The 70,174-nt window shown below is 44.9% G+C and overlaps 5 protein-coding genes and 1 pseudogene across 15 annotated transcripts in view; 1 reads left to right on the plus strand and 5 right to left on the minus strand.

Moving 5' to 3' along the window:
* LOC136482541 (patatin-like protein 1) overlaps positions 1-1,081 on the plus strand; it is a 1,982-nt gene extending 901 nt beyond the window's left edge. Inside the window, exons 2-3 of the mRNA XM_066479749.1 lie at positions 1-505; positions 606-1,081. The exon at positions 1-505 is cut by the window's left edge and continues 150 nt beyond it. Of these exons, the coding sequence (XP_066335846.1) occupies positions 1-505; positions 606-842 (742 nt within the window). The 3' untranslated portion in view covers positions 843-1,081. The remainder of the gene's footprint in view (positions 506-605) is intronic.
* An 8,942-nt stretch (positions 1,082-10,023) lies between these two features.
* Positions 10,024-12,618, minus strand: LOC136482542 (uncharacterized; annotated as a pseudogene).
* An 18,958-nt stretch (positions 12,619-31,576) lies between these two features.
* LOC136482543 (uncharacterized) lies at positions 31,577-35,749 on the minus strand. Of its 3 annotated transcripts, XM_066479751.1 has the most exons (3): positions 35,664-35,749; positions 35,346-35,552; positions 31,577-33,401 (listed from the first exon to the last, which is right to left on the minus strand). In XM_066479751.1, the coding sequence occupies exon 3, from the start codon at positions 33,030-33,032 to the stop codon at positions 31,692-31,694; it is 1,341 nt and encodes a 446-aa protein (XP_066335848.1). In that variant the 5' UTR covers positions 33,033-33,401; positions 35,346-35,552; positions 35,664-35,749; the 3' UTR covers positions 31,577-31,691. The 3 variants fall into 3 exon arrangements, with proteins under 3 accessions (XP_066335848.1, XP_066335847.1, XP_066335849.1); XM_066479750.1 differs by lacking the exons at positions 35,346-35,552; positions 35,664-35,749 and adding an exon at positions 33,522-33,687; XM_066479752.1 differs by lacking the exons at positions 35,346-35,552; positions 35,664-35,749 and having other exon boundaries at positions 31,577-32,653; positions 32,923-33,687.
* A 7,201-nt stretch (positions 35,750-42,950) lies between these two features.
* On the minus strand, positions 42,951-57,412 carry LOC136484056 (replication protein A 70 kDa DNA-binding subunit D-like). Of its 3 annotated transcripts, XM_066481220.1 has the most exons (20): positions 57,026-57,412; positions 56,510-56,607; positions 56,130-56,227; positions 55,819-55,970; positions 55,592-55,689; positions 53,221-53,302; positions 52,960-53,081; positions 51,432-51,500; positions 51,245-51,310; positions 45,850-46,003; positions 45,440-45,710; positions 45,240-45,342; positions 45,024-45,163; positions 44,823-44,904; positions 44,606-44,738; positions 44,271-44,428; positions 43,791-44,175; positions 43,652-43,707; positions 43,413-43,544; positions 42,951-43,306 (listed from the first exon to the last, which is right to left on the minus strand). In XM_066481220.1, the coding sequence occupies exons 8-20, from the start codon at positions 51,494-51,496 to the stop codon at positions 43,219-43,221; spliced, it is 1,833 nt and encodes a 610-aa protein (XP_066337317.1). In that variant the 5' UTR covers positions 51,497-51,500; positions 52,960-53,081; positions 53,221-53,302; positions 55,592-55,689; positions 55,819-55,970; positions 56,130-56,227; positions 56,510-56,607; positions 57,026-57,412; the 3' UTR covers positions 42,951-43,218. The 3 variants fall into 3 exon arrangements, with proteins under 3 accessions (XP_066337317.1, XP_066337319.1, XP_066337318.1); XM_066481222.1 differs by lacking the exons at positions 52,960-53,081; positions 53,221-53,302; positions 55,592-55,689; ... (2 more) ...; positions 56,510-56,607; positions 57,026-57,412 and adding an exon at positions 50,913-51,161 and having other exon boundaries at positions 51,432-51,466; XM_066481221.1 differs by lacking the exons at positions 51,432-51,500; positions 52,960-53,081; positions 53,221-53,302; ... (3 more) ...; positions 56,510-56,607; positions 57,026-57,412 and adding exons at positions 50,913-50,984; positions 51,066-51,161 and having other exon boundaries at positions 51,245-51,337.
* A 2,082-nt stretch (positions 57,413-59,494) lies between these two features.
* On the minus strand, positions 59,495-64,076 carry LOC136480493 (uncharacterized). The gene is made up of 8 exons (XM_066478020.1): positions 64,041-64,076; positions 63,499-63,883; positions 62,825-63,009; positions 62,344-62,587; positions 62,103-62,224; positions 61,505-61,677; positions 60,348-60,700; positions 59,495-59,723 (listed from the first exon to the last, which is right to left on the minus strand). Exons 1-6 carry the CDS (start codon positions 64,074-64,076, stop codon positions 61,618-61,620), a joined length of 1,032 nt encoding a protein of 343 aa, XP_066334117.1. The 3' UTR covers positions 59,495-59,723; positions 60,348-60,700; positions 61,505-61,617.
* A 760-nt stretch (positions 64,077-64,836) lies between these two features.
* Positions 64,837-70,174, minus strand: part of LOC136482544 (lysine-rich arabinogalactan protein 19-like) — a 5,939-nt gene continuing 601 nt past the window's right edge. Inside the window, exons 2-8 of one of the 7 annotated variants that reach the window (XR_010765116.1) lie at positions 69,728-69,912; positions 69,238-69,490; positions 68,997-69,118; positions 68,383-68,567; positions 67,385-67,480; positions 65,545-66,759; positions 64,842-65,464 (exon numbers count right to left, since the gene is read on the minus strand). Coding sequence is in view for 4 of the 7 variants with exons in the window: in XM_066479756.1 (XP_066335853.1) it covers positions 67,414-67,480; positions 68,383-68,567; positions 68,997-69,118; positions 69,238-69,490; positions 69,728-69,912; positions 69,994-70,042 (861 nt within the window). In the remaining 3 variants the exon portion in view is untranslated. Of the gene's footprint in view, positions 66,760-67,384; positions 67,565-68,382; positions 68,572-68,996; positions 69,119-69,237; positions 69,491-69,727; positions 69,913-69,993 lie in introns of those variants that run through there. The other 6 variants (XM_066479756.1, XR_010765118.1, XR_010765117.1 and 3 more) reach the window with 6 other exon arrangements.

Below are 70,174 nucleotides of genomic sequence, written 5' to 3' on the forward strand. Positions count from 1 at the left end.
CGTCAAGTACCTGCAGCCCATCATCTTCTCCACGTACGAGGCCAAGAACGACGCCCTCAAGAACGCGCACCTCTCCGACATCTGTATCAGTACGTCGGCGGCGCCCACCTACTTCCCCGCGCACTTCTTCAAGACCGAGGCCGCCGATGGCAGGTCCCGGGAGTACCACCTCATTGACGGCGGCGTCGCGGCCAACAACCCCACCATGGTCGCCATGTCCATGCTCACCAAGGAGGTGCTCCGCCGGAACCCGGACTTCAACGCCGGCAGGCCCACCGAGTACACCAACTACCTCATCATCTCCGTCGGGACTGGGTCGGCCAAGCAGGCGGAGAAGTACACAGCGCCGCAGTGCGCGAAATGGGGCCTCATTCAGTGGCTCTACAATGGTGGATTCACTCCGATCATCGACATCTTCTCCCATGCCAGTTCTGACATGGTTGACATCCATGCGGCCGTGCTCTTTCAGGCCCTCCACTGTGAGAAGAACTACCTTCGCATTCAGGTAATATTTATAGGATACACCTTCTCTTTCAAGCATAAGATGTTCTGGATATAAAATCGATGATCATCGATGTTCGATGCTACTGGACGAATGTATGTAGGATGACACTTTGACTGGGAACACATCGTCAGTGGACATTGCGACCAAGGACAACATGGAGTCTCTGATCGGGATCGGCCAGGACCTGCTCAAGAAGCCAGTGGCCAGAGTCAACATCGACACTGGGGTGTACGAGCCCTGTGGCGGCGAGGGCACAAACGCAGAGGCGCTAGCGCACTTCGCCAAGAAACTTTCTGACGAGCGCAAGTTACGCAAGAGCAATCTCAACTCCAACTAGCAGTCACACAACTTGGCGCTTGCCAACAAATTCAGCCCAAGGAGCAACGATCGGCAGATTGAAGGGTGGTCATGTACCTAGACTAGCTAGCAATGTGCCTCACATTGTCACATAGATGCTTGGTACTGGTAGCTAGTCATTAGTTATTTTTAGTAATTAGTAGTCAAGCAACACACATATATATGGACCAATAAACATGTAAGTTCAATCTTTTGTTTTTCTACGATCTCAAAAGAATCATTTCGTTCTGATGTGCGGCTCACTGGTACAACGGAGCCCAGCACTGGCGGTTTTAGAGCCATTTCTACTGGTGTTTGATCCCACCGCCAGTGTGAAAGGCCAGTATAAATCAACAATACTACAGGTGGTTACTTTGGATGCGCCAGTATTAACAGATTTTTACTGGCGTCTGCCGTAACGCGACTGCTAGTGTTAATTAGATTTACACTGACGGTTGGTGTAAAGCAACCGCTAGTGTTAATTAGATTAACACTAACAGTTTTCTTAAGTGAACTGTCAGTGTACCATATTTTACACAGGCGGTTCACATAAAGCCGACGCTTGTGGAATTAGATTTTCAGAGGCGGTTTGTTACGAGAGGCGCCAATGTATTGTGTTTAAAAATTCAAATTTTGGGGCCACATATTTCCCGCTAGTGAATTGTTTTTATTTTTAAAAATTGCATCGAACCCATAATCACATAAAATTATATTTGCATGCATGAAAAAAGCAATATTTAATACAATCTACCATAGTCATCACACCCTAATAATAATGTTACAATACAGTTTTTTCCACTCATAGCTAGGTCCCATCTAATAATCTTCGTGGTGCAGCTCTAGCCTAGCAACATCTACGAGATCTCAGTACTGTGGTTGAGCTAATTCCGACTCCAGATCAAAATACTTCCCATCGAAGTGAATTATTTCTTTCATGATGAACCGGCTAAAGTCCTCGCAAATGTTCATGAGCTCTCCATTGTCGAGGCGTTTATCGATGGGAATGCACTTGTATACCTGCAAAAATAATAAGATTTACAACTAACCAATACGGAGAAGGCATCAGTAATGAAAAAAACTTCATATATGACTATTACTTACTTTCTTAGGGTTGTTGGTGTATCTCCCATTTTGTCTGAGGAACTCGCACACATAATACCCACAGTGCACCGATCCTGGTAGTTGCTTGTGGCACTATATAAGAATTGGCAAGTGGTTACATAGTTGCTACGTGTACATATATACAAAGCAAATATAAGTATGCTTATTTAAAATTTACCGGATATTTCTTCCGCGTGGTTAGCGGTTTTCTGGTTTTTTTTAAATCGTACCGTCCACCATGGAGCTTATACCACTTGTATGTCCTACAGAGCTCGAATGAATTCACCAAGTCATTTTCAAACTCGCGTAGATAATATAGAAATGTTGAAAAGCACGCATGCAAATCTTGACTTACTGTTCAAAAAGATTGATGAATTTCAGATAACTGCCCAGTGAGAAATCTGCGGAGTCAAGGACCAAAATCTGTGCATCGTAGAGCCAAATGTACATATAGACCCAATGGCCCCTGCACGGATTTAATGAAGTCATGTGTTAAGACAGAAATAACATTGTAAATAAAAATTATTAAGGGAGTTTACAACCAACACATACTTCAACTTAGTGGCACAGTCGCGCGGACTTGCTCACGCGAAATAGGACAGCGCCACCGAACCTCCTCTTTGGAAATCGAATGGAATCCCCTGTCGAGGAAGGGAATGGAGGAGTTGCTGGCTGCAAGCAAAGAATCCTCCGATGGATGAGTCGTCGCAAAGCCTCGCCTGCGCAGGCTCTCACACGGAAATGGAAGAGATGAACCGATGAACGGGATCCGAAGGAAGGGGGATCGAGTAGACATGAGTTCAGCTTGGGTCTACGCTTGGCGGGCCGAGAACAAGCTTGCGAGACCCAGGCGAAAATTGATCAAGAAAATATTTAATTAATTAGCTGAGCTGCATTGAGATGCGTGTGATTTTTTTGAAAGAGGAGTATTGGAGCAAAAGCCTACTATAAATAAACTTTGTACTCTCAACTTCAATACTTTACAGATCCTTCGCCAATGTTTCAATCAGACGATCAGCATAGGCTCTAATGAAACCCTCCGTATGCTTTACCATGTACGCTGACATTACTTACATGTGTGGATCAGCCCCACGAGAAACCGGCCACACATTGGGAACAAACGTGGCCCACAAGCGTGAAAGGACCGAGGAATGTTATGATACACTATGTCTAGATATATAATAAAAGCAACATATCTAGAAATGTCAAAATATCTTATAATTTGGAATAGAGAGAGTATTACATTTTATAGGTCCACCCAAGATAATCTTATATTTGCAACACACACAAATAGCTGAACTTTTTTATGTACATCAAGCTAGTACAAGCAAGTGGAAACCCGTAAGGGGTTTAACGTGCTGGACATCTTGAGCTTCCTCGCCAAATAACTGTGATCTTGCAAAGACAACATCGTGATTGGACAGTCATGGACGCAGGCATTATTTTTGAATAACAACGGTAGTGTGGATGGCTTTTGTTTCTGAATCCAATAGTCGACGAACGAGCCCTGCAACTGGGCAGGCGTGTGGGCAATCCACGAGCTATTGAACTCACTGTTAGCAGCGGTCCATCCCTGAACTGGAACCTTCTTGTCCTGCCGTTGCTTACGGTGTTTTCCAACTCTGTCCTTCCTAGTAGTTGCTCTCCATGAGGTCTTCTCGACCAGAAGGTACGCGCTTCCATGCTTGGACTTCCACAACATCTGATATGAGGTAGCCTCCACATTCCTACCAAGGCAATCTACTGCTTTTGGCATCGTGATCTCGCCCAGCTGTTCAAAGGAAATGTTTGCATACATGCCACATTGTTTGGCTTCATCGTTGATTATCTCTGACACTGAACCTCCGACAGTAGGTGACAAATCTTCAAAAGAGGCATGAGGCCAGAAGTGTGCTCCAAGTTTCACACATGGAAAGTCTCTCGTGGGCCTTGTTTGGCTTTCGCCATCCAGGACTGCACTCAGCCTATTGTTCCCAACTGATAGTGTAACATGTCCTAGCAAATACACTTGGAAAACTGGTTCCAAGTATATATCACATGGCAATGATTTTGAAGAGGAGCTCTGTGCATGGGATGGTCTTGTTGTTGACAACAAAATGGGTTTGGTCGAAACCATTTAGAAGACATGGTGCGAAGTCTATTCTGTTGTTCATCACAGCCATAAACTGAATAAGCATCGAACACCCAACACAAGTCTTGCATTGGCATCTGGGTCAGCTTTGTCTTCACAGTCTCGGCTGTTGAGCTCAAGTACGGAATGAACAGCTGCAGGCATCTGACTACAACCCCAACAGTACTCTCAGAGAGCCGTAAGGTGAGGGAAAGAAGGAAATTATTCTATGGCACATTGCCATCTTCAAGTAAGAATGCCAAGCTCCCCCCCATCCCATTGTCGGGTAGACTTATGGGCTGTAGAATAAGTGAGAGATGTTGGCCCCCACGAACAAAACAATACTTTGTTCCTTTGCCAGCGAGAAGATGGCGTAAAAGAGGCACGGAGAACATGTATCTGCATGGTGTGCCACCAAGCTCCAGTACCTCAAGAACTCGGTCGCACCATTTGCAAAGCGCTCGAATCGCCGGACAACGGTGGATCCTCTGAGCTTGTCGTCGTTACCGCTACTAAAGATTGACGAAACAAATGACAGCAGTATGAGCAATCCTCTTAGGAAAGGAGGAGCTCTGTACCGCTAGCTGCACTTCTTCCTCTTCTTGTAATCGCTGCCTGCACCGGCGCAAAGTGTGGTTGCAATCCTGTGTGGCACGCTTGAGCTTGCTCTGCCAGCGCAGCAGTGGCGCGCTGGTGATGTTCCACTTCTTGGCTGCCTCAAGGGCAGCTTCTAGCTTGATGTGGGCCATCTCCATCCTCTCTATGTGCTCCTTTGCATCTGACTTCTCCGCATAATCCTCCTTGATTCTTGATAAGACTTAGTTAACAGCCTCCTGGGCCACCGCAGAACCGACCATCTCTGCTGCCATTAAGACTAATCAAAGCAACCTGTAGAATCGGTTGTCCTGCATGCACAGAAAGAAAGCAAAATATTGCATACATATATGAGTCAGATGGTCCATGTTCATCAGTCTAAATTCTGTGATTGATCTTGTAAACTGCAAGTGCGGAGAGGAAATCAAAACCTTGCTTGTTTGAACACTTGAAGTAGCTGTGTAGGGTCTCAGAAAGTCGACACCACAGCAACTGAGACACAAGAGTTGGGGAATCTATCCTGCCCAGCCGGTCAGTTGTGACCATACATATTGAGAGGTCTTCATTTGTGAGAGGGACCAAATGGAAGACGTCGATTGTGGGCAATGGAAGTTTGCTAATGGAAGTTAGCTAGGATCGCGTCAGGTGTGGGCAGCATGTCCAATTGTGCGCTAGAATTCCATACACAGGACCGAGCAATCTAGTCGACGGTGGACTAATAAAAGTAGAATACAAGTATGTACATGTGTCGTGTTGTTACCCAAAAAATATACTTCAACTTTGATATTCGCAATATATTACTTCCTCAAAAAAAGATATTCGCAATATCACTATTTCATGAGTCAAATAACGCCTGTGGTATAGCTGTCAGTTAAATATGATTTTAGCTATTTATTATTGGTCAAATCTCTTCAGAGGCGGCTGTGATGCGTCTATAGAGGCGGTTGACAAACCGCCTCGTCTCTACAAATGAATAATTTGTACGATTTTGTAGATGTGGTTCTCCAGCCGCCTCTAGAAATTGATTTATAGAGACGGCTTATCCAGAAAATCACAAATTCAGGTCAAAAAAATATAAAAAAATTAATCCTGGGAGACCCAATAGCCACATGCGCACCATCACTAGTCAGCAACTATTCGCGTGAAAAACATGCACAACCTTAGGCCTCGCTTGTTCTTCCCCTAACCACTCCTCCCATAACACACTTGTATCTATTTGGGATATTCGTCCTCCTCATTTTACCTTCATCCAATTTCAAATGAGTATTTATAGTCCTAAACGAATTCAAATAAAAAAGTTGTTAACAACAAAGTCTTGTAACTTTTCAGTATCTACAACTTTAGTTTTGTTTTTTCTCCATTCGAGGTCGCTCGAAATATTTGAATTTCAAATGTTAGAAATTTAAATGTAGATTTTCTGCATAGATGATTTCAAATAAAAAAGTCGTTAACTACAAAGTTGCATAACTTTTCGAGATATACAACTTTTTGTTTTGGTCGTTTCTCCATCCGGGGTTGTTTGAAAATTTTCACATTTCAAAACGTGAGAAATTCAAACATAGATCTTTCATACATAGATGATTTCAAATGAAAAGGTTGACAACTATAAAGTTGCATAACTTTTTGAGATCTGCAACTTTGGTTTTGGCCGTTTCTTCATCCAAGGTAATTTGAAAATTTTGAATTTGAAATGTGAGAAATTCAAACGTAATTTTCCATGCATAGATGATTTCAAATGAAAAAGTTGTCAAATACAAAATTGCATATTTTTTAGATCTACAGCTTTTGTTCAGGTCGTTTCTCCATCCGAGGTAGTTTGGAAAAAAAAAATTACTGTGCAGCTCCTATTTTTAGAGGCGGCTGAAATAGATTCTATGGGTGGCTGGAAATAGAGCTGCCTCTATAAATCGATTTCTAAAGATGGCTGAAAATAGAGTGCCCACTAAAAATGGTATTTTTAGGGGCGGCTCAAAATAACAGACATCCCAACAAATGCATTTCTAGAGGCAGCTCGGTTGGCCTCTAAAAAACTCCCGTTGCTAAAAATCAAGTTTATAGTAGTGTGTTATATCACAAAGCGTTAATTAATGTTACTTATTGCTACACTACACATCCCTTTATCTAGCTTCTTATTAACCTTCCTATGTGGTCATCATAACAATGAAAATCTCTTTAGTTCATCTAGCTGTCACCGAATGGATGTCGTGCGCATCAGTTTTTTTAGTGAAAACCGGGCCCAAAAACTACTAACCGGGAGAGAGCACACTCCTCCTGACAAACTTTGGAACATTGTCCAACCAACTACATTGTCCAACCAACTAATAATGACTTTACCCTCCTACTACTTGCTCCCCTCCTACTACTTGCTCAAACCTTAGCCAACTTGGTCGGATACGTCCAGACTAGCAACTCAACTGCACTAGCAACTAGCTGACAACTAAAGCACATGAGAGCAATTCAAACCAAGAAACCAAGAACCAACTAGCAAAAACAACGAACTCTACCAACCAGCTCTGAGCACAACCAACACATGTTGGAGCAACGCCAAGGCCCGATGACGTGAGAGCAACGGCGGAGCTCGAAAGCCTAGACACGCCTCCAAGAAGGAAACGATGCCAATTTTGATAAGGCTTGGCAAACTGCCTCCTCGGCCACTGCAGAACTGACCATCTGTGCAGCCATTAGGATTGATCAACGCAACGTGTAGAACTCGACTGTCCTGCATGCTCAATCGGGAAGAAAGCAACAAATACTATCTGTCAATACATATAGCCATAGGAGTCAGAATGTCCCTGTTCATCAGTTTTGCAAGAGCAGAGGAAATCAGAACCTGGTGACGTTGAACTATCTGTAGGATTGCTAACTTCTGAATGTGACGATATGTAGTCCTGTTTATTTGAGAAAAATAGGTTGCAGGGTGGTGGCCAGCCAGTTGTATGAGCATACACACGGAGAGGTACATTATTTGAGAGCGACATCGTGGAAATTTGTCATGAGTGATATGCACACAGGAAGACTTTGAAGACTTTGGAGTAGAGGGCAACAAGCACTGAGGTCGACATATGTATCACACCTCTAGGAACGCGTCAGACATGGGCCAGAATTATTCATCCGCAAGACCAACCGGAGTCAAAGTCGACGGTGACTAAACGTAGAAATCTTGGCAGGAAAGCTTCTGGAGCAAAAAGCAGAACCCGAAGCCAACGGCAAGCCTGCACCTGCATACCAGTGTCATGGGTAGGTTACCCACGACATGGAGGGTCTTCAAGCCGACAGCAATCATACGTAAGAAAATGCATGCACGGAAAGAATATAGACAACAATGAAATAAATATGTGTTATGATACATAATATAAGAGGATGAAAAACTTGACAAAAAACAATAAATATTACAAAAAAGGGGAACAAAATTAATTAATTTGCCTTAGGTCTCTAGCCTTCATCGAATTAATCTATGTGGGGTTACTCCTAGTGTCCCACCTTCGCTAGAGGCTAGGCGGGGGACACCGAGGGTTTCCCACAGGATATCAAACCAATACAGGTGCGATTTGCGAGGGAATCCCGGAGGGAACGCTAGAAATAAGTGCGGATTAAATGCCCATTAAATTGCCAAAAGCGGCCTCTCCTGAACAACTGCGTCCCAGGGTATTTATAGCCCATACCCTAGGAAGTATTGAAATTACAAAAGGGTTGACGACTGACCAGCAATGCCAATACAACGGCCGTGGGCAATGAGATAATCCTCCGTAACCCGGGACCAACCACTCCTAACCCTAACTGAGCGAATGGGACCGCCGCCGGCTCCTTGTCGGGTCGCTCCCGTGGCTTCTGGCGAACCCTCGCCACATCAGTCGGGGGTTCTCCTTCCCGCCAACGGTCTTGCACCCTTCCCTGTAGTTAGTGGCCCCCGAGCCAAGTCTCACCGAGGGTACCTGAAAAGAAGGGACAGGGAGGAAAACCTTCGCTGCGGTGGTTATGGCTCGCAGGCCCGGAGCGAAAGTTGGGAGACGGGCACGGGGGGGGGGCAAGCTAGAGGCGCCTTCCTCCAACAATCTAATTCTTAGACTAGAAAAAAATCATGATAATAGTAGAAACAAAGAAAATCAGAAATATAACAAAAAGAGTCCTAAATAATACATATGCCATTGAAGATTAATTCATAGTGAGAGCAATGTAGTCCTTTATTTGAGGAATATCTGATCTAGACCTTCATTTTCCGCCCTCTTACTATTAGCTCTGACTCCACCACTGGTGTGCGATTTATAATGGTAAGACGCGATGTTGTGAGGAAGCTACCGTGACCATGATAGATGGGAGGGAGGAAGGAAGCAACCACGGTGCTGTCTTGTGGCGAGGGAGACTCAAAAGAGAAGACTGAAGAGCATGGAGGCTTTCTAGACCCACGAGATATTTCCGGACGGATAGAGTTATTGCACGATGGGTCTCGCTCCCACGTGAGCATGCGACCCCACCCTCTGCCGCCTCGCACCACCGCCCACGGTCGCTGGCGACATGTCGCCTCGCTGCACCGCCCGCCCTCCACCCTCGCCCGTCAACCCCAACCTCTGCTAATTTGCCGCATCCATCAACCGGTTACCGACAAGACTCCCCCACCGTCTCGCAGCCCCGCCTACCCACCATAACCCACCGCCAGGCCAACCTACCGCCGGAGATCTAGATCCGGGGAAGACGGCCAAACCCTAACCCGCCTTTGGCGGAGGCGGCACCGTCGGCGCCGGCACCGGCACGACCGTCACATGGTGTTGAAACCGTGCGCCCGTCGCCTGCTAGAGTTTGCGTTTTCAGACTGAGGAGCGTTGCCATGCCATGTGGAGCGGTTGACATGGTCGCTTGCACATAGACACACACTAATGGACGTGGACTGTTTTAGTTACCAGCGCGTGGACCATGAAATGGATCACGCTTTTACGCATTGGACTCAGCTAGAAGCAATCTAGGTGTTGTAGGCCCATTTACCCATTTGCTCGCATGTCTTATATTTTCCCAGGTGACCATCAGCTAGTAGCTAAGTTAAAAAAAACTTTATAGTAGCATATTACAAAACTTTGTACTCTCAACTTCAATACTTTGCACATCCTTCACCCAGGTTTGAATAAGCCGATCAGCATAGGCACTCATGAAACCCTCCATACGCTCTGCCATGTGTGCTCACATTACTTACATGTGTGGATGGGCCCCACGAGAAACCGGTCACGCATTGGGAACGATCATGGCACACATGCGTGAAAGGACCGAGGAATGTCATCATACACTATGTCTAGATATATAATAAAAATTAAACAATATATTTAGAAATTCCAGAATGTATTATAATTTGGAACAGAGTATTACATTTATAGCTATATTTGCAACACACCAACAGTTCAACTTTTTTATGTACATCAAGGTAGTACAAGCAAGTGGAAATCCTTCAGGGGTTTAACGTGCTGGACATCTTCAGCTTCCTTGCCAAATAACTGTGATCTTGCGAAGACAACATCGTGATTGGACAATCATAGACGCAGGCATTAGTTTTCAATAAAAACGGTCGTGTGGATCGCTTTTCTTTCTGAATCCAATAGTCGACGACCGAGCCCTGCAACTGTGTAGGCATGTGCGCAATCCATGAGCTAACGAATTCATTGTGAGCACTTGTCCATCGCTGAATTGGAACCTTCTTGTCCTGTCGTTGCTTACGGCGTTTTCCAACTTTGTCGTCCTTCCTAGTAGTTGCTCTCCATGAGGTCTTCTCAACCCGACGCGCTTCCATGCTTGGACTTCGACAACATCTGATATGAGGTAGCTTCCACATTCCCACTAAGGCAATCTACTGCTTTTGGCATCGTGATCTCGCCCAGCTGTTCAAAGGAAATGTTTGCATACATGCCACATTGTTTGGCTTCATCGTTGATTATCTCTGATACTGAACCCCCGACAGTAGGTGCCAAATCTTCAAAAGAGGCATGAGGCGAGAAGTATGCTCCAAGTTTCAGATATGGAAAGTCTCTCATTGGGCTTATTTGGCTTTCGCCATCCATGACTGCACTCAGCCTATTGTTCCCAACTGATAGTGTAACATGTCCTAGCAAGTACACTTGGAAAACTGGTTCCAAGTATATATCACATGGCAATGATTTTGAAGAGGAGCTCTGTGCATGGGGATGGTCTTGTTGTTGACAACAAAATGGGTTTGGTCGAAACCATTTAGAACACATGGTGTGAAGTCTGTTCTGTTGTTCTTCACAGTGATAAACTGAATAAGCATCGAACACCCAACACAAGTCTTGCGTTCCAATCTGGGTCAGCTTTGTCTTCACACTCTTGGCTATGGAGCTCAAGTACGGTATGAACAGCTGCAGGCATCTGACTACAACCCCAACTATATCAGTACTCTCAGAGAGCCGTAAGGTGAGGGAAAGAAGGAAATTATTCTGTGGCACATTGCCATCCTCAAGTAAGAATACCAAGCTCCCACCCATCCCATTGTTGGGCAGACTAAAGGGCTGTAGAATAAGTGAGAGATGTTGGCCCCCATGAACAAAGCAATACTTTGTTCCTTTGCCAGCGAGAAGATGGCGTATAAGAGGCACGGAGAACATGTATCTGCATTGTGTGCCACCAAGCTCCACGTACCTCAAGAACTCGGTCGCACCATCTGCAAAGCGCTCGAATCGCTAGACAACGGTGGATCCTCTGAGCTTGTTGTCGTTACCGCTACTAAAGATCGACGAAACAAATGACATAGCAGTATGAGCAACCCTCTTAGGAAAGGAGGAGCTCTGTACCGCTTGCTGCACTTCTTCCACTTCTTGTAATCGTTGCCTGCACCGGCGCAAAGTGTGGTTGCACTCCTGTGTGGCACGCTTGAGCTTGCTCCGCCAGCGTAGCAGTGGCGCGCTGGTGACGTTCCACTTCTTGGATGTCTCAAGGGCAGCTTCTAGCTTGATGTGGGCCATCTCCATCCTCTCTATGTGCTCCTTTGCATCTGACTTCTCCGCATAACCCTCCTTGATTCTTGATAAGACTTCGTTAACAGCCTCCTGGGCCACCGCAGAACCGACCATCTCTGCTGCCATTAAGACTGATCAAAGCAACCTGTAGAATCGGATGTCCCGCATGCAAGAAAAAAAGAAAAATATTGCATACAGATATGAGTCAGGTTGTCCCTGTTCATCAGTCTAAAATCTATGATTGATGTTGTAATCTGCAAGTGCTGAGAGGAAATAAAAACCTGGCGCGGTTCACCATCGTTTTGCTCAATAATTATCTTCCTTTGAACGTTGCAATAACCAACTAACCGTACGATGTTGGGATGTTAGACCTTCATATGGTTACTGACTTCATTCAAAAACTGTTTGTCGCCAATTCCTTGGCTCGTATGAAGCAACTTCACCGCTATCTGTTTACCTTTGTATTCTGCCTGTTCTAAGGAAATAATTAGAAGTGTTTCTTATTCATTTTAAAGTGTAAACTTAAAGAAAATAACAAGTTATTACCTTGTAAACTTCTCCATAACCACCCCAACCAACTATTTTCTCTACAGAAAAATTGTCAGTAATATATCCTTGTCAACTCCTCTAAGTTTATTTCTAGATCCATGAATGATCGAATGATATAGACCAGGCCTTTTCTGCATACATATAATAAACAAAATAAAGTAGTTATTTTCACCATTTCGAGATGCCCTGGGTATATACGCTATTACTATTTTCTTCGGCATTAGCAATCAAGTACAGCAAAATGTGTCAGAAAAAACAATAACTGGCACTGAAATTCTTGGTTGGTAGCTGACACCAACATTTGAGAAGTAAGGTGCTTAGATCCAAAGCACAGGTTACCATTCTGCATTTTAGGGTACCCCATCTGTCACAAATTATATGTCGTCTTGGCTTTTTTAGGTATATTGCTTTTGCTATGCACTTAGATATACGATATGTCTAAATACATACTAAAAATTGTGTACGTAGAAACACCAAAACGACCTATAAATTGGAACGGAGGAAGTACATAATCAAATGATACATCCTTTTCTTCAACTGACATACTGACATGGTGACAGAGACCATTGGTTGCATGATTGTGTTTTGTCTGCAACAGAGTGCAACCTTGGAAAATGATTAATCAAGGTGTTGTCCAAAATCTCTATACTTAGCAGTATTTTCATAGGTTTTGGTATGTGCTATGCTTCTATGATCGTTCATACTGCAGCAAATAGTTGTGCTCAACCTGTTTCTGAACCTTGGAAACGGACAACCTTTTCAGGAGTATGTCTGCAATCCATCGATATGCTAAGAAGAGAGTTCTATTGCCTTCTTCACTTACATTTCAGAATGACATACCTCTGCATTACATCTTAGGATTTGTGTGTATGCGTAGGGCTAGTTTTTATCTAACTAATTTTTAGCCCTAATAGGAGTATGTCTGCAATCCATCGATGTGCTAAGAAGAGAGTTCTATTACCTTCTTCACTTACATTTCAGAATGACATACCTCTGCATTACATCTTAGGATTTGTGTGTATGCGTAGGGCTAGTTTTTATCTAACTAATTTTTAGCCCTAATACATTTAAATATGGAGGTAATAAGTCCTTAATTAGTTGTTACCCAACTATACTTGGCCAACCGGGCCGCCCGGCACAGCACTGGCACGGGCACGGCCAGGCACGGTCAGGCATGGCAGATTAGCCGTTCCGTGCCTGATAGTGCCGCCGTTCCGGAATTGCGGCCCAGGCACGGCCCTATGGAGGATTAGCCGTGGCGTGCCGTGCCCATCGGCACGACGGCCCCCCGGGACCGTGTCGGCCCGCTGGGGAAGAAGATGTGTCGCCGGCCACGCTAGGGAAGAAGATGCGCCGCCGCCGGCCACGCTGGGGAAGAAGATGCGCCACCACCGGCCACGTGCTCCTCCGTCGCTGCCGGCCTGTGCACTCCTCCGTCACCACTGGTCGAGCGCCGCGCGCAGATGCGCCGCCGCCGGCCGCGCACTACTCTGCCGCCGCTGGTTGCCCACCGCTGCTGCAGATGCGCCGGCACGCCGCCGCCCTGAGGCCTCGGGGCATGGCCCCGCGACTGCGCGCACCTCCCGTCCCCTCCTGTCTTCGCGTCGGTGCTGCTGAGGAAATGAGTGGGGGAGAGAGAGAGGAGGAAGTTAGGGTTTAGGTGAGGGAGGCATGCTTATATACTGGTCTCCAACGGCTCTGGTTCATCAGCTGCTCATCAACGGTGGAGAATAAACGGGCCATGTCGTGCCGGCCCATTATTCGTGCCGTGCCTGGGCCGGCACTGCGGGCCGACATGGCGGCCCAGGCAAGGCACTACAACCGGGCCGTGCCAGGCACAGGCACGAAGCGAGCCGAGCCGGGCCGTGCCTAGGCCGTGCTTCTTAGTGCCATGCCTGGGCCGGCCCATAGTGCTCGGGCCAAATGGCCAAATATATAGCCAACTAGCTAGTCAACCTCAACTAATTTGAACTAATTTTTAGACCCAAATAGTAACTAGCTCTAGCTCATCAAAACAGCCCCTTGCACACACTGGTTTCTCTTGAATTTACGCCTTCCCACTGGTGTCTATTATGCTAGTAATTAAAATAAGGTATACGGAGCAAGTGCTTAAATAGAAGTTTTCGTTCGTGCATACACTACACGTCAACAGCATCGCTGCAGGATATAGAATTTGTATGTGCGAAGGAGGTGCTTAACTCAAACCAGAAACGAGATCGAAGATGGAAGCACTAACCTCCTAGAACTCGAAGGTCTTGCGGCCAGTGTTTTAAAGGCGTCGCCTAGGCGTCCAGGCGTACCCAGCTCGCCTTGGGAAATAGTGGCGCCTTGTCGCCTAGGCGTCGCCTAGGCGCCGCCTAGGCGTCCAGGCGTACCAAGCACTCGCCTAGACGCCTAGCCGCCTTTAAAACATGGCTTGCGGCCGCCTAAGGTGTCCTGCTTGTGCTTGACTGCTCTCTGAGGATTGATGGAGAGCTAAATATTGCGACACCACTGATGATTAAGACAGCACATATCCTCAATTAGTTCGGGAGGCCCACAATACGTTTACCAACCCAAGCAAGTTGGCCGTGTAACCTATCCTTATAAACAACCGGCAAATTAAAATATCACGGTTAGTCAGCAGCCACCTACTTAACTGGACAGTAGGAAACATGATAGGGAAATATGAACTACTCATCAATTCCATTTCTACGTTTTTTCTCCATTTTCACGAAGTGCCAAGAATTAATGTGGGAGAGAATCATGATTAGCATAGTCCCATGATGCCTATGACTAGTTTCAGGTCATCAGTTGAGTATTCTCATGTAAATAAGCTTCTCCACTACCGGAAACAGTGAGTTTGCCGTGTGCCACAGGCACTTGGCAAAGACCAAAAAACACTCGGCAAACAACACACGACATCTAAAGTGTCGGCAAATGCCTCTTTGCCGAGTGTTTTCTATCGGACACTCGGCAAACACTTTGCCGAGAGCTGAAACCGATGTACGGCGAAAAAAAGTAACGCGACGGCGCGGAGACGGTCATGGCGCCTTTGCCGAGTGTCAACTCCCAGACACTCTGCAAACCTGCATCCTTTGTCGAGTGCCAAATCCCAGACACTCGGCAAAGCTTCCTCATTTTGCCATGTGTCAAATTCCAGAAACTCAGCAAAGCTTCCTCCTTTGCCGAGTGTCAACTCCCAGACACTCGGCAAAGATTCCTCCTTTTGCCGTGTGTCAAACTCCCCGGCACTCGGCAAAGTTTCCTTCTTTGCCGGGTGTCAACTCTGAGACACTCAGCAAAAGCTGGCCTAGAATGTACTAATGTTGGCTTCTTTGCCGAGTGTCACAGCGCAAACACTCGGCAAAGAAGCCATTTTAGTCCTAGAAAGTATAGATTTTTGTCACGTGTCCCTCTTTGCCGAGTGTATTTTCATGGCACTCGGCAAATAGGGCTTTTGCCGAGTGTAACACTCGGCAAAGCTGCCACAAATAATCAGTTTATTTGTTTCGGTCACAGCCACGTACCACATTCAAATAAACATCGCATCCATCATAGATAGTTCACAATAGGCATCACATGGAGTTCATATAGATATATCGACAACACATTAATGCAAATAAACTTCAGAATCACTAGTACGTTCATTCACAACCACAAATAATCACAGGTAATCCACAAATGTAAATGCAAATAAAATCACAAGTCTACTTATGCCACGAGTTCCACTGCAACCACGCTGAGTCATGAGGCTCATTCGATGCCGCCGATTGATGCTGCACAAAGGAGAAGAGATTGCATGTGTGAGTCAAGATTGCACAAAGGAGAAGAGATTGCTGCACAACTAGTTGGTAACAAACATGTAGCATTAGTCACTAAGTTTCTAGAGTCTGGGCATCTTTGTAAGATTGATTCTGCATAAACTAGAAACGATGATTATAAGGTTGTAAAGTGACTCACAGTGCCTGAAATAGTGTTTGGAGCAGGTTGAGGAGGAGGGACTGGCATCGGTGGCGGAGGTTGACCGATTGCAGCATAAACACCCCTTATATATTCAAACATCTGCTGCTCCATCCTCTGCCGCTCTGCCTCCATCTTTGCCTCTAGCTCCTCCCGGCGCCTCGTTTCTTGTTCCAGCTGAGCCTACAATATTTCATCCCAATGTTATAATGCAATGCAAAAGTATGTAAAAATAAATGAATGATGAATAAAACAGAAATAACATGGAGTGCGTTCATCTAGAACCGTGTAGAGTCTGGCCGTAGGCGTATTGCCAGACTGGACCCCGTGCTCCGTGCTCGAATCTGGGAGAGAGTGGGAGTACTAGCCGTGTCGATTGTGCCGTCGCCAATCCAGAACCGGCCATGCTTCTTGCCTCCTCCCGCCCTCATGACCACTTCTCCATCAAGGTCATGGGCGCTCGGATCGTACTCTGGGCCATGGACCACCCTTGCCATCGATGTGTATCCATCGAGGCGGCTGTGGACGGACTCGTTGTTGTACGCCGACGGCGGGTCCTCCGGGTTGTAGGCGACGGCGGACGTCGCCTTCCCCTTGTGGGCCAAAGCATATGCCATGAACTGGGAGTAAGGCTCGCCACCATGTGCCGCCAACTGCAAAAAAAAGCAATATGATTAGAAATTATGCAGAGCTGAGCGTTAGAATAAAGAAATGAATTCGCGTACCCATCTAGTCGCGTATTCTGAGAGGTTGAGGTTGCCTTGATGGTGTGGTGCACCCGGCATCAACAAACGCCGCTCCCGACAAGCGTTGTGATTCTCTTCCCATGCAAGGTCGCACCACCTGTCCACCATCCGGGCCCAGCACTGCAGATCGTAGGCGCACCACCATGGAGGCACCTACGTCATCAAGTATATGACATATAAGAAGATGAAATTAAGCATAATTAATCTCAGAAAAAATAAGTATTAATGTTCTATATTTACCTTCAGGTATTGTTTCGAGGTCAGGATCATGGTTCTTGCCACCCTTTTAGGGATCCTCTCTCTAAGAATTTCCACGTGGTATTGGATCACGGCTTGGATGCGCGCCTCGTAGTTCATGTCCTTGACGAGTTTCATGGCGGCTTTGTCAGCCACAGCATCCGCCTTGGCCTCGTATCCCTCCTCACATCTAAAGAAATCCTGCATATATATAGACGTGATGTATCCGGTCATTATTTCAAGAATGTCCAATCAATGCGATGTATTGAGCAACGTAGTGCGAGAAAGACTTACCCAAAGCTCGGCCTTGACACGCTGCGCCTTGTCAGCGAATACCCTGCCATCCCGATCAGGGGTGTTGGGGACGGCGGCATAGTGGGCCCACGTGTCGGCCGGCTCGACAGTTCCGCTGAACTGCACCAGGCCAGGGAACTTTTCCTTGATCAAAAGACACATGGCGTGCGTGATCACCCCCACCGACCTTCCTCCAACCCCTGCCCAAGTGATTAGATAAATTATTAGTTTCTATTGTAATTTTGAACATATCAAACGAAAAATTAGTCATAACATATAAAGTTACTTACTTGTCTCCATCGGGTCGAATCAGCGGGCGTCTCTCAAGAGGTATCGGTCGCCTCGGGAGGGTCGAGGGACCTCACAACCACACACGCGATGAACTTGAGGAAGAGGTACCCCCTATCTCCTCCTCCTCCACCCCTGCCTCCTCCTCCACCACCCCTGCCTCCTCCTCCGCCTGTACCTCCTCCTCCTCAGAGGATGAGTGAGTGGAAGGTAACTCAGACGGCAACGAAGGTACAGGCAACGGTGGCCTCATCTTGCCTCCACCCTACCCTCGACCCCTGGGTCTACCCCGAGGTCTCTTCCCGGATGCCTATGACTAGTTTCAGGTCATCAGTTGAGTATTCTCATGTAAATAAGCTTCTCGCTCGACTCTGATTAGAGAACGAGAACAATATTTATTTTTGTTCTAAGTGCATCAGCAGTAGTTTGGGAAATGAGAAACATAAAATCCTTCCGAAAAATATCAGATGCAATGTGGATTTCCCAACTATTGATTCATGAACTCTATAGTGCAGGTTCGCAGGCTCCATCCTTTGGGCCGGCGCGTTGATGCAGAAAACATCCCAGCCGGAACCAGTGGTGGAGGATAGAAAAAAGTTAAGGTATGGCGAACTCGGTGGCACAAAGAACGTCTAAATTCAAAATCATAACTATTAAAGCAAACTTATGAAACCAAAAATGTTTTGACACAACATTCAAGTGCCTATCCCCGAAAGACAAACGCGCGTGATTACGATAAATAATTCCATAACAAGTCATGGCCAAACATTCCTAAGTTTGATGAAAATTACATCATCCACGGCTCATAAAATTAAAGCTGAAGGCCTGGTGCTTGAAAACAGGAATTGACAGGAAGAATTCAGTGCACAGGTATTGTGAATGTGCAGGTAGAGAGAGAAAAACGGTAGCGATATAAATTTCAGAGGCGGACGCTGTTTCGGAGCTGCTGCAGCATCGTGCAGTGTGTTGTATTTTTGCATGACACCGGCTCTGCACACATCGTGCTGCTATGCCTGTGCGCCGAAAAGAACCGAGAAGCATCGTCTGTGAGACCGTGAGTCCATGACTCGGTTAACCGCGAACGAGACGCATTGTTTGGTGTCCACCATCGAACTGGGGACGAACTGAAGGTTGGCCTCCTAGCCCGTTATATGAACGAAACATTCGGCCCACGACGAGTGAGTGATAGGCCCAGCAACGTTTCGGGAAAGACATCAACATCTTCTTCCTTCTCTGTTTCTCGTCTTCTCGGCTCAGATCATCAGCCATGGCGGCCGGATATTCAAAACCTTCAAGATCGAAGAGCATGGGGCATCCGCAGACCTCGCCATACCGAGCCCTCCGCCCGTGGCCGGAACAAGAATGTTGGCATTACTTTATATATATCTACCAAAGTTTTGCAGTAAAAAAGTCATTTTTTCTACCAAAGTTTTGGAGTAAAAAAGTCTATTTTTTTCCAAACAAAGCATCCACGTTAAATTATCTGATCATCTCATCGTGTTTCTTACAATATAATAGAATCATGTATGTAGTAGGTTAATAACGGGAGCAACTTCACAACCTGCATTTACAGCGGGTTCCAAATCTAGTAGCGATAGTCATAGTGTTTCACTGTCGGCGGCTCATCTCTACTATAATGGATCAATCAAAATTACACTAGATCCCTAAAAAACCGACCTCCGCTGAGAGCCTATAACCATTGTGCACCTACAAAATTATACACAGAAATTCGTCTCCATTAAAATCAAGGGCTAATAAAACACCTAACCCAAATCCGATGGCCACGATTGGATGTGGGATGTCAGGCTTCTCACCCCGCCTTCTCACCCCCGCATCCCCGCGCCCTCCTCACCCCGTGCGCTTCCGCCCTCGCAGCATCGCCGCTCAGGTTTCGAATACTTCGATCACCGAATAAAAAAAAAGACCGACACTAGGGAGGACACGAACAGCTATCCCGCCGTTGGTCGTCTCCTCCGTGGCCTATCGCCTCCTCCACGCCGCCACCGGCCATCTCCTCCCAGAACAGGATGAGAGCGGCGGTCGCCTCCTCCCGGCGGCAACACTCCTCACCGCCAACCCCTCTCTCGCCCGCTCTGCCACACTCGATCTACGATAGGAGGGCAACGCTCCACACCGCTGCCGCTAGGCGAGGCCGCGTGGCCGAGCGGGGCCACCGCCGGCCAAGGCGCGAAGGAGATTGCGGGCGGCGGGGAGGAGAGCCGGCGTACAGATAGATCCTACACCGCCGCTGCCTCAGGTGCCCCTGCCCGCTGCAGTACCCTCGAGATCGGCCGCCATGGAGAACGATGACCATGGAGGGCGCAGGCCATCGAGGAAGCCCGCCGCTTCAAGTTCCTTCCGCCTGCACTTTATTTATTGCTTCTCTTCATTCCTCCGCCGAGTGGGATCCAACGTCAACCACGCCGAGGCGCGTGAATGGGGCTGCGGCAAGAGCTCACTACCTTTGCCGCGCCGGCGCCGGACGCCGCCAGCCCTGCAGGTATACATAGACCATATGTATCCTAGCTAGCCTGCATTGTCATGTGATTTATTTACGGCTTCATTCTTGGATTTACGTGTGTGTGTGTGTGTGTGACATGGGACAAACCGTGTAGTACCACGTATCCAGATTTGCTTGACGGCGGCCTCGGCCTGCAGCAGAGGAACCACCACCGCCGGAGGGGAAGGGGACGAAGGAGCCTGATCTGACGAAGAGCAGGGTCGTTCAGGACATGGGCTCACCAAGAGACTCTGCAATGAAGAGTTTAGCACAAGGAGGAAGAAGAAGCTACTTATCCAGGATCTTAATGGCCTACTCGCCGATATCAACCAAGACAAACACAACGCTCACCTTTCCCATGGAAAGTTCTGGGGCAAACTAGGTAAATTTGCTGCCATTTTTTCTGCCCTTGGTAAAATCATTTTTTGTTGTCTCTGAACTATTACTATACGCCTGAATCGCTAGCTTGAAAAATGATTTTTCATGGTATCATTATCACAACCGCAGTCTTCAAACAACCCTAACGTGACGATTTCCTGAGGTTCTGCATCCACCACTTCAAGCTGGGGATATGGTCATCAAGACTCAGGTGCTAATTACTTAGCTAATTTCTGCCACGTGGTGCTAATTGCTGATTATGATATATATTCTTTTATTTACAAAAGAGCTAATATATGTCGATGCAGTTGTTAATATCCTGATATGAAACGTCACCTGCTGTTTTGTTGGGTAAGTACTGCATGGAGAACTGTTGGGATGATTTGTGGGGAGGGGAGGCGGAAAGGGGATCAATGTGATCAAATGTGCTTTGCTTGTTGTCTCATTGGGAATGTCTTTGTTGAAAGGTGAATTTGTTTGATTATACAGAACGGCAAACTCCTGCTGTATTTGATAGGATGGTAAGTAGGATTATATATTGATGGTTTCCTTGGTCGCTTCTTTTATATATGGGAAATTTATTTTTTTTGAAAGGTGAATTTTGAAATTTATTTTTTTATTTTTTCAAATGACCTCGGATGCTTATATGTGTAGTAGTGACGCATATATGGTCTATACCAAAGTTGCAGGTTTCAATATATTCTACAACTATATATTTGATAATATTTTTATCTAGGTCATTTAGATGCTAATTATTCATTTTAAGTTCTCTTGATTTTTAGCCCAAAATTTTTAATTTCAATATCTAAGATTTAAAACAAAAATTGGGGACACTAGAACTTCAACTTAACATATGGATGTTAAAATTGTGTCATGCCCGGTTTTTAACAATAAACCATATGGTAACAATATTTATGACCTGGACATCGTGCATATAGCTACTTTATCGGTGTATAATTGAACAATGCTTATTAATTAAGAAAGTAATACATATTACAAATCCAAGAGGTATATTGGAACATGAACCTGAATAAATTATTTAGAGCTCATAAAAAGATAATTAGGAGCTTCTGATAAAAGGATTTAACTGTGAGATGGAGGAATCAAATTCTTGAAAACTCTAGAAAAAATTATATTAAAAGATACTCGTCTCCTAAACGTATCTTACAAACTTTCACCCGCGGACACACCAAATACATTTGACATGCAAGCAACAAATAAAATCAAACCATATCAAATCAATTTAGAAAATCATATTTCTTCTGCCACTAAATTGATAACAATTTATATAAATTTCGTAAAATTTTGAAAGAATAATGAAATTATAAATTTTTATTTAGTTTTTCTTATTCATGTCAGAAAATTAAAATTTTAGGGTTTGACAATTAGAGCGATGGCTAAAATAGAGTGATGATTTAGCCCACCATTGGAAGGATGTTTTTATCATGGGACGCCTATGTTTTATGTTTTAGAACTCTTGTAGAACAAATCATACACTACCGGAAACCGGCACTTTGCCGAGTGCCGGAGGCTTTGCCGAGTGTATTTTATCGGGCACTCGGCAAAGACGGTCTTTGCCGAGTGCCAAATAAAATACACTCGGCAAAAAAAACACTCGACAAAATGCGTCTTTGCCGAGTGCCTTTTTTCTGGCACTCGGCAAATATGTATTTTGCCGAGTGCTATTTTTCGGCACACGGTAAAATGCGTCTTTGCCGAGCGCCTTTTTTCTGGCACTCGGCAAATATGTATTTTGCCGAGTGCCTTTGTTTTGGCACTCGGCAAAGAGGCATTTTGCCGTGTGCATTTTTTTTGACCCTCGACAAATCAGTTTTTCAATGCAATTTTTGAGGCCCTAAATGAATTCAAATGAAAAACTTTTCAACTACAAAGTTGTATAACTTCTCAAGATCTACAAAGTTTATTTTAGTCATTTCTTCATTTGACAAAGCGACAATAACGTTGTTCATAAAATCTACATCTCTCATATCTCTCATATTAGTTTCATGAAAGTAGAAGAGAGAGATATAAGATTTGTGAACAATGTTACTACCACTATGTCGGATGAATAAATGACCAAAATAAACTTTGTAGATCTTGAGAAGTTATGAAATTTTGTAGTTGGCAACATTTTGATTTGAAATCATCTTGTCATGCAAAAACGACGTTTGAATTTGAAAATTTTAAAATTTGAATTTTTCAAAAGACCTCGGATGGAAAAACTTCCTAAATGAAAATTGTAGATCTCCAAAAATTATGAAACTATGTAGTTGACAACTTTTTGATTTGAAATCATCTTATCATGCAGAACTACGTTTGAATCTCTAAAATTTGAAATTCGAATTTTTCAAACGACCTCGGATGGAAAAACTTCCTAAATGAAAATTGTAGATCTCCAAAAGTTATGAAACTTTGTAGTTGACCACTTTTTGATTTGAATTTGTTTAGGGCCTCAAACAAGCAATTTACTCTCGGTTTAGTATAATATATGAGGATAGATAACGGAATCTAGACACAAGTGACATTGTAGTGTAGTGGTAGAGCAGTAGAAACGCGAGGGAGAGGTCGTGAGTTCGAATCCCGCCGGCTGCGTTAGCCACGCAAAAAATGCACCGACTTCGATGAAGACAGGCGGGCGTTGGGTGGTGGCGGCCTCCCCCGAAAAAAAATTACTATTATTTTTGGGTTTTTTCGCATTTTTATTTTGCTGAGTGTAAATCTTTGCCGAGTGCTTTTCCGGCACTCATCAAAGGCTTTGCCGAGTGCCCAACAAAAAGCACTCGGCAAAGAAGCCTTTGCCGTGAAGGGATATGCCGACAACTCTTTGCCGAGTGCAATTGCACTCGGCAAAGCACGCGTCTGCTGTAGTGATAGCGGTTGATTTTGATTTATGAAACAGTTAAATAACCAAAAAAGCCAGAAAAGTAAAAAAAGAAATCACATGGATCTTGAGCTCTCGCATCCCACAAACGAACGCACAACTACATTATTTATTGCAACCTAGACTTCGGAAATTAGCACACAATCACATTATTCATTTTTCTCTGCTCTGTTGATCTCGACTCTCGAGGATCTGGCTGCCGTCTACTGCGTCTTTCGTTACAGCCAGCAACATGATATATCCTCATCAACGACTTGACCAGATTGGAGGCGATTGTTAGGATCTGGCCGCAACAATTTGGTCCTGCAGCTGCATACCAGTGTCGTGGGTAGGTTACCCACGACATGGTGGGTCTTCAAGCCGATAGCAATCATACGTAAGAAAATGCATGCACGGAAAGAATATAGACAACAATTAAATAAATATGTGTTATGATACATAAGAGGATGAAAAACTTGACAAAAAACAATAAATATTACAAAAAAGGGGAATAAAATTAATTAATTTGCCTTAGGTCTCTAGCCTTCGTCGAATTAATCTAATTCTTAGACTAGAAAAAAAATCAGGATAATAGTAGAAGCAAAGAAAATAAGAAATATAACAAAAAGAGTCCTCAATAATACATATGCCATTGAAGATTAATTCACAGTGAGAGCAATGAAGTCCTTTATTTGGGGAATATCTGATCTAGACCTTCATTTGTCGCCGTCTTCCTATTAGCTCTGACTGCACCACCTGTGTGCAATTTATAATGGTAAGGCGTGACGTAGAGATGGGAGGGAGGAAGGAAGCAACCATGGCGCTGCCTTGTGGGCTAGGGAGACTCAGAAGAGAAGACTGAAGAGCATGGAGTCTTTCCAGACCCGCGAGATCTTTCCGGACAGACAGAGTAATCGCACGACAGGTGTCGCTCCCACGTGAGCGCGCGACCCCACCCTCTGCCGCCTCCCACCATCGCCCACGGCCACCGGCGACATGCCGCCTTGCTGCACCGCCCACCCTCGGCCCCCGTCCATCAACCCCAACCTCTGCTAATTCGCCTCCGCCTCCATCAACCGGTCACCCACCAACCGCTGTCCGCTCAAACTGCCGCCTCCACCACCAAGGCCGGCAGCACTCCGCCGTCTCGCAGCCCCGCCTACCCACCATAACCCACCACTAGGCCAACCTGCCGCCGGAGATCTAGAGCCGGGGAACACGACCAAACCCTAATCCGCCTTCGGCGAAGGCGGCGCCGCCGGCACCGGCATATAATGGTTGCATGGTGTTGCTGTCGCACGGTTGTCGCCTGTTAGAGTTTGCTTTTCCAGACTAAACAGCATTGCCATACCACGAGGAGCGGTTGACATGGTCGCTCGCACGTAGACACACACCTATGGACGTCGACTGTTTCAGTTACCAGCGCGCGGGCCAGGAAGTGGATCACTCTTTTACGCATCTGACCTAGCTAGCTGCAATCTTATATTTGTAGGCCCATTTACCATTTGCACGCATGTCTTATATTTTCCCTGGTGATCATCGGCTAGTAGCTGAATTAAAAAAAACTTTTACTAATAATTTAAAACTTTATAGTAGCATACTATAAAGAGACCTGCTCCGGTACTCCTCTTTCAAAAAATTACCACTACCCCAAGCTAGGACATCACTGTCGGTTCAAAACCCTCCTTCACTGCTAGATTTCGAACCGACAGTGGCATACCGGTAGTGATGGGGTCACATCATTGCCGGTAACCACCAATGATGGTCAAGGCAACACTGCCGGTTCCTGGCACCACTCGGCAGTGTCCAGTTGAGCCAACACCGTCGATTTGTGGCTCAAGCCGACAGTGATGGTCAAGGCAGAAATGTTGGCTGGTGGCTCAAGCTGGCTGTGTTGGTCAAGCCAACACTGTTGGTTGGTGGCTCAAGCCGACTGTGTTGGTCAAGTCATCACTGTCGGCTAGTGGCTCAAGCCGGCTGTGTTGGTGAAGGCAACACTGTCGGCTGGTACCTCAAGCTGGCATTGATGGCATCAACAACACTGCCGGTTTGTATGTCAAGCAGACAGTGATGTCTTCAGCAACACTGTCAGCTCGTAGCTCAAGCCGGCTGTGCCCTCTTTACCGTCACTGCCGGTTTTATGGTAACCGGCAGTGATCTCTTTTTCGCATTTTATTATTTTATAATTTATTTTATTGTTTTCTTGAATCGGGTTTCGCTTTATATTCGCTACGTAGATGATAGGTCCATCAACAATAAACATAACAAATGTTATGGTTACAGTTTAAATGTACTTATCAAGATCTCGATCTCTCGAAATAAAAAAGAAATTATAATAGTCTAGCGAGCTGCTCTGGCCATACTGTGCCTTGTACTTCACCGACTGTGCAATGGAAAATGCTCTGTTTCTTTCCAATATCTCGTTCAAGATGAAGGATGCTAGCTCCGATGACAGTGCTATGATCTCCATTTCTAACAACCTTTGGTGTTTAAATTTCTTGCGCTGTTTTTCAAAAAAGATGATATCGAAAGGCACAAAGGTAAGAGAAAACAGTAGATCGTTTTGTTGAATTAACAGGTATAAATAAAATGGAGATTATACACACCAAAGCATCTGCAACATCCAATTTCCCACCGAGGTAGCGAAGCATTGCCCACATTACGTAGAACCCGCATTCATTGTTTCTCCCCGGCTGCTTTAGGGTCTCCAATTCCATTGGTGCAACCTAGAATGAGACCTTGGTCCCACCGATCATTCCCAAACAACCTTTTCATAAATCTAAGCAACCTTTTCGTAAATTCAAAATCCTATTTAGTATAATAATTGGATAATAGAACCTCTACCCTATCAACGGATAGAGAGAGAACTAAATCTGGATAAATACCAATTCCTATTACTGGTAAAAAGATACAGATTAAAAGAAAGAGTTCCCGTGGTCCAGAATCTACAAAATTTTTGTTTGGAACATGAAATAGCTTGTATCCATAGAACATCTGGCGTAACATAGATAATAAATAAATAGGAGTTAATATCATTCCTATTGCCATTACAAAAGTAATTAGCATTTTTGGCATTAACATAAATTTTGGACTAGTAATTAGTCCAAAAAATACTACTAATTCTGCAACAAAACCGCTCATTCCCGGCAAGGCAAGAGAAGCCATTGAAAAGCTACTAAACATGGTAAAAATTTTTGCCTGAACACTGTGCCATATAAGTGTGAAAAAAGAGGCAACATTAGAATGTGCTATGTGCGATTAGAAAATAATATGTTATTAGTTTCACTTACTTATTTAGCACTTTGACTAAGGGATCGAGCAAAGAAAGTTTCTTTTTCTTCGAGTCCCACACCTCGATACGATTTTTGCTAATATCGATAACCATGAAGACATAATGGTTGCTGCATTCACAGAATCCTAGTTAACGAATAATCTTAACTCAAAAAAGAAGCATGAAAATAAGAGAAGAGAACACATACTCACAGTAAGTGGTTTTTTTATTCATCTTGAATTGTCCTGTCAAAATCTTTTCTGTTCGTACGGTAAGGGCGATCCTTACGTAGGAACCTAACAGCAAGATGTCGGCTTCTAGTTTGCTCACTGGACAATCCTTATACAATAGTGTTTTGCCATCTTGTCTCATTATCTTTAGCTTTCTCAGCTGTCTAACACTAAGAAATCCGCTATCTACATTACGTAGCAACTAAGAAATTCTATCGTCATCTTCGGTGTCGTTAGCTAGCGTATTCCTAAACACATCATTAATGGTAGCCTTAGGTTCTGTGTTGACACCGGGTTCCTCATCAGCCTCGTGGAGGGCTATGTCAGGCATGGCCACATCATCATTGCTTTCCAGCGGAACATTCACACCAACCTCCCTATGCATACCCCATATCGTATAGTTTGGCATGAACACCCTGGTAATCAAGTTTATTCGTACAGACTCAATTCTCTCCCATTTACATTGATTAATGTAATCTTTGTATCGGTAGAAGACAGGGTTTCCATCCCTAGCATCGGTTTTGGCATCGGCGATAAACTTGCTGACGCCAAGCATGTACTGCTTGTCCATTCGGGATAGATACATCCACTCTCAATCAGTGTTTTCCTAAACGCTAAACGGTAAACAGTCGGTCACCTACCGTTTAGCCATTATTCGGGCAAAACGTCCCATAAAAAGGGCAAAACGGCCAATTAAACAGGCCAAACGGGTGATTAAACGGAAACGGCGGACCACCGTGTAGCGTTTACACGGTGTTTAAACGGGCTAAACGACCGTTTAGGTGAACAGTGCTCTCAATCCATCCCTGCACAAAAAATATATTGAGACTTCATGCCACATAATAATGCAGAGAGTAATTAAAGAGGAATTACATATACATTCTACACTTATTTAATTTAGTCAACCCATTTTAGGAAAAAATTATTCTACACTAAATATTGAAAAATTGAAATTGGTAGCCCCGGCCATATAAATTGAAAACCATAGCTCCATAGAAAAACAATTATTGCACAATAATGAGGAATAATTTTTCTACTCCATGCCACATAAAAATGGAGACACTAATTTAAAAAAAGACTAAAATTGGAGACATGATCATGAACAACAATTTAGCTCCAAACAATGCGTTGTTAGGTGACACATGGATTAATTTTTTTATTAAAATTGAAAAAGAATCTACTCGATGCCTAACAAGAACTAATTATATATAACTACATGAATCAATTTGCGCAGCGTGGCCAAAATGCGTTCCGTGGCGGGCACCTCTTTTGCCCGCCACGGTTAACCGGTGGCCGGCCAGCGAGGCCGGCCACCGAGGCGCCCGCTGCGGGAAATTGGTTTACCGCGGCGGGCCACCTTGACATCGCCCAAGTCACCTTGTTCTCTATGTAAGTGCTGAATTGCGAGTTTCACATATCACCTGCCTTTGAATCGGTCAAGACTACTTATATATGCCACGATGGCTTGTCCTTGCAGGTTGATGGCCTATATATCCAAGGAACTAAAACTTGATGTTATCTATCTATCTCCAATGCATATTGCTCAAAGAATCATCATTGGTTACCACCTAGATGACAATCATCCAACTATGAAAGACTTGACCAAGCGACAGAGAGAGGCGCACAGGAAGAAACTGATGGACAATGAGAAGTTGAACATTTCAAGATACATACTAGGAGCAATGAAGAAGATCAGGAGAAATGGGTGTATCCTAGCTGCCTACCACTTTGGGTAAGTCGAAGACATGCCTGTAGATATAAGTGGGTAGCTAGCTAGTATTATTATTTCTCGTCGTAACCTGTATTTTGTTTCAATGGCGCAGCCAAGGCCTCGAGGGTCACTGGGTTGCATTTATCATCTACCCTCAGGATGGCAGGGCCTGCGTATTTGATTCGTTGACAGTGCCAAACTTAAAAGGGTACAAGGCCTTTGAAGATAGCCTCAGAGTGTAAGTAACTGAACTGTCTTCTCATATGCGTTCTAATGCCCTGCCTAATACTAGTACATTTTGTATAGCGCTTATAAGGAGTACGTGAAGGATCTTGAATGCTATGATCGAAGAACAGAGAAATTTAAGGCTAAGCATAAGAACTGCATCAAAATCAGACACAACTTTCCGGTAAGTATTTGAAAGGTTTAATTGTGCTTTCCGTTCATATGCGTTCTAATGCCTATGTTGTAATGCTTGCGTATCGATCATGCAGTGCGCCAAACAACCGGTAGGATCACAAACCTGTGGCTTCTACGCCTGTGAGTTCCTGAGGGTGTGCAAGCAGTATAGCAGCAGTTGGAGGGTGCTCAAGAATGGATTGAACTGGTCGAGAGATATGCAGAGCATCCAACACAGCTTCAAGCAGACAAAGGCGGACATATGTAAGTTTGTCTTAGACAAATGCGTGCTTGAAGGGGGCACGTTCTTCCATGAGAACAGCCCGCTAGCGATTTTACCGGAGTACGAGAGGCTGAGGAAATGGCCCACGATGATGCGTCCGCAGGATTACACCTTAGCGCATGTATAACGACTTTAATATGTAAATGTAATGAATTAACGATGAAAAGAACGACGAAATGAATGTATATATGTGTATATATATCTCATGTGTAATGCCGGCATACTTTTTAAGTTTAATCTGTGAAATATGGATGTGATTTGGATTTGAATTTGAATTTATATGCATGCTGTATTTTATTTGAATTTATATGCCTGCTGTATTTTTTTTAATTCAGGAAATAATTTACCGAGGCGGGCAAATAATAAAGCCCGCCACGGCTAATACACATAACCGCGGCGGGCCACAAAATATGTCCGCCGCGGTAAAATAATTTACCGCGGCGGGCGGTGTAACGTGCCCGCCGTGGTAAAAGTATATTTACCACGGCGGGCACGTTACGCCGCCCGCCGCGGTAAATCGGTTAACCACGGCGGGCAAAGCCACCCGCCGCGGTTAAGCCACGATTTACCGTGGCCTCTAGGCCGCGGCGGACGGCTTTGCCCGCCGCGGGAAACCCAAATCGCCCGCCTCCAGTAAAGTTTGTGTAGTAGTGATAGCATCACATACCAAAAATCATCTTCACCGCCATGTCATTAGCTAGAAATTTAAATGGGTTCATAGACACCAACCTTTTGGATGATTAGATTCTCCGCAATTTGCTTGGATGCCTTGCACAAAGTCCAATTGAAAAGTGCTCTCGAGAATGGAGAAAGAACTAGATTGAGAGAATCAAGCAATGTAGCCATCAAAACAACGCTAATTAAGCAACAAAATCAAAGGAGTGAATGCTTGGTACTAACCTTAAAGCAAAAAGATCAAGCCATTCTTCAAAATCCAAGAGCTAGCTTCATGGTGAAGAGCAGCCGCAACAATGGAGGAGGGGACCAAACGCGCGCCTCTGTGCTCTAGATGGAAGAGAGGAGGGAGGAGAGGATGGCTGCAGCTTTTTGTAGTGTCATTTTATTACTGTCGGTTCTTGGCTAGAACCGATACTCATAGCACCAAATCACTGTCGTTTTTTAGCTAGAACCAGCAGTGATATGTGACCGTCCACTAACTGTCGGTTCTAGCTAAAAACCGGCAGTGATGTGGACCTTCACTGTCGGTTTTTACCCACCCCCAATCATTTTCTTATTTTGAAGCCAAAACCGATAGTGAAGGGTCATCATTGTCGTTTGGCCGAAATCCGGCAGCGATGAGGCTGGAAGTGATACCCGATTTTGTAGTAGTGTACACGTATCTCGATGCAGCTTAACTAATAAATAAAATATTTCTCAATTATTTTTCACCTGTGTCACGCATGGGCTTGGGCCCAGAGCGTCCTATCCAGCCCGTGCCTAGCGTGAACCAAAGCCGAACCCATCCCTCTCCATGGTCAATATGCTTTGTTCGGATTCTGCTCCTATTCACTGCTTGCATATATTTCGACTGCATCTTGATGCATTGCTTCGTCGGTAGCGCCAGCAGCGGCATCCATGGCTGCCATCGTGGTGGCCGGCCTCACACACATAACTAGCAGCCGGCAGCGGACGTCCATCAGGATTAAGGAAGTGGCACAGTCGCGCGGACTTGCTCACGCGAAATAGGACAGCGCCACCGAACCTCCTCTTTGGAAATCGAACGGAATCCCCTGTCGAGGAAGGGAACGGAGGAGTTGCTGGCTGCAAGCAAAGAATCCTCCAATGGATGAGTCGTCGCAAAGCCTCGCCTGCACAGGCTCTCACATAGAAATGGAAGAGATGAACCGATGAATGGGATTCGAAGGAAGGGGGATCGAGTAGACATGAGTTCAGCTTAGGTCTAGGCTTGGCGGGCCGAGAACAAGCTTGCGAGACCCAGGCGAAAATTGATCAAGAAAATATTTAATTAATTAGCTGAGCTGCATTGAGATGCGTGTGATTTTTTTGAAAGAGAAGTATTGGAGCAAAAGCCTACTATAAATAAACTTTGTACTCTCAACTTCAATACTTTACAGATCCTTCGCTCATGTTTCAATCAGACGATCACCATAGGCTCTAATGAAACCCTCCGTATGCTTTACCATGTACGCTGACATTACTTACATGTGTGGATCAGCCCCACGAGAAACCGGCCACACATTGGGAACGAACGTGGCCCACAAGCGTGAAAGGACCGAGGAATGTTATGATACACTATGTCTAAATACATAATAAAAGTAACATATCTAGAAATGTCAAAATATCTTATAATTTGGAATAGAGAGAGTATTACATTTTATAGGTCCACCCAAGATAATCTTATATTTGCAACACACACAAACAGCTGAACTTTTTTATATACATCAAGCTAGTACAAGCAAGTGGAAACCCTTCTGGGGTTTAACGTGCTGGACATCTTGAGCTTCCTTGCCAAATAACTGTGATCTTGCAAAGACAACATCGTGATTGGACAGTCATGGACGCAGGGATTATTTTTCAATAACAAAGGTAATGTGGATCGCTTTCGTTTCTGAATCCAATAGTCAACGATCGAGCCCTGCAACTGGGCAGGCATTTGCGCTATCCACGAGCTAACGAATTCATTGTTAGTACTTGTCCATCCCTGAACTGGAACCTTCTTGTCCTGTCGTTGCTTACGGCGTTTTCCAATTTTGTCCTTCCTAGTAGTTGCTCTCCATGAGGTCTTCTCGACCCGAAGGTACACGCTTCCATGCTTGGACTTCGATAACATCTGATATGAGGTAGCTTCCACATTCCCACTAAGGCAATCTACTGCTTTTGGCATCGTGATCTCGCCCAGCTGTTCAAAGGAAATGTTTGCATACATGCCACATTGTTTGGCTTCATCGTTGATTATCTCTGACACTGAAACCCCGACAGTAGGCGACAAATCTTCAAAAGAGGCATGAGGCGAGAAGTGTGCTCCAAGTTTCAGATATGGAAAGTCTCTCGTGGGGCTTGTTTGGCTTTCCCCATCCATGACTGCGCTCAGCCTATTGTTCCCAACTGACAGTGTAACATGTCCTAGCAAATACACTCGGAAAACTGGTTCCAAGTATATATCACATGGCCATGATTTTGAAGAGGAGCTCTGGGCATGGGGATGGTCTTGTTGTTGACAACAAAATGGGTTTGGTCGAAACCATTTAGAACACATGGTGTGAAGTCTGTTCTGTTGTTTATCACAGCCATAAACTGAATAAGCATCGAACACCCAACACAAGTCTTGCGTTGGCATCTGGGTCAGCTTTGTCTTCACAGTCTCGGCTATGGAGCTCAAGTACGGTATGAACAGCTGCAGGCATCTGACTACAACCCCAACTATGTCAGTACTCTCAGAGAGCCGTAAGCTGAGGGAAAGAAGGAAATTATTCTGTGGCACATTATTGCCATCTTGAAGTAAGAATACCATGCTCCCCCCCATCCCATTGTTTGGTAGACTAAAGGGCTGTAGAATAAGTGAGAGATGTTGGCCCCCACGAATAAAGCAATACTTTGTTCGTTTGCCAGCGAGAAGATGCCATATAAGAGGCAAGGAGAACATGTATCTGCATGGTGTGCCACCAAGCTCCACGTACCTCAAGAACTTGGTCGCACCATCTGCAAAGCGCTCGAATCGCCGGACAACGGTGGATCCTCTGAGCTTGTCGTCGTTACCGCTTCTAAAGATTGACGAAACAAATGACATAGCAGTATGAGCAACCCTCTTAGGAAAGGAGGAGCTCTGTACCGCTTGCTGCACTTCTTCCTCTTCTTGTAATCGCTGCCTTCACCGGCGCAAAGTGTGGTTGCACTCCTGTGTGGCACGCTTGAGTTTGCTCTGCCAGCGCAGCAGTGGCGCGCTGGTGATGTTTCACTTGTTGGCTGTCTCAAGGGCGGCTTCTAGCTTGATGTGCGCCATCTCCATCCTCTCTATGTGCTCCTTTGCATCTGACTTCTCCGCTTAACCATCCTTGATTCTTGATAAGACTTCGTTAGCAGCCTCCTGGGCCACCGCAGAACCAACCATCTCTGCTGCCATTAAGACTAATCAAAGCAACCTGTAGAATCGGTTGTCCTGCATGCACAGAAAGAAAGCAAAATATTGCATACATATATGAGTCAGATGGTCCCTGTTCATCAGTCTAAATTCTATGATTGTTCTTGTAAACTGCAAGTGCGGAGAGGAAATCAAAACCATGCGTTTTTTGAACAATTGAACTAGCTGTGTTGGGTCTCAGAAAGTCGACACCACAGCAACTGAGACACAAGAGTTGGGGAATCTATCCTGCCCAGCCGGTCAGTTGTGACCATACATATTGAGAGGTCTTCATTTGTGAGAGGGACCAAATGGAAGACGTCGATTGTGGGTAATGGAAGTTTGCTAATGGAAGTTAGCTAGGATCGCGTCTGGTGTGGGCAGCATGTCCAATTGTGCGCTAGAATTCCATACACAGGACCGAGCAATCTAGTCAACGGTGGACTAATAAATGTAGAATACAAGTATGTACATGTGTCGTGTTGTTACCCCAAAAATATACTTCAACTTTGATATTCGCAATATATTACTTCCTCAAAAAAAGATATTCGCAATATCTTTCCTGAGTCAAATAACGCCTGTGGTATAGGTGTCAGTTAAATATGATTTTAGCTATTTATTATTGGTCAAATCTCTTCAGAGACGGCTGTGATGCCTCTATAGAGGCAGTTGACAAGCCGCTTCGTCTCTACAAATGAACAATTTGTACGATTTTGTAGAGGTGGTTCTCCAGCCACCTCTAGAAATTGATTTGTAGAGGCGACTTGTCCAGAAAATCACAAATTTAGGTAAAAAAATATAAAAAAATAATCCTGGGAGACCCAATAGCCACATGCGCGCCATCACTAGTCAGCAACTATTCGCGTGAAAAACATGCACAACCTCAGGCCTCGCTTGTTCGTCCCCTAACCACTCCTCCCATAACACACTTGTATCTATTTGGGATATTCGTCCTCCTCATTTTACCTTCATCCAATTTTCAAATGAGTATTTAGGGTCCTAAACGAATTCAAATAAAAAAGTTGTTAACAACAAAGTCTTGTAACTTTTCAATATCTACAACTTTAGTTTTGTTTTTTCTCCATCCGAGGTCGCTCGAAATATTTGAATTTCAAATGTTAGAAATTTAAATGTAGATTTTTTGCATAGATGATTTCAAATTAAAAAGTCGTTAACTACAAAGTTGCATAACTTTTCGAGATATACAGCTTTTGTTTTGGTCGTTTCTCCATCCGTGGTTGTTTGAAAAAATTCACATTTCAAAACTTGAGAAATTCAAACATAGATTTTTCATACATAGATGATTTCAAATGAAAAGGTTGACAACTACAACGTTGTATAACTTTTCGAGATCTACAACTTTGGTTTTGGCCGTATCTTCATCCAAGGTAATTTGAAAATTTTGAATTTAAAATGTGAGAAATTCAAACGTAATTTTCCATGCATAGATGATTTCAAATGAAAAAGTTGTCAAATACAAAGTTGAATATTTTTTTAGATCTATTTCTAGAGGCGGCTCGATTTGGAGGCCACTACCTCTAAAAAACTCCCGTTGCTAAAAATCAACTTTATAGTAGTGTGTTATATCACAAAGCGTGAATTAATGTTACTGATTGCTACACTACACATCCCTTTATCTAGCTTCTTATTAACCTTCCTATGTGGTCATCATAACAATGAAAATCTCTTTAGTTCATCTAGCTGTCACCGAATGGATGTCATGCACATCAGTTTTTTTAGTGAAAACCGGGCCCAAAAACTACTAACTGGGAGAGAGCACACTCCTCCTGACCAACTTTGGAACATCGTCCAACCAACTAATAATGACTTTACCCTCCTACAACTTGCTCAAACCTTAGCCAACTTGGTCGAATACGTCCCGACTAGCAACTCAACTGCACTAGCAACTAGCTGACAACTAAAGCACATGAGAGCAATTCAAACCAAGAACCAACTAGCAAAAACAACGAACTCTACACCAACCAGCTCTGAGCACAACCAACACATGTTGGAGCAACGCCAAGGCCAGACGACGAGCAACGGCGGAGCTCGAAAGCCTAGCCACGCCTCCAAGAAGGAAACGATGCCAATTTTGATAAGGCTTGGCAAACTGCCTCCTCGGCCACTGCAGAACTGACCATCTGTGCAGCCATTAGGATTGATCAACGCAACGTGTAGAACTCGCCTGTCCTGCATGCTCAATCGGGAAGAAAGCAACAAATACTATCTGTCAATACATATAGCCATAGGAGTCCGAATGTCCCTGTTCAACAGTTTTGCAAGAGCAGAGGAAATCAGAACCTGGTGAGGTTGAACTAGCTGTAGGATTGCTAACTTCTGAATGTGACGATATGTAGTCCTGTTTATTTGAGAAAAATAGGATGCAGGGTGGTGGCCAGCCAGTTGTATGAGCATACACACGGAGAGGTACATTATTTGAGAGCGACATCGTGGAAATTTGTCATGAGTGATATGCACACAGGAAGACTTTGAAGACTTTGGAGTAGAGGGCAACAAGCACTGAGGTCGACATATGTATCACACCTCTAGGAACGCGTCAGACATGGGCCAGAATTATTCATCCGTAAGACCAACCGGAGTCAAAGTCGACGGTGACTAAACGTAGAAATCTTGGCTGGAAAGCTTGGAGCAAAAAGCAGAGCCTGAAGCCAACGGCAGGCCTGCAGCTGCATACCAGTGTCATGGGTAGGTTACCCACGACATGGAGGGTCTTCAAGCCGACAGCAATCATACGTAAGAAAATGCATGCACGGAAAGAATATAGACAACAATGAAATAAATATGTGTTATGATACATAAGAGGATGAAAAACTTGACAAAAAACAATAAATATAACAAAAAAGGGGAACAAAATTAATTAATTTGCCTTAGGTCTCTAGCCTTCATCGAATTAATCTATGTGGGGTTACTCCTAGTGTCCCACCTTCGCTAGAGGCTAGGCGGGGGACACCGAGGGTTTGCCACAGGATATCAAACCAATACAGGTGCGATTTGCGAGGGAATCCCGGAGGGAACGCCAGAAATAAGTGCAGATTAAATGCCCATTAAATTGCCAAAAGCGGCCTCTCCTGAACAACTGCGTCTCGGGGTATTTATAGCCCATACCCCAGGAAGTATTGAAATTACAAAAGGGTTGACGACTGACCAGCAATGCCAATACAACGGCCGTGGGCAATAAGATAATCCTCCGTAACCCGGGACCAACCACTCCTAACCCTAACTGGGCGAATGGGACCGCCGCCGGCTCCTTGTCGGGTCGCTCCCGCGGCTTCTGGCGAACCCTCGCCACGTCAGTCGGGGGTTCTCCTTCCCGCCAACGGTCTTGCGCCCTTCCCTGTAGTTAGTGGCCCCCGAGCCAAGTGTAGCCGAGGGTACCTGAAAAGAAGGGACAGGGAGGAAAACCTTCGCTGCGGTGGTTATGGCTCGCAGGCCCGGAGCGAAGGTCGGGAGACGGGCAGGGGGGCAAGCTAGAGGCGCCTTCCTCCAACAATCTAATTCTTAGACTAGAAAAAAATCATGATAATAGTAGAAACAAAGAAAATCAGAAATATAACAAAAAGAGTCCTAAATAATACATATGCCATTGAAGATTAATTCACAGTGAGAGCAATGTAGTCCTTTATTTGAGGAATATCTGATCTAGACCTTCATTTTCCGCCCTCTTCCTATTAGCTCTGACTCCACCACTGGTGTGCGATTTATAATGGTAAGGCGCGACGTTGTGAGGAAGCTACCGTGACCATGATAGATGGGAGGGAGGAAGGAAGCAACCACGGTGTTGTCTTGTGGCGAGGGAGACTCAAAAGAGAAGACTGAAGAGCATGGAGGCTTTCTAGACCCACGAGATATTTCCGGACGGATAGAGTTATTGCACGATGGGTCTCGCTCCCACGTGAGCATGCGACCCCACCCTCTGCCGCCTCGCACCACCGCCCACGGTCGCTGGCGACATGTCGCCTCGCTGCACCGCCCGCCCTCCACCCTCGCCCGTCAACCCCAACCTCTGCTAATTTGCCGCATCCATCAACTGGTTACCGACAATACTCCCCCACCGTCTCGCAGCCCCGCCTACCCACCATAACCCACCGCCAGGCCAACCTACCGCCGGAGATCTAGATCCGGGGAAGACGGCCAAACCCTAACCCGCCTTCGGCGGAGGCGGCACCGTCGGTGCCGGCGCCGGCACGACCGTCACATGGTGTTGAAACCGTGCGCCCGTCGCCGGCTAGAGTTTGCGTTTTCAGACTGAGGAGCGTTGCCATGCCATGTGGAGCGGTTGACATGGTCGCTTGCACATAGACACACACTAATGGACGTGGACTGTTTGAGTTACCAGCGCGCGGACCATGAAATGGATCACGCTTTTACGCATTGGACTCAGCTAGAAGCAATCTAGGTGTTGTAGGCCCATTTACCCATTTGCTCGCATGTCTTATATTTTCCCAGGTGACCATCAGCTAGTAGCTAAGTTAAAAAAAACTTTATAGTAGCATATTACAAAACTTTGTACTCTCAACTTCAATACTTTGCACATCCTTCACCCAGGTTTGAATAAGCCGATCAGCATAGGCACTCATGAAACCCTCCATACGCTCTGCCATGTGTGCTCACATTACTTACATGTGTGGATGGGCCCCACGAGAAACCGGTCACGCATTGGGAATGATCATGGCACACATGCGTGAAAGGTCCGAGGAATGTCATCATACACTATGTCTAGATATATAATAAAAATTAAACAATATATTTAGAAATTCCAAAATGTATTATAATTTGGAATAGAGTATTACATTTATAGCTATATTTGCAACACACCAACAGTTCAACTTTTTTATGTACATCAAGGTAGTACAAGCAAGTGGAAATCCTTCAGGGGTTTAACGTGCTGGACATCTTCAGCTTCCTTGCCAAATAACTGTGATCTTGCTAAGACAACATCGTGATTGGACAATCGTAGACGCAGGCATTAGTTTTCAATAAAAACGGTCGTGTGGATCGCTTTTCTTTCTGAATCCAATAGTCGACGACCGAGCCCTGCAACTGTGCAGGCATGTGCGCAATCCATGAGCTAACGAATTCATTGTGAGCACTTGTCCATCCCTAAACTGGAACCTTCTTGTCCTGTCGTTGCTTACGGCGTTTTCCAACTTTGTCATCCTTCCTAGTAGTTGCTCTCCATGAGGTCTTCTCAACCCGACGCGCTTCCATGCTTGGACTTCGACAACATCTGATATGAGGTAGCTTCCACATTCCCACTAAGGCAATCTACTGCCACTAGTAGAGAACAGATCTTTGATCCTCGGTCAAAATGGGCTCTAGTCCCGGAATTTTTTGCGCCCGGGACTAGAAATACCTTTAGTCCCGGTTGGTAGCTCCAACCGGGACTAAAGGTCCCTGCCTAACGGCTACTGCGCCAGACAGAGGTGGCAGGGACCTTTAGTCCCGGTTGGAGCCACCAACCGGGACTAAAGGTATACTTTTACTCCCGGTTGGTGGCTCCAACCGGGAGTAAAGGTCTACTCCCGGACCGTGGCTGCGCCCGGGGTTGGAAAGTTACCTTTAGTCCCGGTTGGAGCCACCAGCCGGGACTAAAGGTCCCCCCTTTATATTCCGGCCGTCTCCTTCCTCCCCGAGCCCGAGCTCAGTACATTTTGAAGCTTACTGCAGTAGTGTTCTTGCTTCCTCCCTCCCTCCATTGTTCCTCCATCCATTCTTCGATTCCTCCGTCGATTTCTTCGATTTCTCCGTCGATTCTTCAGTTGTAAAGGTTACCAATCTCATACTCTCATTTTTCACCATTGTCTTATCTCATTTTGTTCACTATATATATATGGTTCTTTATTGTGGTTTTTTTCATTTGTAAGCAATTTGAGCTTAAAATCACTTCAAGCTTGCATATTTACATGAAAGAAGGTTAAAGTAGCTAGTTGAACTTGCGGACCGTGTTCATCTCGGCGACCATGTTCTCTGCCGAGCGGTAACGGACGTCAAGGAGGAGCTTTGATTCTACGAGGGAGAGCGGCAACGGTCGTGGAAGACCGTGTTCCCTTCCTCGTAGAATCGGAGCTCTTCCGTGGCAAGTACGGTGCCGTCCGGTGGAGAAATGCTCGCCGAGATGATCACGTAAGCAAGTTCAACTAGTACGGATGGTTATTTATTCATATGTCCCGATATCGTCGCAGTAGTCTGTCAATCACCGTACTTTTTATTTTAACTTTTTATGAAATAAAAACTTAGAAAATAGTTAGAAAATTATAGAAAATCCGTACTAGTTGAACTTGCAGACCGTGTTCATCTCGGCGACCATGTTCTCTATCGAGCGGTAACGGACATCAAGGAGGAGCTTTGATTCTACGAGGGAGAGCGGCAACGGTCATGGGAGACCGTGTTCCCTTCCTCGTAGAATCGGAGCTCTTCCTTGACCAAGTACGGTGCCGTCCGGTGGAGAAATGCTCACCGAGATGATGACGTAAGCAAGTTCAACTAGTACGGATGGTTATTTATTCACATGTCCCGATATCGTCGCAGTAGTCTGTCAATCACCGTACTTTTTATTTTAACTTTTTATGAAATGAAAAACTTAGAAAATAGTTAGAAAATTATAGAAAATCCGTACTAGTTGAACTTGCGGACCGTGTTCAACGCCTCCCCCGCCCCCGCCTACCAAGAAGCCTAGCAAGAGGCTAGCCCCTCAAACGAAGAACCAGTCCCCGCCTGCAAAGAAAGCCACCGTGAAACCAAGGGCTATTTCTAAAATAATATCTGAAGAGAAGGAAGAAGGAACTGATGCATATAAAAAAGATATGTCTAGATTCTATGACAAACTTAAAAAGAATCAAGAAGCAAGGAGAAACCCGGAGAAACCGTACTTCTTCGTAGCTCTAGATATTCTAAGAAAAAGGGTGGCTTCTTACCAGCAACAACAGCGGGAATCTCGTAAGCCGTCCAAATCAACGTTATCGGACTATGACCGCACTCTCACCAAGTCAATTGAGGCGGCACAGAAAAAGAAGCGGGCAGGGAAAGGAGTTGCCCAACTCGGACAACAAGCGCACCAATCAGTCCCCCCGCTAGTTGTTGGTAATGAATATGGTTTGAATTTAGGATTAATGCATCAGGCAAACATACCTCCAGATGTCGATTTGGATCACCTTGGTGAATTTATTGATGAGACTGGTCTCGACCTTTACCATATGTTTGGTGATGGAAACATTGAGAGTGCAGCGGAGGTTGATATTTGGAAGAAAAAATTTGTACTAGGCCAGAGTCTATACAACCCTCAAGCCTTATCTGATCTGGGGACGCAAATGTACCTGCTAAACAAGTGGTACATGCAGGCGTCTACCGGTGGAGAGTTCTGCGTTGGTGTCAGAATTAGAGATGAACATTGGTTCCGTGGCGATGATGTTATGTATGTTGACTTTGCAGAATTTCATCAACTATGCCACCTGACCTCTCTGGACAAAGTTATCATTAGCTGCTATTGCCTGTAAGTAATAATTCTTTCGATCTATTATTAAACTCATCATATGTGTGTATATGCATATAAATTATCCTAACAAGTACTATATATATGTAGATTTACAATGACAGAGCTCAGAAAGGAAGGCTGCAATGAAATTGGTTTTGTTGATCCCCATATAATATTCAAAGACCCAATTACTCCAAAGACGAATTGGAAGTCTGACTTCAAGTGAGTGTTAATAATATCGATCATCCTTAATGGCTCATATGTTGATTCTAGTTAATTAATGAGTGTTATGCGTTATATCCTATAAACACATGCAGCAATCACTGGATATTGATGGATATCGATCTGGTGAAAAGTCACTTGATAATCTATGACTCGATGAGAAAACCACAACAAGACTACCAAGATATGATAGATATTATCCAGAGGTAATTTTGGGATCTCTAGCAACTATATATACACACAAACATGATGATTAACTATATCTGATGACGTGGCAAATTTTTTATTGGGCAGTGTTTGGAAAACCTTTATTGAGAAGCAACACATGGAAAAATGCAAAGCGCCACTGAATGTAATCCCTTTGAAAGTAAGTCCCCTGAATTGCATCATCTTTATTAATTAAACATATAGCTTTCACCGGATCACCAGATTGGATGACAAATCTTTTTCTCGTAAAGTGGTGTCTGAGGCAGGAAGGAACAGGGGAACAACTACAGTGGTTACTATGTTTGCAAGTTTATCAAGGTGGTCTCCCAAAGAACTCATACAGAGAGACTCAAAATACGTTAAAAATACACTATATATTCATTTAATTATTATTATTGATTGTGTTACTATGTCTTTATATATATATGTACATATATTAATTTATTTTCCTTTAATTCAAACCTGTAGACTCGATGGTTGGAGGAAAAGGTCATACGGCAAGACTAAATCAAAGCAATTCAAGAGTCTATAGCCGGATTTTTTAATGAGCAGGTCATCGATTCCAAGGGCGAGTTCTACTTTGACCCAACACTGCCATGGAAGCCAAGCTAGAGGATGAGAGAAAACTTGTTATATCACAACAACTGTAATGCAATCTTTTTGTAATATATGCACATGAAATAATATAATGTAAAATACACATATGCATGCATGCATGTAAATATATATATGATGCATGCATGCATATATATATATATATTTTCTATGCTTGAATTGTGTGATTTAATACATTCATTGTGCTCGAACCGAAACATACTATACGCGCGTATAAATGTATAATTAGCAGCGTACAATACGACTTCGAAAATCTATTTTGAAAAGAAAACAAAAAAATGAAAAGAAAAGAAAAAAGAAAAAAACCTTTAGTCCCGGTTCGTATTACCAACCGGGACTAAAGATACCGGCCATCGTGGCATGTCAGGAGGCACCTTTAGTCCCGGTTGGTGTTACCCACCGGGACTAAAGGTCCTCCTTTAGTCCCGGTTCCTGACCCGGGACTAAAGGACCCCCCTTTAGTCCCGGATGCTTGCTCCCGGGTGGGGAACCGGGACTAGAGGGGGTTCCCCACCGGGAGTAAAGCTCGGTTCTCTACCAGTGTGCTTTTGGCATCGTGATCTCGCCCAGCTGTTCAAAGGAAATGTTTGCATACATGCCACATTGTTTGGCTTCATCGTTGATTATCTCTGATACTGAACCCCCGACAGTAGGTGCCAAATCTTCAAAAGAGGCATGAGGCGAGATATGGAAAGTCTCTCATTGGGCTTATTTGGCTTTCGCCATCCATGACTGCACTCAGCCTATTGTTCCCAACTGATAGTGTAACATGTCCTAGCAAGTACACTTGGAAAACTGGTTCCAAGTATATATCACTAGTATGGTGGCGCGCGCATTCGCGCGCCCGTAGGAATTGCTTTTGAATGTATTTGTGGAAACCGTTTTTTATTGTCGGTACCTGCTGGTTTTTATGGTTTATTTTGTAACATAGATATATTTTTAGGAAATTTGCGAGGTTTTGATTCTCTGTGGATCATGGTACTGGTAAGAAAATAGAGCTGCGACAGTTGTCTGATAACATTTTAGCATAACCTATCTAAGATTTACAAAAGGATAATATAGTTTGATATACAACTGGAACATCAAGATTTCATAGCGACAGTTCGAGCTGATACATCCATAGTACGTGGTTCCCATAGCTATGTCTACATTACAGAAATGGCAAATAGTACATAGAAGCTGATGCATCATAGGCTGATGCATGCAGCACAGAGTTCGATGCATTGTAGTTCGATAATTTACATATAGGTTTGACTTCTTTGAACATCAGTCTTTTTTGGGACGCAAAAGCTTGTTATATGTCGACAATCATCTTCTTTGTCACAGACATGACAAATAGCACATAGAAGTAGATGTTGGCTTACTCCAGCGAGTGGTTCTCTGCATCGTCTGCTGGTTTTTTTTTTGCCTGGGAAAAAACCAGTTAGCACTATACTCGGTATCTATGTTTAGAGTTTGTCTGTACAGATGTTCGGACATAAAAAGATGGTAGGTTAAATTTCTTTAAAGCATACTTCTTTGATTTTGATTCTGAGGAGGATGGACGTGGTTGTTTGGCACGCTGATCTTGCTGTGTGTCTGTAGCTTCGGCCGAATCAGTGTCGCCGAAGAGCTTCTTGCGAGCACCTGGCCGTGTTGTTGGTGACCTTACATAAATTGGGATTGTTTACTGATCATGTATATTGCTTGTAACCAGTATACATGTCTCTATCTACTGCGGAGTTTAAGTGTAGAATGGTGGACTATTATGTACCTATCGACATCATGTTTGGAGGCTTCATGTTCTAGCTCGCTATCATGTGCTGGAGTCTGTAAGACGAAAAAGTTGGTTAGTGGAGTACAGGTAGATCAGCTGGAATGGTTTTGCTAAAGAAGCTGTAAAATTTGCTTACCGATTGTTCAGCGGCCTCAATCAGAAGCAGATCTGCTGAATGTTCTGGACTCTCAACGATTGGTGTTGGGCTTGTTGTGTGAGGCGGGTGATACTGAGATGTTGCCATGACCTGCAGCGGAGGGCGTTTCGGTGGCCTGTCTAAAACTGCTTTGACCTGGTATTGCCTTTTTTTCATACTTTTGCACGATTCGTCAGTAAGATCAACTGATAACACATATGTCTTGTTAAGTATGTTGTTCATTGCCTGAGGCAATCCTTCTTTTATATGCAATGGGTTCACTAATGCCTGGCACTCTTTTTGAATTATCTTGGTTGCTTCATCATCATATGCAAAGAAGCGTGCTTCATCTGTGTTATCTTTTGCAATAAATGATAATAGGTACCTGTAGAAGTTATAAATAACGAAAGGTGTAGATAGGTTGGAAAATATTCAGTTAATTTACGGACTGGAAATGGGAAAAGAATACTGAAAAGCTACCTAGGAACTGTTGTTGTGCCTCCACACTTTGGGCATCTGTAGGTACCATCTAGCTGCTGATCAGCTCTTTTTTTGCATGGCTTGCAAGACATGTACCACCAGTTAGTAGTGTTTGTGATAGACACAATTGTTACTGCAACTTTGTACGGTCCTCTTTCCTGCACGGCAGCAAGTAATTCAGGAGTTTTTATACTCTAATAGTTTCTGTTTTTTTTACAGACTTGAACAAGAAAGCTCATATGGCATTGCTGAAAGAGCCACCAAATTTGGCTGGAATATCTGTAACAGGGTGCTTTTTAGGAGGACGAGTTTATAGGCTTTTGTTGTTTACTTACCATGTCATCAAAGGGATCAATATGGTTCAGGTCAGCTATAGTTCTTTCTGGTAGCTGAATGTCTTGGACCGAAAGTGGAAGTGCCTCTTCTTCTGGTGCAGGTTGTTCGATGTAGACTGGTGTATCTTTGAACCTGATGATAGAAAGCATATTAGTACAAGCGCTCAGGCATTTTTATTGTTTTTTTCTATTTGGCCTGATGTCTATTTGGCTATACCTGGAGTGATAAGCACAGGCATCTGGAATGGTAGGGTTGAAATAGTAAGTGCAAGCTGAGCTTCCAGTTAGGCATGTTTGATCTGCAGCAGCAAGGAATAAAATGGTTTGTAGTTCATGTATTTTAAAGCTATGCTAGTCTTCAATGTATATGTAAATATATTCAGAAATGTTGAGACCAATCTTGAAAAGAAGGCTGTACCATTGTTTTTGAAATCTTCACGCGGTATACAACCAACGACAAGGCAAACAATAAGATTACCAGCTGCAGCATCGTATATGCTGTCGATACTAAAATTAGTGGCATGTTCACCCCATAGGGTAATCTTCATAGTATTTTCGCTGCATCAAAGTCGACTATCAGGCAATAGGATAGAAGCAATGTTATCTAAGTTATTGTACGGTAGGCGATATATACCTTAAATCTTTAATGTAGATTTCTCTTAGTGTTTTAGCCTTTTCCATGTTCTTAGGAACAAATGTGTGAGCTGCTTCATACCTAATGAGATATCCAAGGACATCTGGTAAAAAGATTGATGCAACCTTATTAGTTAGCAGATCTATATAGTATGTGTAAGATAAATCTATGTAGAAACGATAATTGATCAAATAGGTCACCTGTCAGGTTGAATACGACCCGCGCTGGTCTAACGGCTCGTAATGGAGTGATTCTGTAAACGTACTCTGGAATTGAGTGTGGAGGATTCCGAACAAGCTCAACTGTTGTGTAGTCTGTAATATCTATCATGAGGTTCTTGTCAACTGGTCTGTAGCTTTTTTTGGCATTCTGGACGACGAATTTCTTAACAATATAAACTTTGCCAACATTGAAAAGATATGCTTTGCCATCGATGAGGTCATCTGAAATTTCAGCATATATGGCATTTCCCTGTCATTGTAGGTACTAAGCTGATTAGATTGCATGTCAATGTGTAGGAGCCACTGTTTCTGATGATTGTAAAAATGTGATTGCTGTGTTTAACACAAAGATAGTATTGCTTTATTTTGTAAAGAATCAGTATCAGTACCTTTGCGTCCGCCACAACCATCCCAATGTATTGAGGTGGACCCTGTCCATTGTTTTCGTAGTGAATCCACTTCCTCACGACTCGAACAACAATGCCATGTGAATGGCGTCCTTTTTCTAGCTTGTCTAGAAAGACTGGTTCCTGCATGATGGATCTGACACACAAAGAGCAGCAATTTATAAAGCTATTTATGCGTACACATATTGTGAGGAGAAACCAGATGCACTGAGGCACAGTGGTGCAAGATGTAGAGCCAGGGATGCAAATCATGAGCACCAAAAGTTAGCTTTTTTTCGCTGGTGTTTACATAGAAAGGTACAACTGCATGGTGCTACTACACACCGATGCATATGGTCAGTGCTGATTAAGCCAAAGCACATAGGCATGGTTTTCCAAAGCAAATACATACATGTACAGTGACCTATAGCCTCATTTGTGTACTACATAAGACTATACCGGTAAATATTAGTAGGACCAAATGTGGGGATACTGATGAGACGTAGGCATGAAGGCCATTTTAGGTATGAAGTAAGTATAGAATGACTGTGCATTTAGTAGCTAAGGCAGATGCTGAAGAACTTCCTTGTATACAATGTTTCTTGTCTCACTGGAAGGATTGCCATCATCATCTTCTATGTAGATTCTGAGACCTTGTTTTGTCGTTACTCGCGAAACAGCTACATAGAGCTGACCATGTGTGAAGACTGGTTTTTTGAGGTAGATGCCAACAGTTGATAATGTTTGTCCCTGACTTTTATTGATTGTCATGGCATAGGAAACTCTTATAGGATATTGGCGTCGCTGTAGAACAAATGGCCACTTGTTACTTTTGAGAGACAGAGTAATTCGTGGAATTGCAAATGTTTGATTTGCATGGCGGCCATTCATAATTTTGGCCTCAATTGTCCATTCTCCTATAGAGGTTACAGTCAGCCTTGTACCATTGCAAAGGCCTGCTCTTTGATTGAGATTACGCAACAGCATTATAGGAACTCCTTGTTTGAGTACAATTCGATGCTGTGGGAAGTTATTACCATTAATTGAGTTAAGGAACTCAATAGGATATAGAAGATCATATGCTTCATGTTGAGCAGTGGCTTTGGCGATAGTATCCGAACTGAGGTATTCTTTTTCTCTGCCGTGAACTAAGGGAACCATGTACTGATTTATTGTATATGCGAGTTCATTTGTTGGAGCTAGTATGGCCCTTTGAGAAAGGTACAGAGGGTCTCTGTACCTGGTTTCAAAGTTAGGATATACTGACTGTACAATGGCTGCAAGTTTATCCTCACCAGGCACTATGAGCAATTCTTCAGGTATTGTAATCCAGCTTGTTTCATCTTCTCCATCCTTTGAAAAGGAGGGTGTTTTACCTTCGCCAATATCTAATATCCATCTGCTGAACAGGGCGACCTCCTGCTGTTGGCGAGCATCATTTGGCGAACACACCAATCGCATGTTCTGATTTAAGCTGAGCACCTCTACATGAGCCCACAAGCGTGAGGTGATTATAGCAGCACTGATGACGTCTTGTTTTGTACCTCCTTCAACTACAGGTAAGATCTGCCTGAGGTCCCCTCCCAGCACGACCACCTTACCACCAAACGGAATATTTGCAACGTCAGGTTTTTTTACTCTTTCTATGTCACGTAGTGTGCGGTCTAATGCTTCAAAACATTTTCTATTAGCCATAAGGGCTTCGTCCCAAATAATAAGGCTTGTAAGTTCAATAAGCTCCGAAAGCATGGTGCCCCTGCTAACATCACAGATCATATCATCCTCTACTTCACAAGGTATTCTGAATCTTGAATGAGCAGTCCGTCCCCCTGGCAAGAGCAGCGCCGCTACTCCGGATGATGCCACAGTAAGAACAATTTTTTTTTGTCCTCTGAGATAGTTTACTATTCGATTCCATAAATATGTTTTACCAGTTCCCCCATATCCTGATACAAAAAAAAAACCAGGCTCATTCTGTTGCACTCTGCGGACTATTTTATAGAAGGCATTTCTTTGATCTTCATTAAGGAAAGCAGCTGGACTGTTCATGTCAATCAATGGATCAGCAGGATACGATAGCTCTTCTTCGACAAGGCGATTGTTTTGAGCAGGATAGTCAGCATGTGTCTTTGGAGGTAAGCTGAACTCAGCTATGTTCCTGCCACTCTGAGAAAAAAGAGTGGAAAGCTCATCCAGAAGGTAATCCCTAGCTACTGAATCAGCTAACACATAATTAGGATCACCAATCATATCTCTATACTGGTAGATGATATCGTCGGCTAGATGGTGCCAAATTTTTTCGAAGAAAGTGTTTTCATCACCAACTTCACAGAAAAGTATCATTGTGACAAATAAGCTACGAAGCTGTGGTGAAGTAGCCCAAGCTGCTGCTTCATCGAAAGCGTTGTACCATTCCTGATCATCACCAAGAAGGCCGCGCGACATGCACGCCTCTTTGAATGTACGATGATATGTTCGGTTGTGGAATCTGAGATGGTCATAGCTTGTTGCACCCTTAACTGTTAGCAGCAACATGTGAAGATAGTAGCGATCTCCAGCTGATGGGTGTACATAGTGAAGACGGCCTATCTTACCATGCTGCTGTTTCCGCTTTGTCCACCTTCTATCTCTTTGATCCCATATCCATTTGGAAGGAAACTCAGGATAGGTCAATGCTCTAGCTTCAGGAAAAAGCTCGTTGCAGACAAACCACTGAGTTAACATTGTTCTTTTTAAAAACTCGGTAGACACTAATCTATCCATCTTTGCTCTAGCACTAAAAGTTATGAAATTCTCGTTTGGAAGATGTACAGGCATTCTTTCTACTGCTGGATAGTGTCTATGAATATCATATCCAAACATTCTCCAACATGCATCCTGCTCACAGATATATCTACAGTCAAGATATTCTTTTATCTCATTTATAGTCTTCGTTTCATCATCATACGGCGCCTGCTGGGCTCTCTTGACTCGTTGTAGATAGGCCTTGCTACAATCAGCTCCTTTGGTTACATACTTGAAGAGGTACTTGATGAATGTAGTTTTATTGCACCACTCAACATTGATGTGTGCCTGATATTTTTTAAGGAGGAACATGTTATATGGAACAACCCATCTGTTATCCATTTGGAGGCGTCCTTTGCAAACAAAGAGATTGTTCTCAGGTCTCTTGTACACAGCAAAGCCAATAGAACTAACTGTAGTTGCAGGCTGGTATGGTTTGGGAAAATGCTTGGAACACTTATTGTTCTTCATGCATGGACATCTAGGATTGGTTTGACCGTAGGGTCCATGTGTCATGTTCTCTGCAACAAGAGCATAGCCTAGTGGATCATTTTTTGGATCAGGCACTTCTGCAGATACATATTTGTCTATCATCGCAGAAGTCGGATCAGATGTATCTCTTGAAGTCCAAAGGATTATGTGCGCATGTGGAAGTCCGCGTTTCTGGAACTCTACAGTGTGGAGCACTGCATTTGAATAGGGCATATTTAGGATCTGGAAGAGCTAGTTGACAAATGGATGTAGATAGAAAGAATGGTTTTTCTGTCCGTAGACGATTATACCTGCGCTGGAAGGTCCAAAGGGTTTACCACATCTAATATCATGCAGAAGTTCTTCTAACTTGATGTTGAACACTCGGACAATTATATCATTCCTATCAGCTGGTGTCTGTCCAGGCTCAAAGATAGCCTCATAAATCTCTAACCATTTAGGATTACATGTAAATGTAATGAAGAAATCAGGGGGACCGTATTCTCGGCAGATAGCTATACCATCATGATAATTTTGTATCATATAACGTCTACCGCCTGTATATGATGCCGGTAATACGGTCATTTTACCAACCTCACTTCCTTGTTTGGAACCTCTGCTAATAGCATCACAGATTCCTTGAATACTTTCCATTCTGATATCAGCCTGGTGATCCATTATATATTTGAGCCTGTTTTCATCGACGCAGGCCCGGGCATCAACCTTGGCCTGAGTTGATAATGGTCCATAACATAAATAAGGATTGGGCTCATTTCTTCGATAGTGGAACATATAGCAGTAGTAATCTTGCATGGTTAGCTTTACATGAGCATTCTTTGCTGATTGAGTGGCACCAGTGTATAAAACACCTGTCTGCCAACCACGTTCAGCATATGGAAACAATAGAGGATACTGAAGCGCCATGAAAGCAGGATGCAAAGTAGAGATTTGATCTAGATCTCCTGTCTGTTTCTGCACAATAATGTCCCGCTCAAATTCTTCACAGCTAAAATCACCAACCACAAGCATGGCCAATTGATCTGTAGCTGGTAAACTGTACTGAGGCGGATCTCCGTTTTTTGGACCAACAATGCGAATGACAAAATCTTCAGTGTCATTGCCTGCAAATCTGTCCCTGGCCATTCTAAACTGCTTTGCAAACAAATTATGTTCATCCAACATATTAACTAAAGATTGTACAATAGTAGGATCTAGATCTGATGCTATTGTGTCTTCGCTTTCTAATGAGGCAATTCTGTTCTCAACCTCGGCGGATGTATCATACACATATAGCTGAATAAATTTCGGAGGGCGACCATGTGGAGGTATCAAAGAACCGATGCGGTGATGAATCTGTCCACAGATTTTAAACACCGGAGGCCCCCTGCCATCATTCATGGTTTGATCTATCTTGGCTCCCATAGAGGAGAATGCAAAAAGACAATTGTAGCGTCTTATATTCTTCATAAACTTGTTAGAGACCGATCCTCCATCAAATCTTGCCAAAGATGCTAAGGGTTCAGGCCTAGGAAGGAACGGAGGAATAACAATTCGGCCTCCTTTACAGCACTTGTTGTAAATAGGTGATCCAGAAGAGGTGCGTGCCTCTTTACCAACACTTTCAGCGTTCCAGAAAACGGCTTTGCAGTTAGAACACTGTTGGGCAGGTGGTCCATGGTATGATCTTCCAGGATAAGAAACTGGTTTATGCATATGTAAGAGAGAATTAAACATAGATGAGGTCAGCATCCTTAGGTAGGGCTGGTGATGATGGAAAAGATAGACGCAGCATACAAAGGTACGGCCATTACCTTTAAGAGCCTCTACGAAATCATCATCGAACTGAGCACACTGTAAGGTAGCACTATATGCTGAGGCTGCACCTGTAAACAGGGTATAGGAGTGAACCATATTGTAGGGCTAAGTCACGAAACTACTATTTGCTGTAGGGCCTGCTGCAGTACCTCCCCAAATACGACGATGCTGCTTTAGGAGCTTTCTCCTCTTCTGCCTACACTGTGCTGGATCAGTACTTTGAATAGGATATGACGAGTTATTTCCTGGTCGAAGGACAGAATAGGTAAGATGAAGCTTTATACAACATTCTTGCCTCACATGAGGTTATACACAGTAGGGTACATACGTGGTGTTGATCGGCGGAACCTCGCTGTGGCAGCAGCAGAGGCGCGTATATCCACCGAAGCATCCACTGAGTAATATAGGTAGCCACTGTTAGCTAGCATAGTACAGGGAAATAGTGAGCTCACTGAATATAGCAGCGGTCACTAAAATCGTAGATATGTAATAAAAATAGAGCACAGTCTACATACGTGTTTGCTGAGCAGGCATACCAGTTTGATATTCCATAGATGATGAAGGTTGTGCGTCTTACCATGAATCTAAAACAATGAACCCTTTTTTTTTGGAAGAAGCATTTGGAAAAAAGAGTATGCGGTGATTATGGGACTGTAGCATACATTGGTTAACCCAGAATAACAGCGCACAAACAATCTGATAGTACCAGGGAATTGGTATAATTCATGACTTGATGCAGCTTTTGTGTGCGCTGTACTTGATTCTATAACAGTCTAATATACCCAGTATGATACGCATGATTTTGTTAACATGAACTGGAGAATCCAGGGAAAGAGTACACAAGCAGGGCATTCATTTACGTGCATTTTGTTGCTGCTATTCATGGTTTTATAAGAGCGTAATATAGCGAATATGTTTGACATGAGTAATGGAGAAGGCAAAACATTAGTATATGAAACAGGCAAGTTCAGGTACAGGCACAAATACAGATGTATAGTAAGTTTTTGTTGACGCAGTCAGAGTGGTAGAAGAACGATAAGATTCCAAACGAGTTTATAAAGAGTCAAACTGGGAGCGGAGCATACAGTGCGGAATGAATTCAAACTAATTACATGGAGATGAGAGGTACAATATGGATGTATAAACAGATCGACGCTGAATGAGGTGTAACTGAAGTGACTTTATTTAGACTTCTTATACTTAATGGTGCGATGCGTACAATGAAAGCAGCAAAGAATACATCAAGGCTGAGAAGAAATTGAAAGTCTACAAACATGCTGACACTCAATCTGGCGACAGCACGCTGAGTTCATCTAACAACTGGTGCGCGAACGCCGCAACAGCCGACAATGGTCTAACATCGTGACTGGGCGCTGCCACGATCAATCTAGCAAGCTGAGCTCCTCTATTTGCAATGCAGAATAGATGGCGAGCTAGATCCCTATATAATTGAAGGGCATGGACACTATAATCAAGAAGAACAAATCCATAAATCCCCTGTAGAACTATAAGAGCCTGCAATGCCGCAACTTCGTAGGCCACGGCAGGATCCACAGCAGGCTCAGCCCAGAAAGAGTGTTGTTGAGGGTCCCTGGACCATACCGGGGGCCAAATCAACCTCTATACCGTACATATCTTTCCCATCCTGTACCATTTCATGTATATAGGATACATAAGGTAGGCAGCACCGGTGAGCAACCTCTTGCAACATAGCTACGTAGGACAATTTGATAAAAAACATATCTAACACACGGAGCGAAAGTAGCACTCCAAATGTGAGCACACTTATTGGGTTGCCGTCTCTGTCTGCCAGGTACAAATATGTAGGGCCTTTTAAAAACAGAAGTTAATTTAAAAATCACTTTGCAATTTTTTTTTGCAAACTAAAAACAACAATGGATCTTCGGACTGTTCCAACAACCTTACGCGTCCTTTGAACGATTTTGCAAAGGAGCCAGAAGAGCAAGGGAATATCAGTTTCATAACATAGCACAAACAATGAGAAAATAAAGAAACATATATACTGAACAACGCATATAATACCTGGACGCGAAGATAGTCCAAGCACAGAGTATCTCAGGTAGGTCGATATCCAATTGAGCACCAGGAACAACAATGGCAGCAATGTTCGACCAATGACAGCTCTGAACAACAATGATGCAAACCTGCGTCAAAGAGTTTTGCGACGAAGGCATGAGAACCACGTAAATAAACCGATCTATCTATAAGCAAACCTAGCAGAACAGATATACAGAAGCCGCATTAGGGTAGAAGGCATAAAGTGGCACGGAGTCGAGAACGTACGCACGCAATCAGTCGAGTTCTGCGAAGCAGGCGAGGTAGGAGCAAACAGCGGCGTTGTCCCTGAGCGAACAATGATGCGAACCTGCGTCAAAAAGTTTAGAGCCGAAGGCATCAAAATCAGGCAAATCAACCGATCTATCTATAAGCAAATCTAGCAGAATAGATATACACAAGCCGCATTAGGGTAGATGGCATCGAGTGTAACTGGTAGAACATCCTGATGTTTTAGATTAAAGCTGTCACTTAGAATTTGGAGGCCTTGCAGGTGGCTGTTTCTTGACAAATTAATATCAATTAAGGCTTGATTTGTATCACGTGGTAAATGTACATTGGGTCTGTTACATTTTGAATGACATCAAATTGTATGGTCTAGAAACCAGTTTTTGAGAAGTGAAAAATGAGCTCACTATATTTTTTGAACGAAAGCCTACGTGGAGCGCTCACATGTGATAGCTGACAGCGTACCCAAGCTTGTACACAAGCTTGATAGTTGACAGTGTACACAAGCTTGCACACAATGTAGCTATAGATAAATTCAAGCATGGTTTCACCAATCCCTATTTATTTATTACCTTCTTATAATGTCAATTGTCTAAACAATCTGAATGCATCTGCGAGATATTCCCTTTTTCTAACCACATTGGCAATAACCGCGGGTTATACTGGAACGACATTAAAAGGACGAGGCATCAAATCACGCCTCGTTTTCTAGTCTTTTTCCTATTTCTAACTACGACGCCTAATGATAGCATTACTATCCTATTGCTTCTTTTGTAAGACTCGCTTATGTCTCTTTTTGTAGGTAGCTGTGGATTAGAGTCCCCTAGCTATTTATCAACAAATAGACTATGATATGTATCGCTGCTATAATTCTTGTCCATGTATTCTCCCGCCTATACTACTTTTCAGACTCTCTCTAAGCGTAATACCTATTGGAGTCTCCTGGTTCAAGACGTCACCTCCTCTCCCTCTCTCATTTTTCAGATTCTTCTCTCTGTTTTCTCTCCAAATCTGTTTATTTCAGTCTGCTCCTATATTCCGATTTCATACCATCTTAGTTCTCTTTTCTTTTCTTTTTTTTTAGTTTTTTTTGTTTTGAACTCCCTTTTTTTGGTTTTTTTTGGTCTGAAACAACTATAGTTGTAACTTGTTTCTTCTATTTCTCTCATAACCATAAAAAATTTGTTCTTCTTTTTCTGTCTCAAAGGAACTACCTAATCTATACTTCTATCTTTTTTTTCTATTTCAGTTTCATAGGCTGTACATTGGGTCTGTTACATCTTGAACGACACTAAACTGTATGATCTAGAAAGCATTTTTTGATAAGTGAAAAATGAGGTCACTATATTTCCTGAAAGAAAGTTTACGTGGAGCGCTCACATGTGATACCTGACAGCGTACCCAAGCTTGTACACAAGCTTGATAGCTGACAGTGCACACAAGCCTGTACACAATCTAGCTATACATAAATTGAAGGATGGTTTAACCAATTCCTACTTATCTCTTACCTTCTTATACTGTGAATTGTCTAAACAATTTGAATGCATATACGAGATGTTCCCTTTTTCTAACCACATTGGCAACAACTGCGGGTTATACTGGAACGACACTAAAAGGAGGACGCATCAAAGCACGCTTCGTTTTCTAGTGTTTTTCCTATTTCTAACTACTACGCTTAATGATATCATTACTATCGTACTGCTTCTTTTTTAAGACTCTCTTTTTTTTTAGCTAGCTGTGGCTTAGATCCCCCTAGCTATTTATGAACAAATAAAGTCTGATATGTATCGCTGCTATAATTGTTGTCCATGTATTCTTCCGCCTATACTACTTTTCAGACTCTTTCGAAGCGTAACACCTATTGGACTCTCCTGGTTCAAGACCACACCTCCTCTCCCTCTCTCTTTGTTCAGATTCTTCTCTCTGCTATCTCTCCAGATCTGTTTATTTCCGTCTGCTCCTATATTCCGATTTCATACCATCTTAGTCTTCTTTTCTTTATTCTTTGTAGTTCCTTTTTTTTTGCACTCCCTTTTTTTTTCTTCTGTTCTTTTGTCTCAAACAACTATAGCTGAAACTTGTTTCCTCTATTTTTCTCATAACCATAAAAGGCTTTTTCTTAATTTTTTGTTTGAAAGGAACCACCTACTCTATACTCTAATCTTTTTTTCGAATTTCAGTTTAATAACCTAGCACAAACAATGAGAAAACAACGAAACACTCATAACCATCAAAAACTTTTTCTTCTATTTTTGTTTCAAAGGAACCACCTACTCTATACTTTAATCTTTTTTTCGAATTTAAGTTTAATAACCTAGCACAAACAATGAGAAAACAACGAAACATATATACTGAACAAAGCATGTAATACCTGGACGCGAAGACAGTCGAATACGATCGATTCTCAGTTAGGCCGCTATCCAATTGATCACCAGGAACAACAATGGCAGCAATGTTCGGCCAACGACACTGTGCAGGCAATAACAACGGTATATTTCCCAAAGGCTAAAAAGAACAGAGGCATAGCAGGCTGATAAACTACGAAAGCCAATGCTTCAAAGTGTAAGTATAGCTCATATACGAATTCATTTTTTTTACCTAGGAGCAACTGGAGAGCAGGGAGACCGATTGTGATATTGAGCAACCCAATGCAGCAGGAGCACCAAGAACAACAACTACCTTGTGACTGGCAGAACGGCGCAGATCAATGGTGCAGTGGAGCACGGCCTTGAGGTTGGGCAAGTATTTTACTGCAGGCAATGAATTAACAGAACAATCAGTTGGCTTTCAATGTGTATGAAGTAGGCAGAGAAGCCCATAGGCATGTCAGATGAGTAGACCATAACAATTGCTGATTGCAAGTAGAGGTGCAGTTGATAGGTGCAGTTCATAAACAAACTCACTGTTACCTGACAGCGATTGGAACGGCAAGTGGAAAGCACAGAAGCTAATTTTAGACAGTGAACGACCCAATGCAGCAGTAGCAGCAACAGCACTAATTTTCTTCCTGCAGTAAGAACAATGCAGATTCAGTGGAGCACAGGGTTGGAACTGGGGAACTCTTTGATTGGCAGCTTCAATTTAGCATATATGCATTCATTGTGGGCTGTGCAAGCAGGATGGAAAGAAGGGGAGATGGCCACGATGACGACAGCAGCCATACCCGTTCAATGTGTATGAAGTAGGCAGAGAAGCCCATAGGCATGTCAGATGAGTAGACCATAACAATTGCTGATTGCAAGTAGAGGTGCAGTTGATAGGTGCAGTTCATAAACAAACTCAGTGTTACCTGACAGCGATTGGAATGGCAAGTGGAAAGCACAGAAGCTAATTTTAGACAGTGAACGACCCAATGCAGCAGTAGCAGCAACAGCACTAATTTTCTTCCTGCAGTAAGAACAATGCAGATTCAGTGGAGCACAGGGTTGGAACTGGGGAACTCTTTGATTGGCAGCTTCAATTTAGCATATATGCATTCATTGTGGGCTGTGCAAGCAGGATGGAAAGAAGGGGAGATGGCCACGATGACGACAGCAGCCATACCCGAAGCACCGGTATCGTTTGACGGTGCATGTGTTGGGGGGAAAATAAGGAAGAAATAAGGACATACATTGTAGGGTTCATGCAGCCTATACTGTAAACCTAGGAACAATAGTAAGACCCCCACCACGGTGGTACGGATGAGCAGCAGCGAGGTGTCCCCAATGGCACGGCGAGGAGAAAACGCGGCAACCCAATGGAGGCGTATACAAACGCAGAGGAAAGGAAACTACAGCCGCGAAAGAGGAAAGCAGACCGCACCCACCTGGACACCGGGCCGACGGCTAGCTGGAATGGAGCGGCACCTGCAGGGAGGTGAGTACCCCCTCCCGACGACCCACCGCTCCTCCGGTGGCCCCTCCGATGACCTCGCCGGTTCTCCACACCCCCCCCAACCAAGTCCGGCAGCGCTGGCGTACCAGGAGGGGGGGAAAGAAGCACGGCACCGTCCACCACCAAAGTAAGCGGCGGCGCGGAAGGTACGCAGCAGCCTAAGGCGGCGACGCAACGAAGAGGAAGTCGCGAGCACAGGAAGCGGCGACGCGCCGGTGGGCTGCGGAGGAAATCGCGGCGCGGCGGAGCAGACGGGGCGCGTCGCGGTGAGAATGGCGAGGAGACCGATCGGGGAGAAGCCGAGGCAGTAAAAAGGAAAGGGCAGCCGAGGGTGAGAAGCCGAGGTAATTCTGGTTGCAGAGCAGGTAAAACAAGGAACGGAAAGAAGCGGGGCACGAAGGTAGCAGGAACGGCAGCTCATTGGAAAATCCGATTCTGTGAAGCCAGTAAACGAAATCACCGCGGTCCACTAACATGATCCAAAGGTAGTAAACATTTCGGTATACGTGGACGTGGTTTCTCGCGGAGGAGCAGGCCGGGCTTGTCTAGGTAAACATGGCAATGATTTTGAAGAGGAGCTCTGTGCATGGGGATGGTCTTGTTGTTGACAACAAAATGGGTTCGGTCGAAACCATTTAGAACACATGGTGTGAAGTCTGTTCTGTTGTTCTTCACAGTGATAAACTGAATAAGCATCGAACACCCAACACAAGTCTTGCGTTCCAATCTGGGTCAGCTTTGTCTTCACACTCTTGGCTATGGAGCCCAAGTACGGTATGAACAGCTGCAGGCATCTGACTACAACCCCAACTATATCAGTACTCTCAGAGAGCCGTAAGGTGAGGGAAAGAAGGAAATTATTCTGTGGCACATTGCCATCCTCAAGTAAGAATACCAAGCTCCCCCCCATCCCATTGTTGGGCAGACTAAAGGGCTGTAGAATAAGTGAGAGATGTTGGCCCCCATGAACAAAGCAATACTTTGTTCCTTTGCCAGCGAGAAGATGGCGTATAAGAGGCACGGAGAACATGTATCTGCATTGTGTGCCACCAAGCTCCACGTACCTCAAGAACTCGGTCGCACCATCTGCAAAGCGCTCGAATCGCCAGACAACGGTGGATCCTCTGAGCTTGTTGTCGTTACCGCTACTAAAGATCGACGAAAAAAATGACATAGCAGTATGAGCAACCCTCTTAGGAAAGGAGGAGCTCTGTACCACTTGCTGCACTTCTTCCACTTCTTGTAATTGCTGCCTGCACCGGCGCAAAGTGTGGTTGCACTCCTGTGTGGCACGCTTGAGCTTGCTCCGCCAGCGTAGCAGTGGCGCGCTGGTGACGTTCCACTTCTTGGATGTCTCAAGGGCAGCTTCTAGCTTGATGTGGGCCATCTCCATCCTCTCTATGTGCTCCTTTGCATCTGACTTCTCCGCATAACCCTCCTTGATTCTTGATAAGACTTCGTTAACAGCCTCCTGGGCCACCGCAGAATCGACCATCTCTGCTGCCATTAAGACTGATCAAAGCAACCTGTAGAATCGGATGTCCCCCATGCAAGAAAAAAAGAAAAATATTGCATACAGATATGAGTCAGGTTGTCCCTGTTCATCTGTCTAAAATCTATGATTGATGTTGTAATCTGCAAGTGCGGAGAGGAAATAAAAACCTGGCGCGGTTCACCAGTATTTTCATAGGTTTTGGTATGTGCTATGCTTCTATGATCGTTCATAGTGCAGCAAATAGTTGTGCTCAACCTGTTTCTGAACCTTGGAAACGGACAACCTTTTCAGGAGTATGTCTGCAATCCATCGATATGCTAAGAAGAGAGTTCTATTGCCTTCTTCACTTACATTTCAGAATGACATACCTCTGCATTACATCTTAGGATTTGTGTGTACACGTAGGGCTAGTTTTATCTAACTAATTTTTAGCCCTAATAGGAGTATGTCTGCAATCCATCGATGTGCTAACAAGAGAGTTCTATTACCTTCTTCACTTACATTTCAGAATGACATACCTCTGCATTACATCTTAGGATTTGTGTGTATGCGTAGGGCTAGTTTTTATCTAACTAATTTTTAGCCCTAATACGTTTAAATATGGAGGTAATAAGTCCTTAATTAGTTGTTAGCCAACTATACTTGGCCAACCGGGCTGCCCGGCACAGCACTGGCACGGGCACGGCCAGGCACAGTCAGGCATGGCAGATTAGCCGTTCCGTGCCTGATAGTGCCGCCGTTCCGGAATTGCGGCCCAGGCACGGCCCTATGGAGGATTAGCCGTGGCGTGCCGTGCCCATCGGCACGACGGCCCCCCGGGACCGTGTCGGCCCGTTGGGGAAGAAGATGTGTCGCCGGCCACGCTGGGGAAGATGCGCCGCCGCCGGCCACGCTGGGGAAGAAGATGCGACGCCACCGGCCACGTGCTCCTCCGTCGCTGCCGGCCTGTGCACTCCGTCACCACTGGTCGAGCGCCGCGCGCAGATGCGCCGCCACCGGCCGCGCACTGCTCTGCCGCCGCTGGTTGCCCACCGCTGCTGCAGATGCGCCAGCGCGCCGCCGCCCTGAGGCCCTCGGGGCATGGCCCCGCGACTGCGCGCACCTCCCGTCCCCTCCTGTCTTCGCATCGGCGCTGCTGAGGAAATGAGTGGGGGGAGAGAGAGAGGAGGAAGTTAGGGTTTAGGTGAGGGAGGGATGCTTATATACTGGTCTCCAACGGCTCTGGTTCATCAGCTGCTCATCAACGGTGGAGAATAAACGGGCCATGTCGTGCCGGCCCATTATTCGTGCCGTGCCTGGGCCGGCACTGCGGGCCGACATGGCGGCCCAGGCAAGGCACTACGACCGGGCCGTGCCAGGCACAGGCACGAAGCGAGCCGAGCCGGGCCGTGCCTAGGCCGTGCTTCTTAGTGCCATGCCTGGGCCGGCCCATAGTGCTCGGGCCAAATGGCCAAATATATAGCCAACTAGCTAGTCAACCTCAACTAATTTGAACTAATTTTTAGACCCAAATAGTAACTAGCTCTAGCTCATCAAAACAGCCCCTTGCACACACTGGTTTCTCTTGAATTTACGCCTTCCCACTGGTGTCTATTATGCTAGTAATTAAAATAAGGTATACGGAGCAAGTGCTTAAATAGAAGTTTTCGTTCGTGCATACACTACACGTCAACAGCATCGCTGCAGGATATAGAATTTGTATGTGCGAAGGAGGTGCTTAACTCAAACCAGAAACGAGATCGAAGATGGAAGCACTAACCTCCTAGAACTCGAAGGTCTTGCGGCCAGTGTTTTAAAGGCGTCGCCTAGGCGTCCAGGCGTACCCAGCTCGCCTTGGGAAATAGTGGCGCCTTGTCGCCTAGGCGTCGCCTAGGCGCCGCCTAGGCGTCCGTACCAAGCACTCGCCTGGACGCCTAGCCGCCTTTAAAACATGGCTTGCGGCCGCCTAAGGTGTCCTGCTTGTGCTTGACTGCTCTCTGAGGATTGATGGAGAGCTAAATATTGCGACACCACTGATGATTAAGACAGCACATATCCTCAATTAGTTCGGGAGGCCCACAATACGTTTACCAACCCAAGCAAGTTGGCCGTGTAACCTATCCATATAAACAACTGGCAAATTAAAATATCACAGTTAGTCAGCAGCCACCTACTTAACTGGACAGTAGGAAACATGATAGGGAAATATGAACTACTCATCATTTCCATTTCTACGTTTTTTCTCCATTTTCACAAAGTGCCAAGAATTAATGTGGGAGAGAATCATGATTAGCATAGTCCCATGATGCCTATGACTAGTTTCAGGTCATCAGTTGAGTATTCTCATATGTAAATAAGCTTCTCGACTCTGATTAGAGAACGACAACAATATTTATTTTCGTTCTAAGTGCATCAGCAATAGTTTGGGAAATGAGAAACATAAAATCCTTCCGAAAAATATCAGATGCAATGTGGATTTCCCAACTATTCATTCATGAACTCTATAGTGCAGGTTCGCAGGCTCCATCCTTTGGGCCGGCGCGTTGATGCAGAAAACATCCCAGCCAAAACCAGTGGTGGAGGATAGAAAAAAGTTAAGGTATGGCAAACTCAGTGGCACAAAGAACGTCTAAATTCAAAATCATAACTATTAAAGCAGACTTATGAAAACAAAAATGCTTTGACACAACATTCAAGTGCCTATCCCCGAAAGACAAACGTGATTACGATAAATAATTCCATAACAAGTCATGGCCAAACATTCCTAAGTTTGATGAAAATTACATCATCCAAGGCTCATAAAATTAAAGCTGAAGGCCTGGTGCCTGAAAACAGGAATTGACAGGAAGAATTCAGTGCACAGGTATTGTGAATGTGCAGGTAGAGAAAGAGAAAAGCGGTAGCGATATAAATTGCAGAGGGGCTCAGACGGATGACCTGGTCTCCGATGAAGTGGACGTGAGGCCGGCCTTGGGCTTAAACTTGCAAACGGCGCAGCGGCGAGCAGCCCGTCCCGTGTCGACATCGCGGGCTTCTGCGGCGGCCCGTTTTCAGCCGCGTACGCATGCGGCGTTTGTCGCGGCGGCCGCAATCCCGTTTGTCGCTGATGCCTTGCATGGAAATGAGAATAGTGACTGGTTGTGTACGTGTGTGTTCATTTTCTTATTTACTTCACGAATTTTTTTAGTGATCCATATGTTAGCTAAAAAATAAACGTAAGTTACACAAAATACTATGTATCGTTAGGAATATGTGATTGGGTTTTTTTTTACATTTTTTCACCATTCGTGAGTTATCATAAAAACATGCCAGTTAGCATCTATCAGCATACAGATGAAAATCATAAGCTGACTGCTGCTGTCACTGCCTCGCCGTAAGCTCTGAACAAGAAATCTGAGCTGGCTGCTGCTGCTGACTGCTAAACAAGAGCATACTGCATTAAATTCATTTGATACAACATCTGATTCATTCTAGTTTTACCCTCACAATTACGCATATGTCTAAGGCAAGCACTTGTACCAACATCACGGTTTACCTTGAATAACTTATGGCAGTGTAAGCACCAAGCTTCAGCCACAGTTTCACCGTCATCTATTGCCTCAAAATCTTCCCATATCTCAGATGTAAGTTTGCGCCTTTTAATCCGATGTGGAGATCCTAATGGTTGGCATGGAAAACATATTATTAGATAACAGTAACTACAGCAGATGCAGCAGTAATAAAAACACTGATTAGAAGCATAAAAAGCAATACCAAAAGAGTGCATCATCACTTACCATGACCAAGATTGTTTCTTTTTTTCTCCAGAGCAGATGTTGGGGGCTGTGGTGAGGAGTTTGCCAATGTCGTAGATGGAGACATCAGCCTTGGGGATACCCTTAGCATCATCCTTATCCCTGTTGATCTTGCTGGAATGAGTGGCGACATTGGCCCTGCTGGTGACTTGAACCGTTTTGCTGGTTGTTCTTTTCGCTGTTTCACTCCGGATTGCTTCCGCTTAGCTGATGATGAGGAAACTTTCTGCATCACATGGGAACAAAATGTGAACTGCAGAACTAAAATAGCTATTACAGGACTGAAACTCAGAGAACACAAATAGCTATTACATAACACAGCAGTACAAATGACAGCACTGTTATTTCAACTAACTGCAAAATAAATGGAGACCCAACAAGACAGCAGAAATAGAGACGGCATGAGCTAGTGTTCTAATTGCAGTACGGCATCCAACAAGAAAAACTTCATATCAGAACTCACCTTTCTTCTCAATATAGTGGTGGTGGTAGTGCCACCAGGTGTTGATTCCATTGCAACTGCAGCAGGCTCGTCGGCTCGTGATGAACTGGGAACAGTAGCAGCAGGAGGAGGAGCCTCAGAGCTGAAGCTAAAAAGAATTCCAGCGCGTTCCCGATGCAGGTGAGGTACAACCGCAGCATATTGGCCTGCAAGAAGAGATGCTCATTAGCATTTTGCAAGAAGAGACGCTCATTAGCATTTTGTACTGTACTGTATGAGGCAATCACCACGGGACAGATTGGTGGTGGCAGGAGCAATTTGTTTTTGGCTAGACATTCTATTCAGTCACTGTATTTTCAGTCTTTTAACTAGGCCACTAAAATAAGTGGATGCTGCTTTTCCAGCAGAATCCACATCATGGATCAGTGGAAAATATATCTTTTGGTGTTGTTGCTTTCAGTTGCCATATGCTGTTTTCAGCAATAGTGCAACTGATTTGCAGTATCTCATTCCAGCTGATTGTGACTACAGCTTGATCCGATCTGCTTTGCATCTCAGCTTCGTACTACCGATAGCAATTGGTGACGGCCTTGAAAAGACATTGCTCGATAAAAGACACCCGCCCATCTACCCCAAATGAGAAAAACTTTACACGAGCGGACACAGAAAGGAGGGGAGGGAAGGGCTGGGCATACCTTGTGGGTGCTCATCGCCGGCGAAGGGCCCAACGGCGCCGGGGCGTAGGGCGGCAGTGGCGGAGTCGCCCGTGGCGATGGCCGCGGCAGGGGACGAGCCGCCCGTGGAGGTTGCGACGGCGGCGGCTGAGTCGCCTGTTGCGGCGGCGGCGGTGGCGCTCTTGGATACATCGCGGCGGGGCACGAGTCGCCCGTGAGTCCGTGACGGGTTGGAGCGGCGCCGTTGGGCTTGGTGTGTCCGCTCCCCATACCCGCTTCGGATAGATGGGCTGTTGATGCGTGCTCGCGGCGTGGTCTGGCCCAGCGGGCTGACGGCGTGGCCCGCGCCGTTTGCAATCGTACTTGGGCTGCATGTCGAGAGGCGGACGCTGTGTCGGAGCTGCTGCTAGCGTCGTGCAGTGTGTTGTATTTTCGCATGACACCGGCTCTGCACAGATCGCGGTTCGTCGGCTTCTACCCCTCCGCCCGTGCTGCTATGCGTGTGCGCCCAAAAGAACCCAGAAGCGTCGTCTGTGAGACCGTGAGTCCGTGACTCGGTTAACCTTGTCGAACGAGACGCATTGTTTGGTGTCCACCATCGAACTGGGGATGAACTGAAGGTTGGCCTCCTAGCCCGTTATATGAACGAAACATTCGGCCCACGACGAGTGAGTGATAGGCCCAGCAACGTTTCGGGAAAGGACATCAACATCTTCTTCCTTCTCTGTTTCTCGTCTTCTCGGCTCAGATCATCAGCCATGGCGGCCGGATATTCAAAACCTTCAAGATCGAAGAGCATGGGGCATCCGCAGACCTCGCCATACCGAGCCCTCCGCCCGTGGCCGGAACAAGAATGTTGGCATTACTTTATATATATCTACCAAAGTTTTCGAGTAAAAAAGTCTTTTTTTCCAAACAAAGCATCCACGTTAAATTATCTGATCATCTCATCGTGTTTCTTACAATATAATACAATCATGTATGTAGTAGGTTAATAACGGGAGCAATTCCACAACCTGCATTTACAGCGGGTTCCAAATCTAGTAGCGATAGTCACGGTGGTTCACCGTCGGCGGCTCATCTCTACTATAATAGACCAATCAAAATTACACTAGGTCCAAAAAAAAAAACGACCCCGCTGAGAGTCTATAACCATTGTGCACCTACAAAATTACACACAGAAATTCGTCTCCATTAAAGGGCTAATAAAACACCTAATCCAAATCCGATGACCACGATTGGATGTGGGATGTCAGGCTTGTCACCCCGCCTTCTCACCCCCGCACCCCCGCGCCCTCCTCACCCGCGCGCTTCCGCCCTCGTAGCATTGCCGGTCAGGTTTCGAATACTTCAATCACCGAATAAAAAAAAAGACCGACACTAGGGAGGACGCGAACAACTATCCTGCCGCTGGCAGTCTCCTCCGTGGGCTATCGCCTCCTCCACGCCGCCGTCGGCCGTCTCCTCCCGGAACAGGAAGAGAGCGGCGGTCGCCTCCTCCAGACGGCAACGCTCCTCACCACCAACTCCTCCCTTGCCCGCTCTGCCACACTCGATCTACGATAGGAGGGCAACGCTCCACACCGCTGCCGCTAGCGCGAGGCCGCGTGGCCCAGCGAGGCCGCCGCCGGTCGAGGTGCGAAGGAGATTGCGGGCGGCGGGGAGGAGAGCCGGCGCACAGATAGATCCTGCCCCGCCGCTGCCTCAGGTGCCCCTACCCGCCGCAGTTCCCTCAAGATCGGCCGCCATGGAGACCGATGACCATGGAGGGCGGAGGCCATCAAGGAAGCCCGCCGCTTCAAGTTCCTTCCGCCTGCACTTTATTTATTGCTTCTCTTCATTCCTCCGCCGAGTGGGATCCAACGTCAACCACGCCGAGTAGCGCGGAGCGGATGGGGCTGCGGCAAGAGCTCACTACCTTCGCCACGCCGGCGCCGGACGCTGCCAGCCCTGCAGGTATACATAGACCATATGTATCCTAGCTAGCCTGCATTGTCATGTGATTTATTTACGGCTTCATTCTTGGATTTACGTGTGTGTGTGACATGGGACAAAACCATGTAGTACCCCATATCCAAATTTGCTTGACGGCGAACTGGGCCTGCAACAGAGGAACCACCACCATCGGAGGGGAAGGGGACGAAGGAGCCTGATCTGACGAAGAGCAGGGTCGTTTAGGACATGGGCTCGCCAAGAGCTCTGCAATGAAGAGTTTAGTACAAGGAGTTGCAGTGGCAGAGTCCATGCAGCAGGAGCTGCGGTGGCGCCAGGATTCGACACCTCCGGTCCCGAGTCAACCTGGTTGCCTGGTTTCATAGTTTGACACGTGGGTCCCCCTACTACTGCATTTCTATCTAGGTCTTAGGACCAGCTTTCTCACTGGAAAGGAATTTTTCCTTTTCTCCGAAGCCAAAAGATTTTTATTAACAAGGTGAATACCCTGCGCTTGCTGTGCGATGTCAGAACAATATATTACGTAGCAGTTGGTCACAGTAGCTTCAGCCCTTGGTTCAAGAAAGTAACATGTAAGCAAGAACAAATGGCACGGCTATGAGTGAAGATAAAGATCAAAGGAAATATTCTATTTTGAGTTTCTGACATGCCTAAGCCTAGATACTAAGGCAATACTGCATATAGACTTGTTAGCGCCTGGACGTCCGATCTAGGGCGCTAACGTCCGGATAGTGCCGCACAGAGAGCGAGCAAGTGCAAAGCGGCGGGCCCGCACTGCCCCGAACGTCGCCCGCGGCACCAGCCGCTTCCCATGCGCATCCCATGTGTAACAACCTATCTACTTTTAAAACATTTAGATGCAATAGTTGCAACATATAAAACAAGACTGATGAAACACTTGAAACAAGCATTTGAAACACTTACGAAAACGCCTGAAACACTTGAATACCATTGCAAATATATGCAAAATCCAGATGAAACACTTTCAAACATACGTATGAAACACCTGAAAACACTTGACACATATGCTTGTAACATGCCGGCCCTCTAGGGAAGAAGATGCGCCGCCGGCCACGCTGGGGAAGAAGATGCGCCGCCGCAGGCCAAGCTGGGGAAGAGGATGCGCCGCCACCGGCCACGTGCTCCTCCGACGCTGCCGGCCTGTGCACTCCTCCGTCACCACTAGTCAAGCGCCGCGCGCTGCTCTGCCGCCGCTGGTTGCCCACCGCTGCTGCAGATGCGCCGGCGCGCCGCTGCCCTAAGGCCCTCGGGGCATGGCCCCGCGACTGCGCGCACCTCCCGTCCCCTCCTGTCTTCACGTCGGCGCTGCTGAGGAAATGAGTGGGGGGAGAGAGAGAGAGGAGGAAGTTAGGGTTTAGGTGAGGGAGGGATGCTTATATACTGGTATCCAACGACTCTGGTTCATCAGCTGCTCATCAACGGTGGAGAATAAACGGGCCATGTCGTGCCGGCCCATTATTCGTGCCGTGCCTGGGCCGGCACTGCGGGCTGACATGGCGGCCCAGGCACGGCAATACGACCGGGCCGTGCCAGGCACAGGCACGAAGCGAGCCGAGCTGGACCGTGCCTAGGCCGTACTTCTTAGTGCCGTGCCTGGGCCGGCCCATAGTGCTCGGTCCAAATGGCCAAATATATAGCCAACTAGCTAGTCAACCTCAACTAATTTGAACTAATTTTTAGACCCAAATAGTAACTAGCTCTAGCTCATCAAAACAGGCCCTTGCACACACTGGTTTCTCTTGAATTTACGCCTTCCCACTGGTGTCTATTATGCTAGTAATTCAAATAAGGTAACGGAGCAGGTGCTTAAATAGAAGTTTTCGTTCTTGCATACACTACACGTCAACAGCATCGCTGCAGGATATAGAATTTGTATGTGCGAAGGAGGTGCTTAACTCAAACCAGAAACGAGATCGAAGATAGAAGCACTAACCTCCTAGAACTCGAAGGTCTTGCGGCCGCCTAAGGTGTCCTGCTTGTGCTTGACTGCTCTCTGAGGATTGATGGAGAGCTAAATATTGCGGCACCACTGATGATTAAGACAGCACATATCCTCAATTAGTTCGGGAGGCCCACAATACGTTTACCAACCCAAGCAAGTTGGCCGTGTAACCTATCCTTATAAACAACCGGCAAATTAAAATATCACGGTTAGTCAGCAGCCACCTACTTAACTGGACAGTAGGAAACATGATAGGGAAATATGAACTACTCATCTATTCCATTTCTACGTTTTTTCTCCATTTTCATGAAGTGCCAAGAATTAATGTGGGAGAGAATCATGATTAGCATAGTCCCATGATGCCTATGACTAGTTTCAGGTCATCAGTTGAGTATTCTCATGTAAATAAGCTTCTCGACTCTGATTAGAGAACGACAACAATATTTATTTTCGTTCTAAGTGCATCAGCAATAGTTTGGGAAATGAGAAACATAAAATCCTTCCGAAAAATATCAGATGCAATGTGGATTTCCCAACTATTCATTCATGAACTCTATAGTGCAGGTTCGCAGGCTCCATCCTTTGGGCCGGCGCGTTGATGCAGAAAACATCCCAGCCGGAACCAGTGGTGGAGGATAGAAAAAAGTTATGGTATGGCGAACTCGGTGGCACAAAGAACGTCTAAATTCAAAATCATAACTATTAAAGCAGACTTATGAAAACAAAAATGTTTTGACACAACATTCAAGTGCCTATCCCCGAAAGACAAACGTGATTACGATAAATAATTCCATAACAAGTCATGGCCAAACATTCCTAAGTTTGATGAAAATTACATCATCCAAGGCTCATAAAATTAAAGCTGAAGGCCTGGTGCCCGAAAACAGGAATTGACAGGAAGAATTCAGTGCACAGGTATTGTGAATGTCCAGGTAGAGAAAGAGAAAAGCGGTAGCGATATAAATTGCAGGGGGGCTCAGACGGATGACCTGGTCTCCGGTGAAGTGGACGTGAGGCCGGCCTTGGGCTTAAACTTGCAAACGGCGCGGTGGCGAGCAGCCCGTCCCGTGTCCGCAAGCGCCGCATCGTCGTTCGCGGGCTTCTGCAGCGGCCCGTTTTCAGCCGCGTACGCATGTGGCGTTTGTCGCGGCGGCCGCAATCCCGTTTGTCGCTGCTGCCTTGCATGGAAATGAGAATACTGACTGGTTGTGTACGTGTGTGTTCATTTTCTTATTTACTTCACGAATTTTTTTAGTGATCCATATGTTAGCTAAAAAATATACGTAAGTTACACAAAATACTATGTATCGTTAGGAATATGTGATTGATTTTTTTTTATATTTTTTCACCATTCATGAGTTATCATAAAAACATGCAAGTTAGCATCTATCAGCATACAGATGAAAAATCATAAGCTGACTGCTGCTGTCACTGCCTCGCCGTAAGCTCTGAACAAGAAGTCTGAGCTGGCTGCTGCTGCTGACTGCTAAACAAGAGCATACTGCATTAAATTCATTTGATACAACATCTGATTCATTCTAGTTTTACCCTCACAATTACGCATATGTCTAAGGCAAGCACTTGTACCAACATCACGGTTTACCTTGAATAACTTATGGCAGTGTAAGCACCGAGCTTCAGCCACAGTTTCACCGTCATATATTGCCTCAAAATCTTCCCATATCTCAGATGTAAGTTTGCACCTTTTAATCCGATGTGGAGATCCTAATGGTTGGCATGGAAAACATATTATTAGATAACAGTAACTACAGCAGATGCAGCAGTAATAAAAACACTGATTAGAAGCATAAAAAGCAATACCAAAAGAGTGCATCATCACTTACGATGACCAAGATTGTTTCTTTTTTTCTCCAGAGCAGATGTTGGGGGCTGTGGTGAGGAGTTTGCCAATGTCGTAGATGGAGACATCAGCCTTGGGGATACCCTTGGGGATGATAGCATCATCCTTATCCCTGTTGATCTTGCTGGAATGAGTGGCGACATTGGCCCTGCTGGTGACTTCAACCGTTTTGCTGGTTGTTCTTTTCGCTGTTTCACTCTGGATTGCTTCCGCTTAGCTGATGATGAGGAAACTTTCTGCATCACATGGGAACAAAATGTGAACTGCAGAACTAAAATAGCTATTACAGGACTGAAACTCAGAGAACACAAATAGCTATTACATAACACAGCAGTACAAATGACAGCACTGTTATTTCAACTAACTGCAAAATAAATGGAGACCCAACAAGACAGCAGAAATAGAGACAGCATGAGCTAGTGTTCTAATTGCAGTACGGCATCCAACAAGAAAAACTTCATATCAGAACTCACCTTTCTTCTCAATATAGTGGTGGTGGTAGTGCCACCAGGTGTTGATTCCATTGCAACTGCAGCAGGCTCGTCGGCTCGTGATGAGCTGGGAACAGTGGCAGCAGGAGGAGGAGCCTCAGAGCTGAAGCTAAAAAGAATTCCAGCGCGTTCCGGATGCAGGTGAGGTACTACCGCAGCATATTGGCCTGCAAGAAGAGATGCTCATTAGCATTTTGCAAGAAGAGACGCTCATTAGCATTTTGTACTGTACTGTATGAGGCAATCACCACGGGACAGATTGGTGGTGGCAGGAGCAATTTGTTTTTGGCTAGACATTCTATTCAGTCACTGTATTTTCAGTCTTTTCACTAGGCCACTAAAATAAGTGGATGCTGCTTTTCCAGCAGAAAACAAATCATGGATCAATGGAAAATATATCTTTTGGTGTTGTTGCTTTCAGTTGCCATA

The sequence above is a fragment of the Miscanthus floridulus genome, chromosome 9 (assembly GCF_019320115.1).
Source record: "Miscanthus floridulus cultivar M001 chromosome 9, ASM1932011v1, whole genome shotgun sequence".
Classification (NCBI taxonomy): domain Eukaryota; kingdom Viridiplantae; phylum Streptophyta; class Magnoliopsida; order Poales; family Poaceae; genus Miscanthus; species Miscanthus floridulus.

Excerpts from the sequence above, each read along its gene's own strand:
- LOC136480493 (XM_066478020.1), bottom strand. The coding sequence starts at position 64,076 with ATGGTGGACACCAAACAATGCGTCTCGTTCGACAAG. Across the intron at positions 63,884-64,040 it reads AATGCGTCTCGTTCGACAAG|CAGCAGCTCCGACACAGCGT; the intron begins GTTAACCGAGTC and ends GCACGACGCTAG. Across the intron at positions 62,225-62,343 it reads AAGAAACAATCTTGGTCATG|GATCTCCACATCGGATTAAA; the intron begins GTAAGTGATGAT and ends GCCAACCATTAG.
- LOC136482543 (XM_066479751.1), bottom strand. The coding sequence starts at position 33,032 with ATGTCATTTGTTTCGTCAATCTTTAGAAGCGGTAACGACGACAAGCTC.
- LOC136484056 (XM_066481220.1), bottom strand. The coding sequence starts at position 51,496 with ATGGTAAGACGCACAACCTTCATCATCTATGGAATATCAAACTGGTAT. Across the intron at positions 51,311-51,431 it reads TATGCCTGCTCAGCAAACAC|TGGATGCTTCGGTGGATATA; the intron begins GTATGTAGACTG and ends TATATTACTCAG. Across the intron at positions 46,004-51,244 it reads GTTCCGCCGATCAACACCAC|ATCCATCATGCAGGAACCAG; the intron begins GTATGTACCCTA and ends TTTGTGTGTCAG.